This window comes from Taurulus bubalis (genome assembly GCF_910589615.1).
Source record: "Taurulus bubalis genome assembly, chromosome: 3".
NCBI lineage: Eukaryota > Metazoa > Chordata > Actinopteri > Perciformes > Cottidae > Taurulus > Taurulus bubalis.
The window spans coordinates 1,545,982-1,606,929 of NC_136591.1; the positions used below are offsets into that span (position 1 = coordinate 1,545,982).

General features: G+C 45.5%; 1 protein-coding gene across 1 annotated transcript; it reads right to left on the bottom strand.

The window, feature by feature from the left end:
• Positions 1-18,673: 18,673 nt before the first annotated feature.
• Positions 18,674-57,555, bottom strand: LOC306733567 (synaptosomal-associated protein 25-A). Its single transcript, XM_079214836.1, has 8 exons — positions 57,447-57,555; positions 42,016-42,159; positions 39,772-39,813; positions 36,149-36,197; positions 31,706-31,823; positions 26,641-26,760; positions 21,927-22,071; positions 18,674-18,998 (listed from the first exon to the last, which is right to left on the bottom strand). Exons 2-8 carry the CDS (start codon positions 42,085-42,087, stop codon positions 18,930-18,932), a joined length of 615 nt encoding a protein of 204 aa, XP_079070962.1. The 5' UTR covers positions 42,088-42,159; positions 57,447-57,555; the 3' UTR covers positions 18,674-18,929.
• Positions 57,556-60,948: the final 3,393 nt, after the last annotated feature.

The following is a 60,948-nucleotide window of genomic DNA, read 5'->3' on the forward strand; positions in this document are numbered from 1 at the left end:
GCTGTCGTCATGAGTTTGGGAGAGCGGTGGAGAGGACCACCACGACCACGGCCTCGGCCTCGGCCGCGACCACGACCACCTTTTTCTTTTTCTTCCTCTAATGACGGTGATACGTCACGCACTGGGTCGACCAACATTTCGACAACTTGACTTCTGGTGAAACAAGGCGCGGTCGTGATGACTTTGGGAGAGCGGTGGAGAGGACCACCACGACCTTGGCCTCGACCTCGACCTCGGCCGCGACCACGACGGCGGCCACCTTCTTCTTTTTCCTCTGATGACGGTGATGCATCGGCGCGCACTGGGTCGACCAACATTTCGGCGAGCTGACTTCTGGTGAAACAACGTGCTGTCGTGATGACTTTGGGAGAGCGGCGGAGAGGACTATCACGACCTCGGCCTCGACCGCGACCGCGGCCACCTTCTTCTTCTTCATCTTCTTCTTCTTCTTCCTCTGATGATGGTGACGCATCGGCGCGCACTGGGTCGACCAACATTTCGGCAAGCTGACTTCTGGTGAAACGACGTGCTGGCGTGATGACTTGAGAGTGGTGGAGAGGCCACCATATATATATAATATCTAAATATGAATATCTAAACACTGGGCACCAGACAGTTTTAGTTAGTATGTATTATCTTCCGGCACACACGCACACACACACACACACACACACACACGCACACACGCACACAGGGTAATTTTGGCCCGAGGGAGACGGCAGGGTTGGGATGCGACATACGAGGCGAGGTACAGGCTCGTGGGCGGGGCAATATCGTCTACATAAATGTAAGACGTGTGGCCACTGGCACACATACATGTCCTCCCCAAACGGAGGCGAGAATATACCTGACAATGACAATTCTGCATTCTTCCGCAACGCCGGACAGAAGCAGTGGCGGCTTTCGCAGAAAGCAGACGGCGCCGCCGCTGCACCGCCACCGCCGCTGAGAGTGTCGAGCGTCGAGCGTCGAGCGTCCGACGGCGGTCTCGGGGGCTCGGGCTCGGCCTGTGACGGTTCCCGGATGGCCCGACAAGCCCGACGGAGGCTGCAGCTTTCTCAGAAAGCAGACGGCGAAGACGCTACACCACCGCCGCCACTGAGAGCATCGACCGTCGCGTCGAACTCCGCCGACTGTCTCGCAGGCTTCGGCTCGAAGAAAAGGGCGGCGCCGGTAGACGACAGACCCACCGTCTACTCAAATATCGTCTGTAGAAATGGAAGCTACGTGGCCACTGGCATAGATCCGTACTTTGACGCAAACATGTCCAGGCGCATCGACTGGATGCAAGCCACGAACGGAGGCGAGAATATTCCGGCCTGTGACGATTCCTTGTTCGCCAATGAAGTCCGAATGAGGCTGCTGTTTTCTCAGAAAGCAGGCGGCGATCCCGGGACTCCGTCCACTGGCAACGGTTCGTGCTGGAACGCAGGCCCGTCCAGCAGACGGAGGCTGATGCCGTCGCCACCGTCGCCGCCACTGCTGAGAGCGTGGAGCTTCCCGTCCGACGACGGTCTCGTGGGCTCGGGCTCGCAGAAAGAGCACACTGGTGCGCGGCCTCAGAAAGCAGACGCCGGCGACGCTACGACCGCATCTGAACATCGGTTCGCCCAGTTGGGAGAGCCGGGCTCCATGGAGCACATCGGGCCGGGGGACGATCACAGATGTGCCGAGTGCGACCTGAACATCGCGACCTGGAAGCCGGGCGACACGTTTCTGAATCAGCACGCTTACTACACCCGGGGAGGGTGCGCGTACCTGAAGGCGATCTACAGTGCAGAGCGGCTGAAGATGGAGATCGGACAAGAGAGCAGAGCAGAGGGTTCGTCGCTCACCCGAACGCGATCGCGGCCCCGGCACCGGACGCTTGGAATCTCTCTAAGGTGACCCTGGAGGATGGTATATACGTGACGCTGGATGTGGGTCGGTGGTGTTACGTGTGCGGACACTCGCCCGGGAACCACGCCTTGCAGTGTTACCGGAGAATGAAAGAGCTGATAGACGCGGTCGAACATACTCTCGTCCGCCTGAATTTAAACCCCTGACCCCGTGTCTGAGATGTGTGTGCGTGTGTGTGTGTGCGTGCGTGTGTGTGTGTGTCGTTGCTTGTAACACTGGAAGTGATGACTAAATAAAATAAACCGAGGTTTAAAAAAATACAACTCTCTGTGTCCTGTGATCATTGTTTTTTTTTTGCGTGCGAAGCTTTCATATCTTGATATCTAATGAGAATTTTTTGACTTGGGCTCGTGATGGGGTACGAATGATCACAATTGTCACTGTTTGTCATGGCGAGCATGCCATAATAGCTGTCATCGATGTCAACAGCGTCAACACATCTCAGATCGTGCATGAACATTTCTGCAGCTCCTCGGATGCGATCGTAGGTGGCGTGGACCCCATTATACCCCAGATAGAGACTGATGGCGGGCACGAAACCAGCGTTCCACACACGTTGCCTCAGTTGTTTGAAGTGCTCCCTAAAAAAACCATGCTCTATCGGCCACAAACAAGGATGCTGCTTCTGACTGCCATGAGCAGTCTGACACCCATTGCAGACCTCCGTGCGGTAACTAGTCATGACCTTGTTCAGGAAATCTAGCACGCTGATGCGAACACCCTTTCGGAATGCTGACGAGAAGACTGCTGTTGTATAGTTGCCACCGTTGGCTACAGGCCCTTGAAGGCCCTCGTCGCTGGCAAATCCGATATCCTCGTCGCTAGACGTTGGAGACGCAGATGCGGTTGAGGCTGTGCTCTGCTGAGATGAGGCCGGCGACGGAGGTGCGGTCCCGCACTCCTGAGCCGGTGACGAAGGGGAGCTCTGCTGAAATGGGGGCAGAGATGAGGGGCAGCTCTGACGTGACGGCTGTGAAGTTCCGCTCTCCTGAGCCGGTGACGAGAGACCCGTCTGGCGTCTCTTGGTCACGGGCGCTTCTACACCGGTATCGCCAGGTCTACGGCCTGCAGACATACCTATCGCACTGCCCGTTGGGGTCTTTTCCAGATAAGCGGGAGACGACATCCAAAGGAACTCGTACAAAACAGCAGCAGCAGCAGTCAGAAGGTCCAGAAGTGAATGAAATAACATGGGTCACGGACCCCTATACATACAAATATTTAAACACACCAATGTTATGACACACCTCTAAAATACATACAGTTACAACCACTTTCCGAGTACATGGGTCTTTTTGACCCAGGGGACAGCGGGAGGATCGATCGTACGTGGGTCAATCTGAACCCCCCAAGACCCCAAAGGACAACGGGTTGCACATTTACGTACATACATGTAAACTCGTACACGGGTCATTTTGACCCACCCACCCCCGGGACGGGAGTGAGGGCTGGGGAGACGTTGGCTCGTACGTGGGTCAATCTGACCCCCCCCCCCCCAGTACAACGGGCTGCATATATACACATACATAGATACATATGACTGTACATACACACGCATTCGTGGGTCATCTTGACCCCAAGACAACGGGAGGGATATTGACATGTACACATACACTTGCACGAGGGTCATTTTGACGCTGAGGACAACGGGAGGGTTAAAACCCTTCACAACTAATAACAACAAATAAAACGGGTTAATTTATCTTGGTTCACATATATTATATAAATAGATATATTACAATATTATAATATATAATAAATAATATATATCTTAACATAATAGAGAGTCTCGTTATAACTTTTAGGTAAAGTAAAGTTTTAACATATTAACAACAAAGCTCCACTGTGTGACTGTCTCAACAAACCTCTATATACTATAATAATATATAATAAAAGTGCATTGAACAGACAGCAGTGTGTTAGCAGCTTAGCATGCAGCAGAAGCATAACAACACGTGAAAAACTAGTTTAAACAGCAGCAACGTCAGCTGGTTAACACAGTCATAATAAACTGACTGTCTTTATAATTTTTTAGTAAAGTAAAGTTTTAACATATTTAAACAAAGCTCCACTGTGTGACTGTCTACACAAAGCTCCAACAGTCAGAGCAGACTGACTGATTATAAGTAACTCCAGGACTGTCAGCCACTAGTAACAGCACTAATATGTTATACAGTCATATGTAACAGCAGTTCATAAGCACAATGTTGATAAAGTGTAATAAAATATAAAGTATTGTACTCACGTCTCACTCTCTCCAGTCACTGAGAGAAGTGTGCGCTGCATTGCGGGGATCCAAGATGGCCGCTCCAGATTCTGAAGTTGGAACAAATCCAGCCATCTGATTGGAGGCAAAAGCTTAACTCGTGGGATTGGCTGCTCAACAATTGGAAGAATTGGAACAGAGAAGAAGGGTCCCACAGAGGAAAAGATGACACGCAAATTCGTGAAGCGTTTCTATATTTTAATATGCCCGAGCTGAATTCCCGGCGTTCCTAGCCGGATCTCGCAGCTGCAGTCGCAATGCTGGACTACATGAGGTCATTGGACAGCCTAAACGTCATTGTCCATCCTCCTACTCCTGAATGTAATGTAACTTCATTGAATTGAATTGAACTGAACTGAATTGAACTGAATTGAACTGAACTGAAGAATACTCGTGAACTGAAGGGTACTCAGAGTTTGGGGGGGTGCCTTAGGAACACAGGAAAACTCGGAATTTGCACCGGTCAATTAAAGTACGACAAAGAATATTCCACGGAACAGGGTCTCAAATACATCCCATAATCCAAACTACTATAGTCTGATCGATAGTCCGCTAGAAAAGCCATTGATCCTCAGAATGTCAAGCAGTGGCGGCCGGCCAATGGAGGGCCACGGGGGCTGGCCCCACCCTCCTTGAGCCACCAAAAATATATTATATATACATATATATATTTTTAGATTATTAATTCTAAAAATTCTAAAAATGTTATTGAATTATACAAATTGTCAATATTTGTGTTTTAGAGCTATGGAATACACTCAGTAATATTTGTAAAATAGGATATCTGCGCAAAATATATGCTTTTCCTGCTTGTCCTCTCTGCTAGTGCACGTCTCTGCTAGTGCACGTCTCTGCTGCTGCACGTCTCTACTGCTAGTGCACGTCTCTACTGCTAGTGCACGTCTCAGCTGCCCCGTGCACGTCACTTCTGCTAGTGCATGTCTCTACTACGCCGTGCACGTGCTGGTGCCTGGTCCATTTGGCCCAAGAAAGACGGGTCTAATAAGCAGTTTAGCCAATCACTGATTAAATATATAAATGATGGACATATAGTTGATCCAATCAGCGCCCTAAAAAACATTCACGGAGGGGCCATTCTCAGTTGGCCCCGCGGTGCGCGTTCCTGTCGCCATCCATTTTATCAACATGACAGCAGCGGGTGTGACCATGAGCACTGCTCTTCAAAGGAGAGACCAAACGCTAACTCAGTATAATCTCTCCTCCAACACCCTTTGAGAGAAGAACTTTGGCGGAGAAACTACAGGTGAAACACCTGGTCCCAGATCAACCGGACCTCACCATAAGACAACAGACTGGCATGAAAGGGAAGCAGCTTCTGTGCAGACAGCTAAGTTACACCAGGACGGCTTGGCTAAGCTAGCTGCTGGATGCAGTCGTGCTAACGCCGTATTTTACTTTCTATGCTTACTTTTGAAATCAACGTGAACCTATCCAGCATGGACAGCTTTGGGAGTAAGGGACATGAAGCACTTGTCAGAAAAAAATTAAGAAAACATGAGAATACCAGAACACATGGATAACTGCGTTAAGCTACTAAACTAGCATATCAAGCTAAGTCAACATGGCTACCCACGGACGCCGGATTGCGTCAAAGACGGCACAAACGAGCTGTTGAAAGGCATGCTGTCGGTTATTATATGATATGTAAGTAACCCAACTTGTGTTCTGGCTTTAGAAACTGTTTGTCAATCAATGTTGTTGTTTTTGTTCCATGTGTTTTACCTGTGTTAAGATGAGATGCTTTTATTTTGAAGGCGGCTCGCAACGTTATAAAGGAAGTCTCATTGTATGTCAAAAGCTACGGAAAATATTTTAATTTTTTATACAAATTAGAAACAGTAACGGTAATAGCACTCTACGGAAGAGGCACAAGGTTAGTTAGTGTGTGTGTGTGTGTGCGTGTGTGTGTGTGTGCTATTAATGCAAACGAGGAGGAAGCAAACACAATTATCATTTTGATGTATTTTGACGCATGTGCTGGCAATGCTGCGGGAGGAGATACTTGCTTAAGTTTAAGTGGGACTATGATTATTATGAACTAGAACATTTCGCAAGAAATTTCGATGGTGCGGTGACTACTGCCGTATGACGTTGCTATATATATATCAGGGCTCTCAAGTTTTGAAGACAGGTAAGAGTGACATATCCCCCCGGCCACGCCCCCGCCCCGCCCCTGACGTATGCCCACAGACCAGCCCCCCTCCCCCATATTATTATTAGTGTTTTGTTGTTGTTAATAATAATTGCTCAGACTTTCAGAAACGATTTGACACATGGCACTGACAATTCAACCAATTACTTTTTTTTTTAAATATACTTTATTAGAGAATGTGCACAATATAGCGACAGGGATTTTTTTTTTAGTGTGTGTTGTTCTGTTTGCAGTAGTACTGCAGTAGTACTGCATAAAGTGACAGGAAGGTAGAGCAAACAGACAACGTAAATGAGAAGAAATACAACTAATAAATAAAAAAAATGAAACGATTGAAAATAAGGAAAAATAATGAATCATAACACGCCCACCCAGAAACCCACCCACACGCATGACCTTTACATTTGTTCACAGATTCTTGTAGTACATGGATTTGGTTGCAATAAATTAGACAGATGGACAGAACCCAACACGCCTCAATCATTGGGTAACACTGACAGGTCTTGGAAATAGGAAATGAAAGGCTGACACTTCCTCGTAAAACTCTGGACTCAGGAAAAACATTACATCCTTAAGCCAGGCAGACTGAGATGGTGGACTTCAACCAATTACAAAGTATTTATTGAGAGAGAGAGAGAGAGAGAGATAGAGAGAGAGAGAGAGAGAGAGAGAGAGAGAGAGAGAGAGAGAATTATGATGTGTGTTGTTGATTGTAGGTGTTTGTTGCCTTTTTGGACTCTTTTATCATTGTTGGTGTTGGTTCCCATTTGAAGCAGTTTGGCTCAAGCCCAGCCATTTTCAGGGTCATAATCGAGGACAATGTCCCATCCAGAGCCATGCTGTTTCGGGTTGATGTTTTATTTAAAGCAACCATGGAAAATGCCCTCTCTGCATCCGCATTAGAATGGGGTAGCACTAGAACCAAGGATGCAATCTTGGATAGCCTCCCAAATTGGTTCAGGCCAGTCACCTTTGAAAAAAGGAACCAGAGGCTTCTATTACTCAAACATTTTCCTTTGATTGTAATTATGATGAGCAAGTCATGTTGTGTGTGCAACATATTTCTTACCTTGTTCTTTGTTGAGGCCATTCTTCCCCAAAACTCCTCAACATTAAAGACGGTTGGGTCTTCGGGCATGGTATTGTTCATCAGTTGGTACTCCATGAACTCCTCACTTACTTGGTCCTGCTCCATTGGGTCATGAAAAGGAAGGAGTCCCTGACATCTTAAAGAGCACATGTGTACAAGACTGATTAGAATACAGTGAGTGAGAAACATATTTGTTTTGTGATCATGACCATTAAACTAAACAATATATAATCAGTATGTGAAAACCCTTGCCTGTCTACAAAGTATAGGGCGTCTTCAACCCCACACTCAGCTCTCAGCTGCACATCAACAAATCTGGCATGCTTCTTTTTTCACTTAAGAAAGGAGACATCAAAATAGCCCAACCCTCCCATTTACCTCTTCATGCAGCTGGAAAATGGAGGACTTCTCTCTCTGGAGAAGGAGGTTGAGTGTCGTGAACACAGGGAAAGTGGCCTGAAGGAACAGGAGGTAGACTTCCGTCAGGGATTTGAAAACGCCTCCACCAGCCTCCTGAACCTTGGTTGTTTCTCGTCTGCAAAAAGACAGGTGATTAGTATTGGATGTCTCCTACAACTATCTCGAACTAGAGCTAATATAATGTGTGGCTTACTCAAAGATTTGAAATAGCTGGTGAGTGGGCCATACTGCCGCAGGATTCGGGTAATGCGCATTTCCAAGCTGAGCCACCTCACCGAAATGTGCAGCAGCATTTCCATGTAGTCACTCCCATGGAGTTCACAAAATTCTGGTAAAATATGTAAGGAAAAACTAAGTTAACCCAGTTGTTCCTCAGTTTGGGTTCATTACACTGGAGCTAATTGAATTACAAACCTCTCAAGTAACCTTTACGGTTTGTGATGCCCTTAATCCAGTATCCAACATCAACCACAAGGTCCTCAGCGTCAAATCCAGATATCTGCAGAACATAACATGAGCACAAAGATATATTAATTTTGTCATTATACAGCAAATTATTTACTTCACCTTCACTGAACATATTTAATGGAAAGCAAACATGTTGAAACTTACTTCTAAAAACCTCTTCCCTGCGTGTTTAGCAGTGTTGTGAAGTATATGGCAGGGGCATCCATGAATGTAAATGCTGGGGTTTTCCTTAAGCATTTTTGCAGCAATTGAATTTCTGGCTCCAATATTAACCGGGGCATTGTCAACTGACAGGCCAACACAATTTGTCCATGGTATCTTGTGTTCTATCAGGACGTCGTTGATTTTTTTTGTAGATGACATCAGCTGTCCCACAGCTTCTTCCACTTGTGGTGCACATGTCAAGAAATCTGTGCACAACTTTGGTGGTATCATCAAATACCCTTACAGTTAAGGAGTTCATCTTCTCTAGTCCTGTAACAATAGTATGGAACATAACTAACTCTGCATGCATGTGAAAGTTCAGTGTGTGTGACTTGAACATAACATGAGGTAATGGAAACAGGCAATTTAGCTGTCAAAGGTATACCTGTGTCATTTGAGCCATCCGTAACTAGTGTAAAGGGATTTTCCCTCATCTTCATCACCAGCTCGTTCCTATAATGTGGTGCAACTTTGGGGGCGGCTGTACCTCAGGGGGATGAGTGGTCGTCCCGAAACCACAAGGTACCTGGTTCGATCCCCAGTCCCCCCATAGCTCACATGTCGAAGTGTCCCTGAGCACAACACCCAACCCCCAGCTGCTCCCCGGGCGCCTCACAGGGCTACCCACTGCTCCCTATCCAGGGATGGGTCAAATGCAGAGAAGAATTTCCCCAAGGGGATTAATAAAGTGCATGTTTCTGTTTTTTTTTCTGTTTTCAACTGCATGATTAATGATGCACGTAGTTTTTGTGCTGGCACTCTTGAAATTTTGAGCTGTGGGAGAGTCTTTGAAGCATTCCCTGTACAAGGTGCTGAAATGGTCAGCCACTGCAAATGAAACATTGTGTTGCACCATTGCTACAGCGACTTTCATCTCGGCTCTCCTTGTCTGCAACAGAAACAAATAAAAGATATAGCTATGGTGAATACAAATGTGAATGTTAACACTGATTTTAACCCATGTCTGCATGTCCATTAAAATCTATGAATTTCAGTAACAATACAAATACATTACTGAGCAGTATTCTGTCCATGTCATGGGTGAATGTCTTATACAGTATATGCCATAGTCATATAATTGGATGTATTAATTAGGAAAAATGGTATTCATGAACATTGTAGTCAACCTTATGCATTTAAATGTACCTTGACCTCTTGCACACTCATCTCTGCAGTCACTGGCAAGTAAAAGTTTTTGACTGTGCTGGTTGACTTCAGTGCCTGCTGTTTGGCCTGATGCCCCTTACTGCCTTTGTGCCTTGTCACATCCCGCACACCTTGATGGGCACAGGAGTTCTCTTGGCGGCAGATAGAGCACCAGTAATATGAGCTGGTGCTTCCTACAGTAATAAATGGCCATTTAGAGGTCCATTCACTATTAAAAGAGGTATTGCAGGTGGCTGCTCCTGGGACTTGTCTCCCTTTTGTTCTAGCCATCTCCTCCACTGTTTCTTCCACCGTCTCCTCCTCTTCCACCTGTACCGTCTCCTCCTCTTCCACCTGCACTGTCTCTTCCTCTTCCACCTGCACTGTCTCTTCCTCTTCCACCTGTACTGTCTCTTCCTCTTCCACCTGCACTGTCTCTTCCTCTTCCACCATCTCATCATCACGACCTTCTCTGGTCCTAATCTGGCCTTTTTAGGGCGAAGGACAGGATGCTCATGTTTTTTACCTGACATCTTTGAAAGACAGATGCAATGGTTAATGCACCCATGGCCAGGAAAACCATGCCTATAAACGAAGTGCGGAGTCAAAGCTATAGTGAAAAGGCTGTAGCTTAAAACTGTGCTAGCTACAAACATTAAAAACTGATGCTAATTATCTGGGAAATATTCTCTAACCAGGCATTGTGAATTTGTTGTAACATTAAAACAGGAGACGACTTACTCTTTGTAGATCCTCGGAGCTCCAGTGGTTTCCTCAGCTGAACGGAACTTTCAGTTTCGGGAGATCAGACGGCAATTCCAAGATGATTTTCTGATTGGCTATTCGTGTAGCCCATCTCTTTTTTTTGATTGGCTGATGAGTGGCACCGCACGGCAGAACTCCAGGGGATTCGGGGGAGACGTGCTTGATTCCTCCATGGTGAGGGCAGCGCGACCAGGTCATGTTTGCACACTGCGGCACATTAAATAGCCTAGAGTTTTTTTCAGCATGAGAAATACGATCTGTGGCGGGAGGGCGTGACTTAAGACCGAAATGAGTGACAGTCACGCTCAATGCGTGACACTTGAGAGCCCTGTATGTGTATGTGTGTATATATATATATATATATATATATATATATAAATATATATATATATATATATATATATATATATATATATATATATATATGCCGACATAACCAGTAGTAAAATGTGTTATTGAGTTTATTGAGGTGTCATTTCTGTATTTGTGAAGGACGTGTGAGCAGCTATTCATAGACACAGGTCACTGGTTACCATGGTGATTCAACTGACAAACTGTCACACAGGCGTGCGTGTGTGTCTGTCACTGGTTGTCATAGTGACAGGTGAGGGTCAGACTGGATAATTGGAAAAGTTGGAAGCAAAACTGCATCATCTAAATAATCAGAGAGAGAGAGAGAGAGAGAGATCATACACATATCTGTAATAGTTATAGCAGTAGTCAAAGTATTAGTAAGAACATTAAGTATTTTATACAAAAATCCTCATTTGAGCTTTATGTTAAAATACAGTTAATTCATTGAGCTTTTTTTTTGAAATGGAAGACAGGTAGACAGACAGGAGGCATTACAATGCCTTTGACTGAATATCTCCAAGTCATGTGTGTGCAGTACAAAAACCATCTGTTAAACCCCAGATTTAGAAAATGCTCAAATCACCAATATAGTACACTCAACAGAGAGGAAAGAAGCAGCCGAACGTGATGATATGCTTGATATTTTTCTGGAGTTAAAAATGTGAATGTGAGTGTCAGTGGAGCTGTTGCTCCCATGTCTGTATTTAAAGTGACATATACACACGAACGTGCACACGACCGTATTAACTCTTGCAACCCTGAGGTCATTTTCAGTCGATTTTCTCGATTTGACATAATTTCTTAAATTCACCTTTTAAGGCACTTGCATATAAGATACATACCCATGTTTCACATCATGAATTGCAGAACAATCTCAGCTACCTATATAATGAGGCACCATTGTCATAAGGCAAAAGTCTAAAGAGAAAATATGACTCTAAAGCTGAAAAAGTGGAATCTCGATTTTTGAAAATGCTTCATATCTCTTGTGAAAACATAACTTTACTCAGGTGGTATATAGGTTTTGGTGATGAACATTGGTTTGCCAAAGGTTTTAGGTTCACAAAAGCAGTGAAATATATGAATACAATGGTAGAGACATGTAAATAAATGTCTAAAACTAAATTCTTTATTATCGTTTTTTTTGTAGAAATGTCGTCTTTCACACCTTTCACCAAGATTCTAAAAATGGGACTGAGAAATGACTTCATACTGCAGATAAAGCTTCATGGGGTGTGTGCAAAAATATGTATTATGAATTAAAAATATATGTTTACACAATATGCATGTTCAGAAATAGAAAACAGACCCGGGCTGGTGGGTATGGCTGTGATGAATCCTCTCTGTAAAATAAATGACTTAGAAAGATACGATTGCACACCAAACCCCGTAATGTATGCACCTTCCGCCTAGAAAAATTCCTTGTTTGTGTAAACATTCCTGGCTAATAAATGGTTTCTGATTCTGATTCTAGCATGAGCTAACTGTGCTAACTGCTAATGTAAACAAACTATGTGCGTACCTGCGTTACGCGAGACTCGAGCAGCAAGGGAGCGGGACCAGCTAAATGTGCTAAATATGCTAGCGTAAATATGCTATTGCAACACAAAGTTTAGTATCTAAATACACTTACCCATCCCGCAGTAAAGTGTGTCCTTTGCCATAATATCTCTTTTGTTTATGAGTGAAAACTCCACCTCCAGCCAGGCCCAGCTCCACCTGCATCTCAGCCCTGCATCATTACGTTACGACTAGCTTTCCATTAAAAAACAGGTTGGGAAAGATATAATGGGGTAACATGACAAAAATATTACGACACACAACTTGGATGGCGAGTCGTTTGTATCTCCGGTAACTTTAACTTGGAGTGAAAGGATAAAAGTTGGAGGGACGCTGTAGCCATCTAACGCTGATTGGCCAAGATTCAACATCACATCAAAGATGTTTTATTGCGAAGATCACGACATCACCTTTTCTCCGTGTCTCACTCCAATCTCAGAAACGCTGGGCAGCCAGTAACTAGCGTTAGCTGGCTAAAGTGAACTAAATCATTATTCAGAATTATAATTATTACTAGTTATCGCTCACCGTAGGCGATGGCGTGTTACCTGAGATGGTGACGGAGACTGTGTGGCTGATCCTCATTTCTCCTACACTGGCAGAAGGAGCGCTCCGTTTAAAAAAAAAAAATCAAAAAACATTCTATGGCAACTGGACCGGGTCATATAGGCTGCGATGTTTTTGATAAGTTCATTAAATAATCATAATTATTAGAGGAAATTATGGAGGCACTTTGTGCCCCTCTCCTCGTGATATCAGGGGCAATATTGTATTTCTTTGGGGCAGTTTTGCCCTTTGCCGTTGTGTATTTCCGACGCTGCTTCGGGTGAAATGCAGCTCTGTTGTGACTCTGCAACACATCTTAACGTTTGGTTGGCAGTTATTAAAACATCTGTAACATCTGGTACAGGTGTGTTCTGTTTGAACTCACTCTAAACCAAAATAAAGGAGAAACGAGAAGCTGCCAGGGTACAAAGATAAACTACCAAAGAAACAGCAGAAAGGTTAAATATGTATCCTGAACATGAGAATGCTGGATTCACCCCACGTCTGTTATGTTGTTCATTCTTAAACAAAAACAGAAAACTTGTGTTTTACCATCTCTACTGTTGACTCCACTACATTTATTTGATACTTTTAGTTACTTTGCAGATTCAGAGTAATACAAATAAATATAATGAACAAATAAATGATGATGTATACTGTATTGATCCCTTGATACCCAGCAGTATATATAGTAAAGAACTGCAGAATTAAAGCAATAACATGTTGATGCATTCATAATTATAATTCAATAATATCATTTTTATTTTAAAATGGTCCTTTCTGTAAAATGTGTGCTTTTACTTTTCGTACTTAAAGTATAAAACACAGTTTGATGTAGGACTTGTACTAGTATTTCTACACTGTGGTACTGCTACTTTGACTTGAGTCAAAGATGTGAGTACTTCTTCCACCACTGTGAGTCCAGAACATCACTTTTATCAGTTTGATGAATGATTTGTCAGCATGATGACAGAGATGGAACTAAGGTGATGAAACACATGAAAACACTCAAAGTGAACTTCCTATAGAGAATGAAGCAAACACACTTCACATGCAGAGTTTCTTTATTGAAAAGCAGGAAATGTGCAGAATAAAGTGAGACAGAGCTTTAAGAGGACATCATTCATTAACAGTTAAAACAACATCCCCTTCCTCTGGAATGAACCTCCTGCTGACATCAAACAGTTGAGCTCTTTAAATCCAGACCTCTATCCCATCTTGTTGTCCTCACCCTCAGTTATTTGCTCTTTTGGTAGAACTTTATAATAAGTACACACTATTTAGCATTAGTAAAGCATGAATAAACACTGAATTCATCATGTATATCAAATGAACTATCAATGTGTAAAAGACTTGTTAAGAGCTAGACCAATGATTCTCAACTGGTGGTTCGCAACCCACAGCTAAACATGCATCCACTTGAGTGTAAAAGGGAATATTTCCCTCTCGAACATCGCCACCTGCTGGTCGTTTTGGTTTGTCATTAAACTAGTTTTGTTGCGTTGGTGTATCCCACTTAGTGTCCGCGGGACATTCAAATTATTATTAGGCCAAGGTCTAGGTTCGTAAGGAGCGGTTAGAAGATAAGAATCGACACACGAAGGAAATGGAGCCACTGAATGGTTTGAAAGATTATATTGGACCATATGAAAATAGAAAAAAACTAAAACATACTTTCAAATAAAGATCCTGCACAACATTGTCTAAACTTCTAATCTAAACAGTTTCAACACAGTTCCACCGAAATGGTAAAAATATCCCAGAATTGTCTCAGTGTTCCTTTAAGATCCAGTTCCTTCTTCCTTCTTTTCTTTCACAGTCCGTTGATATAGTCAGTCAGTTTCAGTAAAAAAATCTAAATAACAAGTCAGTCGTGTGCTCTGTTGCTCTCTTACTCCACACTGGTGCACTCGGGTGATGGGAAACGAAGAAGCGGTTGTCTTTTCCTCAGCAACAGAATATCTTTGTCCACAGAGATGATCTGGTTCAGTGGTGGCTCGCCATCTCCCTCGCCAGGAAGAGTTCTTTTCCATATCCAGAGTCAAAGAGTAACCTCAAAAAACCTAGCCGTTATAAAACATGCCTATTAATATCATGACATTCCTTCTATGTTATGAACATAATGAATGTCACATCAAAATTCTCAAAATGAACACAGCAATTCTCACATGAATTCTATCCTCCTTTAACCCATTTGGAATTATGTTTAGCTATTTAACCCCGAGTTAAACAGTATATGTTTTCCTTTTTAAAATCATAAACTGAGTAAAAACTAATGAATAATTGAACAAACTTCACATTCAGGTTTTAAGGTAATCTCAATGCAGATTTTCAGTAGTTATCTTAAACGTAATATTCTTATTAACACTGGCAATTCATAACAGAGCAGTCAAGTTTTAAATATGTACATAAAAAGTACCAAACAACCAATAATAAATATAAATATCCATGTTTCCCACCAAACTATCAATACAAAATATGCTGCTTTAAACATTAAACACTCTTTAAACATTCAAAACTCCATTTCACAGCTGTAGTTGAAGCGGCAGCGTCATGTATTGATGCCCTAGCATCGACAGATATGTGGCTAACACAGTTAGCATGCTAGATGACTCAGCAAAACTCACCAAGACGCTGACAAAAGTTATTAACTCCTGGCGAAAAGTTCTCTGAATTACCTCTCCCGTCGCAGAAGTGCAGTCACACACACACACACACACACACACACACACACACACACACACACACACACACACACACACACACACAGTTTGACCAGTTATTACTTGTCGGCTGAACTCATTTTTAAACAATTAGCGCTCCTCGCTCACTCGGACATTCCCTCACTTGGCAACATCAATTCCTCCTCCTGGTTGGAGGGTGGGACCTATTTTCCCTTAGCCAATCAGAAGTCTGCATTTCACGAAATAGCCAATAAGAAGCATATTTAGGCAAAACTCCTGTGGTTGACACTTTGTTTGACAACCAGAATCACACTAGACTAGAATGGCATTAAATACCCAAATTATCAGCCTGGTAACATCACAATTATTAAATATATGAATAAATAAATTGTCTACCTGGTTACATTGGCATACTGTGATATTCTGTACTATCTCACTGCACCATATTTTCATTTAATACATTGAGTTGAAAATGTTCCTTGTCATTATAAAAGTCAATGAATGCATCTTTGAAATGCTCCCTCTTCAATGTAACACCCGCCCCATGTAGCTATGTAGTATTATGTGAATCGGCTCGGTGTAGTAGTACTATGGGCGGGGCCCTGGGCAGTTTTAAACGTGATGGCGCTATTATCTGTTCTTGTAAATTAATATAATGATTCTTACAACTGTTCCTCTCTTATTCTGGAATATATACATATATATATATAAATATGTGTATATATATATATATATATATATTAAAAATATATATATATATATTAAAAATATATATGTATATATAAATTAAAGCTGCTCGCAGCTGTGACTGGGCCCTCGCTCCAGGATGTCGGAGGACGCCTGCGAGTCGTCGGCTCGTCCGGCCGAGAACGTTCGCCCGGCAGGAAGACGTTCTCGGCCGGGCGAGCCAGCGACCCGCAGATTAGAATTGCAGTATAAAAACACGCTTATAAACCACATGTTAACCATTAGTGCATCATCTATAAGTCCTTAATAATTGGTTTGCAATTTATATTATACAAATGGGAAATCCATCATTTATAAACCCAATCCTGAACTGCATAATAGTCAAGCTTATTAATCAAGAATTAAACAAATGTATAACTGTGTTTATTAATTGCATGAGTGTTCATGTTGGAATCATGCTTTATAGTTGATGAATTAAGTGTTTACTCATGCTTTACTTATGCTAAATAGTGTGTAGTTATTATAAAGTGTTGCCCAGTTATTCAACAATCGCATACTATAACCCAGTATTCGTAAGATACAGTAAAAATAGAATATATGCATCCCCACTGCCAGTAATTTACCAGTGTGTACACTTTACTAGTGTAAACTTCCATTAAAATTTAGTTGGTTTTTGGACTTTAGAGATGGCTGTCAATCAAATCTGATCGAACCACACCCACAAAGTCCTGAAGAACTTGTGCAGTGTTAAGCTCTTAATAAATATGTTGGTAAGATTGTTTTTAGAGAAATACTTAATGTCAGCAGCTTTAAGCATCATGTCAAACTCATGTCGATTGGCTGGATCCTTTACATTTGAGTCTCAGTCATGTCTTTCTTCCAAAGTACTGCTCTCGTTGACTGTCTTCGTCATGAGTTTTAGGGACAGGCCTGCACTGCTCTACTCCTAAAGATGATACTTGTTCGGAGCAGTGAGGAAACAAGGACATTGGCTGGATTACATCAGGGATCGTCCACGTGCACAAATGCATCACCTGAGGCGTTTTCCTCTGGACCTCCGAGAGAGAGACTCTCCACTCACTAGAGCAATAAAGACAGACACGGGTGCGACTAGGGTTTATTACTTTTAATCAATTCAGCTAGCTACAAAATGTCCACCACTTCACACACTGACAGGATACAGAGAGGGAGTCTTTAATATTACATGCGTTGAGGACATCAATCTCACGGTTGAACTTATTGTGTCATTCAGGTTTAGGTATTTCATCACCTTACTCTAACTACTCGACAGTTTGGCGATTTGGTGTGCATAGCTCTAAAGTACAGAAGCAACAAAAAAAAACATTTGAATGTATTTTTTGTTTCAGAGTATAGTTATTGTTATTCAATAGTATCATTATTTTTTACCAATAACAAACCACACGGGGAGATACAGATACAGTCTTCTTATAAAAGTAAGGTCTCTCAGAAATATGCGTCTTTGCTTTACATTGCAAAGGGTTTTTTTGTGTGTGTTTTTTTCAGAGCATCCAAAACCTATGTTACAGTACACAACCAGTCCCCATCTTGCAGCACATAATCAACATCTTCATCACTGAACTGCATAATCATTTAGAAAACAAGTCATTGTGTGTTTTTTTGCAATACAACCCCAAGTCCTCGTTTGTTTTTTTTCGTCTTTGTCTCACTTTTTTGATCCCTTTTTGCATTATTTTACATCGAGATGGTCACAGTCGGTAAATATATCGAGACAAAAAGAGTGGCACTATTGCAAACTTGCAGGAGTATGGAACGATCAACTGTGTCCTAATACTGAGCATGCGTTTTGTCAATTTGCTACTGCCGTGTTATAATTTTTTATATATATTTTTCAGACAGGTTTTATTTATAAGACTAAAATCTACCATTTGTCATGCAGAGAACGCACAATTCACATCACTTGGAATGCAATGTCTAATACAGCTACAGAGAGTCTAGTCTAAAGGTAACTCAGTGTGATTGCGATGAAGGAAAATGCCTTTTGATTGTAAGTGCTCTTTCATCCCTTTCGTCGTTAGCGACGCTCAGTAAACGTTGCTCCTGCTTGTCCCCTAGCCTCCTGCCCTTTGTCGCCACAACACCAAAATAAGGAGGATGACAGTAGCCTACATGGAATGACACAGTTCGACTAGGACGATACTGAGATACTGAAAAGGAAAAAGAATCAAAACAAACAGCTTTTATAGCATTCCTATTATATACTTGTCATCCAGAGCAGTGTACTTTATATATTATATATGATTTATAATGATATATATATATATATATATATATATATATATATATATATATATATATATATATATATATATATATATATATATATATATATATTTTGAGAAAGAGAATACAAATTTCACAGGTGAGCTAGAGAGCCATCAAGTCAGCACTATATACAACCTTTGGAAAGAATGATATACGGAGTATAAGAAATCATCTTTTTACGAGGACAATCATCTTGAAAAAGCTCGACGGACGACACACAGAACAACATTCACAATGGGGGGAAGGTGATATGTGCATGTGTGCAAACCTAGAAGGTCAATACCATGATAAAAGCATGTCAGCGCCTGTAGATGTGCGGCGCGGGACGCCGGGCGGCCACGCCGACTCCGGCGACCGGGGCGTCTAGCCACTGCCCAGCATCTTTGTGGCGCGCTGGTTGGCCTCGTCGATCCTGGTCTTGTTGGAATCAGCCTGGGTGAAGGAAGAGGGGACAAAGAAGTACGGGAGCAATCATCATCAGTCTGTATCGGTTCCACATTGTACGTTGACAGGAACACGCATGCCGCATTCACGTGGAAGCAGACAGACATCACCTTCTGGACGGCATGGGGAAAACAAACAGTCAGACGATGTTAGATGGGGATGGAATAACATGAGTGAAATAAAATAATTTTGTGTTTCCTATTTTTTTTAAGCTATTCTAGTAATGCACATAGCTGTCTTATGCAGCTTTCTGTTTTTATTCTATTTCAAACGGAAACTATTTTCTCTTCACATGGTTGTGGTCCTGGTCGCGCGGCCGTAAATTCAAAGCTGTCTCTTGTTTCTTATATAGAACATGGACTCATGGCCTCCATCCATCCTTCCATTATCAGCCGCTTATCCGGGATCGGGTCGCGGTGGCAGCAGGCCCAGCAGGCTTCCCTCTCACCCGCAACACTTTCCAGCTCATTCTGGGGGATTCTGGAGGCGTTCCAAGGCCAGCCGGGAGATATAATCCCTCCAGCGTGTCCTCGGTCTTCCCCGGGGTCTCCTACCAGTTGGCGTGCCTGGAAAACCTCTAATGGGAGGCGTCCAGGAGGCATCCTGACTAGATGCTGAACCACCTCAGCTGACTCCTTTCGACACGAAGGAGCAGCGACTCGACTCCAAGCTCCCCCCTGATGTCCGAGCTCCTTACCCTATCTCTAAGGCTGAGCCCGGCCACCCTACGGAGGAAGCTCATTTCGGCCGCTTGTATCTGAGATCTCGTTCTTTCGGTCGCGACCCAGAGTTCGTGACCATAGGTGAGGGTTGGAACGTAGACCGACCAGTAAATGGAGAGCTTCGCCTTCCGGCTCAGCTCCTCTTCACCAGGACGGACCGGTACAGCGCCTGTTTTACTGCTGCAGCCGCACCGATCCGCCTGTCGATCTCCCGCTCCACCTTACCCTCACTCGTGAACAAGACCCCGAGATACTTGAACTCCTTCGCTTGGGGTAGGCAGTTTGTCCCCACCTGGAGGGAGCAATCCACCGGTTTCCGGGAGAGCACCATGGCCTCAGATTTGGAGGCGCTAACTCTCATCCCTGCCGCTTCACACTCGGTTGCAAAACGTCCCAGTGAATGCTGGAGGTCACGGTCCGAGGAGGCAAACAGGACCACATCATCCGTGAACAGCAGAGAGGCGATCCCGAGCAGCCCTGGTGGAGGCCAACACCCACTGGGAACGTGTCTGACTTATTACCGAGGATACGAACACAGCTCCTACTGCAGGCGTACAGAGACCGGATTTCAGGGCGGATCTCATCCACCCACAGTGCCTTGCCACCAAGGAGCTTTTTGAATACCTTAGTGGCCTCTGCCAGGGATATGAGTGCAACCATTCCCAAGTCTTCCGGCACTGCTCCCTTTCCATGGGCCATGTTGACCAGGTTTAGGAGTTCCTCAAAGTGCTCTTTCCACCGCCCGACGATTTCCCCAGTCCGGGTCAGCACACCTCCTTATGTTTGAAAATTGTTTCCGTTATGGACAAACTGTGGCTAGCACAGAAGTCCAACAACAAAACACCGTTCAGATTCAGATCGGGCAAGCCGTTCCTCCCAATCACCCCCTCCAGGTTTCTCTGTCATTTCAGGACCCCTCCCACGGACTCCAAGAAGGCCGGATACTCCGAACTGCATAAGCACAAATAACAGTCTGGGCCTTACTCCCCGCAACCCATAGGCGCAGGGAGGCGGCCCTCTCGGTCCGAAGAAAAAAAAAAAAAAAACTCCAACACAGCAGCACTCAGCCGGGAGTATCCCCACTCCAGCCCGGCCCTCGCACCCAGGGCAACTGCAGAAAAGGACAAAGTCCAACCCTTCTCCAGGAGCTTGGTTCCAGAGCCCGTGCTGTGCGTGGAGGTGAGCCCAACTATATCTAGCTGGTACCGCTCCACCTCCTGCACCAGCTCCGGCTCTTTCCCCGCTAGCGAGGTGATGCTCCACGTCGCTAGTCTATGCTGCCGGCAATCGGTCCACCCAGGCCCCTTGCCTGGCCTGCCGCCCGGTCCACATAGCACCCGACCCTGATGCCTCTCCTTGCGGGTGGTGGGTCCACAGGGTTGCTGGTCCATGATCTTTCTTCAGGCTGAGCCCGACCGGGCCCAATGAGCGAAAGCCCGGCCACCAGACGCTCGCCGACGAGCTTTCCTCCTGGGTCTGGCTCCGGGAGGGTGTCCCCCGGTTTCCCTAGTCCGAGCGAGGTAGCTACATTCCGTGGCTACCTCGGCAATTTTTTGATTTTGAATCCTCTCTTCAAAATTATTTTTATTATTAGAATGATTGTTCTCTTCAAGGGTCTCTGCTGCTTGTGGCTTACAAAACATATTTTCATCCACTCGCCTAAAATTAAACTGGACAGGATGTTAGTTTGTTGACAGTCAGCTATTTTAACAGAGATACAAACACATTGTCTGTCCTGCGCTCTACATTTTCCAAATGACATTCTCTTTTGAGTGCTAAAGGGACCAGATGTGAATTTAAAAAAAACAATGTTTGTTTTCTCACTTTCATGTCATTGGGCCTTTCCAACCCTAACCCTATCAGAACAAGGTCTGAGGAGCTCGTCACTGAGAAGTGGTGGATTTATTTAAAGGAAATGTGTGAAGAGTCGCTGAAAACGACCTCGGTCAAAATCTCCTTAAAGAAGAAAACGCGTATGGGAAACTTTGTCATAATGTATTAGCCAGATCATATACAAGTAAATGAAAAAATTACTCTGGAAAGTAGTTAAAATCAGCAATGGGTATATTATTTAATGTAATTACCTTTATCTTTACAAATGGCTTAAATAAAGCTGCATACTACACATAATGTATTAAACAATCAATGTAACCTGATAAGAGACTATAATGCTATGAAATCTAGATCTGGGTACCTTGTCCATGATCCTGTCGATCTGGCGGTTCTGAGTGTCGATCTCGTTGCCCATGTCCAGGGCCATGTGGCGCAGGTTACCGATGATGCCGCCCACCTGCTCCAGGTTCTCGTCCATCTCATTTTCCCGGGCATCTTCTGTTACCCTAAACACACACAAGGGCAGATTTAAATACGGCGACGTCTGCAGGAACACACCAGGTCGAACGCAGCACATATTGCCGTGTGGACCGGGTACAGTGAGGCGCCGCCCGATCCCCCTGTAACCCCTCACCCACGTTCCACCTCTCATCCTTCTCGGGCCCCTGAGGAAAGGTGTCTGACCTCAGACCAGGCGCCTGGACACCAGGAGGATCCTGGACGCTGCAGTTCATATTCTATCTTACTGGAATACATTTTGGAGCACAGCGATGCCGCAAAGTGTTAAATATGATATCAGCTGATTTGCAGCTCTGGTCCACTTCAATTTACAGAGCAGCACGATCTTCATTGTGTTCACTGAATATAGATTGAGATGAATGACATCTATTCACACATTACAAAGATTCAATATGTTTCTATGTGTGAAACGGACAATACTGTGTAACATAAACGTATATTAGCAGTGGTATGTGCAAATAAGAAGATATAACTCTAATTCCCAGTGTTAGTTGTTTGTTGAGGACCAACGCAGGATAACCAGACGCCCTGAACAATTATGTTTTTTATCCGAATTTTGAATCATGTCATGTTTGTCCAAAAATGAGACAAAACCTGCTTTTTGATTTGTTATAACTGACTAAATACTGATCGTTGTGAAACATTATGTTGGTGCTGCCCACAGAATTATTTTATTTTAACTGCTTTAGCTGACATGGAGCCCGGCGTCACAGAACCCAGTGAATATCCTTACTAATGTAAAATTAGTGGCCCCGCCATTGTAAACCAATTTAAGCATTAGTTCAGTTAAAACTCAAACTGATTGTTTTATTTCACGCGAAACCCAAAAATCGTAATAGTTCATCATTTCGGGAAACATACTTATTCCTTGACTTCTTGCAGGGATTTACAGTAAATGAGAAGTTCGATATCACTCCCATGCTGTAACGATCAACATGTAGCTTTAGCCAGGAGGAATTAGATTAGCTTGGCTGGAAGCAAATGGAAAGAGCGAACATGTTCTATCTCTTTAGTTTAATGTACAAAAACTGGAGGGTAAAAACACACATTAACAGGTTTACAAGTTTAAGTTTTGTACAAATTAAACAAAGGAGTTATTATTGTCACGGTTCAGCGCCACACTTTTCTTTAAGTTATTTTCATTCTGTCTGCCTGTCTGTGTACTAACTATCCTGTCATTTCAGATCCTGCTGCACGCCCCCTTCATCAGTCACTCCCTCCTCGTCAGCCCTCATTCTTTGCACCTGGCCCATCCCTGTCTCACCTGTAGCACATCCCCTCATTAGTCTTCACTACTTAGGTCCCCTCACTTGCACTTGTCCCCTGCCAGATTGTCTTGTGTTTTTGAACCTAGCTCTCCTTGTGTGTTACCTGTTCAGTGAAATACTTATATTCTTTATCTCTGTCTTCCGGAGTCGTGCTTTTGGGTCCTTGCGTAATCGGACCGTTACATTACAATCTGGCCAATTATGGACCCAGCACAACCTTCTGCAGCAAGCCGGTTCGAGAGGATCGAGAATGCCCTCCAGCAGCACGAGGCGCAGATGGTCCGCTTCGCTGCGGAGACACGGCAGTCTGCAGCAGTCCAGGAGCAGGCTATGACGGCGATGACCGCCCAGATGCTACAACTGACGACGGTCCTGACCCAGCTGGTAGCCGCTGCGCCGTCTCTTGCCTCTCCACGTCCGGCCTCTCCACCTCCGGTCTCACCAGTGCCTGTGCCAACACACGAGCCTCGTGTGGGTACCCCGGAGCGCTACGCTGGAGAACCTGAGGGCTGCAACCCATACATCACGAACTGCTCCATCCTGTTCTCTCTGCAGCCCCACACCTTCGCCTCGGAGGAGGCTAAGGTAGCCTTCACCATCAACCACCTGACTGACAGAGCGCGACTGTGGGGTACCGCTGAATGGGAGAGACGCACGCCGGCCTGCTCTTCGTTCCTGTTGTTTTCTGCAGAGCTTCGCAAGGTTTTCGGGGCAGTTTCCAAGGGCCCAGATCCAAGCGGGGGACTAGCAGAGCTGCGTCAGGGAGACCGGACTGTGGTGGATTATGCCTTGGAGTTTCGAACAAGAGCACGCCTTAGCGACTGGAACGAGGCAGCACAGTGCGAGGTGTTCTTGACTGGGCTAGCGGAGTATGTTAAAGATGAACTGATCTCTTTTGATTTGCCTGCCAGTTTGGATGGCTTAATAGAATTGACTTCCCGAGTGGACAGATGCATCCAGGCAAGGCGACAGGAGCGACGCAAGGGGGAGACAGATCGCCGCGCTTTCAACCAGCGTCGAGCTCCTCCGGCAGCCACCAGCTTCACCTCTGCCTCTCAACCAGTGGAGGTTGAACCCATGGAGGTAGGGCGCACCAGTCTCACCCGCGAGGAGCGGGAGCGCCGTCGCCGGGGACGTCTTTGCCTGTACTGTGGCCAGGCTGGTCACTTTGTATCCCGGTGCCTAGTAAAAGACATGGCTCGCCCGTAACAGGGGAGGTACTGGTGAGCCGAACCACAAGACTCTCTCCCAACCAAAGACCCCTTTTCCACGCTCAGCTGCTACTCGTGAACGGATCACAGACCCTAGCTACGTTCATTGACTCTGGTGCTGATGACAGCTTCATTGACGAGGACCTTGTCCGTCAGCTGGGTATCGAGCGGGTACCGCTGCCATGACCTGTTCTTGCTAACGCTCTGGACGGCCACCTACTGGGGACAGTGACTCACCAGACCGCACCAGTTCGTATGCTCCTGTCGGGTAACCACCTGGAGACCATTCGGATTTCTTATCCTGCGGTCACCCCAGCATCCACTAATCCTGGGACACCACTGGCCCGCCGCCATAACCCCCACATCGACTGGGCCACAGGGGCCATCAGGGAGTGGAGTGCATCATGCCATCTGATCTGCCTGAAACAAGCTGCTGCAGTTCCGCAGTCAGTTTGCCCCAGCTCTGCGTCGGATCTGTCAGGAGTGCCTACGGAGTACCATGACTTTCGGGAGGTATTCAGTAAGGTCAAGGCCGCATGCCTGCCCCCACATCGTCCCTACGACTGCTGCATTAACCTGCAACCAGGCATCCCCAAGGCATCTTCACCAAGTTAGACCTACGTAACGCCTATCATTTGGTCCGGATCCGAGAGGGGGACGAGTGGAAGACAGCTTTCAACACCCCCACTGGACAATATGAGTACCTGGTGATGCCCTTCGGTCTGACTAATGCCCCAGCCGTCTTCCAGGCACTGGTGAACGATGTGCTGAGAGACATGCTGAACACGCAGATATTTGTCTACCTTGATGACATTGATGACAAGAATCCATCACAAAATAATTAAGGTTGACAAAAACATCATGTAGAGATTAGGAAGATATTGTTTGACAATAACTACTGATTGATTATAAACTTGAAAAGTCCGATACAAATACATGTTCAATCGGTCCTCCAACGCCTCCTGAGGAATTCCCTGTTTGTGAAGGCAGAGAAGTGCGAGTTTCACGCCTCTTCTGTCTCTTTTCTGGGCTACATCGTGGGACAGGGGATCGTGCAGATGGACTCTGCCAAGGTGTCAGCGGTGACGTCCTGGCCCATCCCTGTCTCACCTGTAGCACATCCCCTCATTAGTCTTCACTACTTAGGTCCCCTCACTTGCACTTGTCCCCTACCAGATTGTCTTGTGTTTTTGAACCTAGCTCTCCCTGTGTGTTACCTGTTCAGTAAATACTTATATTCTTTATCTCTGTCTTCCGGAGTCGTGCTTTTGGGTCCTTGCGTAATCGGACCGTTACAATTATAGAACTATATAGCCGTTTTGAAGCCTCGAGTTCAGCAATATGGCCGTCGCCATCTTGACTCTTTGCAACCAGTGAACGGAAGTGACCATATTTTGAATGCGGAGGAGTGAGGAAAAGATGCCGTTTTCAGCTCTGATAGGGACCTGTCAATCACCTTATAGCCCCGCCCTAAAGCATCCCCTGCTGACTCTGACTCTAAATGACCATAATGTACTAAATGAACATCATGCTGTATTGAAGAAGACTTGAAACTAGAGATTGAGACATAAACTCATGTTTACTAAGGGAATAAATCAAGTAGAGGAATTTATATAGACTTCTATACAACCATAGGAGTCGCCCCCTGGTGGTCAGGAGAGAGAATGCAGCTTTAATACATGAAGCATATACTTCTATACAACCAGAGGAGTCACCCCCTGGTGGTCAGGAGAGAGAATGCAGCTTTAACACATGAAGCATAGACTTCTATACAACCAGATGAGTCACCCCCTGGTGGTCAGGAGAGAGAACACATCTTTAACACATGAAGCATATACTTCTATACAACCATAGGAGTCACCCCCTGGTGGTCAGGAGAGAGAATGCAGGGTTAAGACACATATGCATTAGCTTCACTCGGCACAACAGGAGGTTCCCGCCTGGTTGCTTCTGTCTCTTCTGATCCCTTCCTGGTTCTCCAACAACCTAAAACATCTGCTCCACCTCCACATGGACGCTTGCATTCCTCGCACCTTCATCTCCATCTCAGGCATGACGACGCGTACACCTCTCTTACCTGCGGATGAAGCCTCCGCTGATGGCCATCTGTTCGCGCTCGTCCACCACGCGGGCGGGCTGGCTGGCCACCACCCCGTCCTGGTTTTTCCCCCAGGCCTTGCTGGCTCCGCCCTTCATCCTGGCCGCCGACAGCGAATGTGGAGGACGAGGACGGACAGTTACTCAACAGTTTTGACCGAGCGACACAGCATTTACCTCCCCCACAGTTAGTCACATCTACAAAGAGGGCCTCGAGGCACTGCAATAGCAGATACACATGTGAGGTGTGATCAGCTGACATAAAAGGTGTTATTTTGGCTTCATGCATCCGGCACAGAAATATATGGTGGGGACTAGACTAAGTCAAGCAAAGCATAGCAGGCACGGACTGGTTGGTGGAGTGGGATTGGTAAGTACAGGCTCATTCTGTTGCTACACAGTAGTAATGTATACTATGTTATATCTTGTAAGAATATAACACACAGGACACAATCACAGCTGTCTGTTTAGTATAATGTGAGCATGCATTTTAATAGTGTCAAAATGTGAGATGACACAGTCTGTTCCCTTTCACTTTTAATTTAAGATGTGTATCCATCCTACTGGTATTTCTGTCCCGTTGCGATGATACCACAGTTAGATGTCTTGGTGCAACAGAAAACAGAGAAGAGACGAGCTTTTTGGCAGACACACAACACAGAGTGTACAGGACTGTCACATTGTTAGGAGGGACGACGAGTAATGTGGAGAACAAACTGCCAAACGTGAAAAGGAAACCAAAAAAAAAACAAGTAACTAGAGGGAGTCAACAGAGATTAACACCACGGTTAGCTATTCCTCGAGCCGCCGCAACAAGCCCCGCCCTCGCTTTGTCTCGAGCTTTTTAAAAGGTCACTGCTTCTCCTCCAGGTTGGGAGCTGGATGTCAGGTAGCAGCGAGGCAGAGGAGTGAAGAGTGACTCAAGATGGATTCCAAAGTGTGACACGTACAGCGGGCACGGCTCGGCCGCCTGGGTTTTGTAAACGTCGCCTCACTCTGCCGGGAAAACGTCAGCGTCCGATTTGGCACAAAAGGAGTCATGGATAGAGGGGAAGGAAAATCATGTCTCCAGAATGATTTGAAGGCACTTTGGATGACGGGACAGCGAAAACACTTTCCTCCCCTCAAGCAGTTTAACACCGATGTCCCTGGGAAATAAATATGGTATCTATACGTGTGCTTTCCATCATCCTTTCAACAATGTTCTGTCATTTTGTTTGCCTGTTTTATAGCATCAGTTGCTGTATTGTATAACCTTGGAGTGCTGTGTGGATGGCCTCCTACACTGCCTGTATTATTAGAAATGGACTGAGGCCTCGCTGACACACACCAGTGTGGTAAACACACACACTACCCTGGTCTGAGTCCTTTCTTGTTCTACTTCTCTTCAGCTGTTTTTGTTCTCATCTTTTTATCCTTAATAAAGTACAGACCTCTCCTTTCCTTCCTCTCCTCTCATCTTCTTTCCTCTCCTCTCATCTCCTTCCTCTCCTCTCACATCCTTTCCTCTCCATTTGATATCCAGTTTGGTCTCCTTTGCAGTTTGCTTCCCCTGCAGTCTCATAATGGCTGTAATGTGCTTCTCTAATCAGCTTTGCTGTGATTGAACTAAAACTGATCTGATTAGATCACATGAGGATTGCGGATCCCGCGAGCTCATTCTATCTAATTCATTCCCTGAGTGGCCTGCAAGCTGAGCTACTATCCTCCAATCAAAATCCAGTGGCATGCGGACAGCCAGAATCCAAAAGGCATTAAACCAGAAAACCAGGAGTCAGCTAATTCTGACAGACAGCCGACATGCCGAAGGGATTAGTCAAATATCCCAGCATGTATGATGGAATTAAGTTTCTGAGTGGTGAAAGAAATCCAACAAAAATACGTCTGTTTTTGTCTTTCTGGCGTCCATCTATGCGTTCAGTTTGACTCAACCTCCCAGCAGGCCGTGGGGCCGCTCTGTGATGAGGCTGACCTACATGTGGGTGAGCTCCCCGGAGAGAGAGAGAGAGCTGAGAGGCGGCACTGCAAAGAAACTGCAGCGGAAGCAGAGGGCGGAACAAAGCAGCGGTGGACGGGATGGCCACAGAGCCTCGTCGGTACGACGTGCATTTACACAACAACCATGACTGAAGCTACGAGAGCCCAGTTTCCAGCAGATCCCTCCTGTTTCTCTCCTTTGCATCAAATGTGTCACTCTCTTCTTCTTGTGATGTGTTCACTGCCTTCCTTCCAGCATTTGACAATGTTGTCATGTAGCATTACTCTTGTCTCTTCCTTCTTTTTTTCTACCCGTCTCTTCTTTTCTCATGCGAGAAGGACTTCAATTAACATATGTCATCTCTTTCTTTGCACTTGATTTGGTCCGATCCATTGAAATCACCAAATGATGGCTGTTATCATCCTACACATTGGTTTATACTGTGCAATTGTGTTTTCCATTCAATTTAAATGAATGGATTGGTTTAATATTTTGGCATAGCTTTTGACAAAAACAATTCGGGTGTGTACTAATACAGAATCGACTTTTAGAAAAATATTTTAAGCTAAATCAGTCTTTCAACGTCTTCTTCCCAGATTTGACTTTTGGAAATATAAGACCATTTAAATCTATTTTATTCCCTGTTTGCCAGAAAACAAAGCCCCCAGGCTTTGCACTGCTTAAGTTAAATGAAACATAAAATAAAGATTTGTTCATCATCATCAGCATCAACATCATCACCATCATCGTTAATATCAGCATCATCATGTGTGGCGTTGCTGTTATGAGTTGCATCGTCATGCATGCATGAGCATTCAAGAGGGTCATGCTCGTCAGTCATTCCATGACATTGGCACTTGGCGGTGCAGAAATGCGGGGGGTTGGAGGGTGGGGTTGCTCGGAGGGAAACAAACAAGTCTTGTTGCCCGCAAAGAGGTGAGGGTCTACTGGATGTTAGAGCGGTGGTGGTAGAGATCATGCAGATGAGGAGAAGTGTCAAACAGTCCCGGACCAGGCTGACCAAAGGCATTTTGGGACTGAGATCACCGAAGTTCCATCTGGAGTCAACACATAACATGATCTGAGTGCCAACATGCCTTGACCGCCCCAGCCCTGCTCTTTCTGGTTGGATCGCAGTGGCTTTACAGTCGGATGAGGCCGACATCTGCGGGGAAATCATTGTAGAAGTCCCCTCTCCCCATCGCTTTGCATTTACACTACCATTCAAAAGTGTATTCTTAATTTCCTGCATGGAATAGCCTTCATGTCTAAGAACAAGAACAGATTGGCGAGTTTCACATGAAAGTTCTCTTTTTCTGGCCATTTTGAGAGTATAATGAACCCACAGATGTGATGCTCCAGATACTCCACTAGCTCAAAGGAAGGTCAGTTTATAGCTTCTCACCAGCAGAACTGTTTAAGCTGTGCTAACATAATTGCACAAGGGTTTTCAAGGGTTTTCTAATCATCCATTAGTCTTCTATGCAATGAGCAAACACAATGTACCATTATAACACTGAGTGATAGTTGCTGGAAATGGCCTCTATACACCTATGTAGATATTTCATTAAAAGCCAGACGTTTCCACCTAGAATAGTCATTTACACATTAACAATGTATAGTGTATTTATGATTAATTTAATGTTATCTTGAAGAATAAGGAAATTTCTAAGTGAGCCCAAACTTTTGAACGGTAGTATATACTAAAACAAAACAACTACTCTTCAGGAGGAAATCCGTGTAAAATGCTACAGGTGGGACTTCTACAATGGCTACACCTGCATGGAGATGACTCCCATTCTAAAGGTGTTTGGAGAAGTGGAAGCTTGGAGGACAGGCCGCTTGGTAGAAGGGTGTTAAGAGAGGCACTTGATGAACCGTGGCACTGGCTGAGTGGAGAAGAGCGTATGTGGAGGACCGGGCTTTTTGAGCTTGGTTTTACAGGATTTGGGTCTTTCAAAGTCTCCCTGTGCACAAGCAGCAGCAAAGAATGGGGGAGGGTTGTACGTGTGCTACTTCTCAGAGGCCAATCATGTAGCAAATGACTCCGACTGACTTGCCAGTCGTGGAGGTATGCATTCTGGGATGTTGCATGTCTGGAGGCCAGTCTATGGGAGATAGGTAAGGCGTTGTAAGAACACGATGCCTTACCATATCTACAGTACGAGTCTGCAGATCGTTCCAAATTAGCTTTAAAGCCAAACTGAAATTCAAATTCCTTCACAGTTCTGCTCACTGTATATAAACCCTTTGTGCTGGTTGTCTTGAAAAAAATAGTCCAGGGGCGTACATGTTTGGGTACCGACTGACGATGTCAGCACTGTTAACAGCTGTGATTTACGTTAGTAGTCAAAATACCTGGGCAACATTTGGAGCGCTGAGCTAACAGGACTACCCGTCGCTGCTGTGCAGACGTTTGGATCCATGAAGGAGAGCCAGCTAACGTCATCCAGACCCAATCCTTCCTATAATGCAAGACGGACACACCGCTGCATGTGTGTACGGGCCAAAACGTAGCGTCTGGTGGCAAGCTATGCTATCTAGCTTCCACTTTCCAAGACGGAGCTAGTTAGCATAGCGTGCTAGTTTTCCCTTTGCGAGTGCAATACACACTTGACAGCACGATGGGTCCTCGTGGTAGAAGGTTGCAAAGGGACGGATGTCTTCAATCACTATTGGTAGACGACAAACGAAGCCTGGACACTGTGTCCAAAGATATGCCCAAAAAAGGGTTTTATTCTCTTAGAAAATTGAAAAATATTTTCCTTCCACATATAGTGAAGAAATCAAATTTTTCGAGTTTGTGTGTGTGTGTGTGTGTGTGTGTGTGTGTGTGTGTGTGTGTGTGTGTTGGAGGGAAAGCATTTGAAAGCACATCATGGCCTCCAATGTCCACCTTCTGTGGATGTGAAAGGGGCGGAGTCGGATTTGATTAGGAGATGGAGCAGAGCGGACTATTGGCCGATGGCCGTGGTGATGTCACTTCTACCTCGGTTGTATTTAGACTTCTCAGATATGGACTCTTATTTCTGAATGGCAGGCAGGCAGGCAGGCAAGCAGCACCTACTTGTTACATGGACAGGAGCAAAGACCACAGAATTTCCCTAGATCGTTCAAATTCTTTTCTGCATCCTTCATGTCCTTATTGATTTGGTCCATTCCCTCCTCGATGCGCTCCAGTTGTTCTGATTAAACACAAGTCATTTATCCCCCACAGAACGAAGCACGAGGAGAGAGAGAGAGAGAGAGAGAGAGAGAGAGGGAGAGGGAGGAGAGAGAGACAAAGAGGACAAAAGGAGAGAAGACAACAACTTCAGACACTCACTGTGACGAAAGAAAGTAAAAGTTAAAAAAAAGAGGAAAAACTGGACGCCACCACATATGTAAAGAACCTTTGGGGCACATTGTCAGTACCTACTTGTTACACGGACATATGAAAAGCCCACAGCATTTCCCTAAATCTTTTAAATTTTTCTCGGCTTCCTTCATGTCTTGGTTGATATGGTTCATGCCATCTTCAACACGATCGAGTTGCTCTGGTCAGGACAAAGGGATGACAGTAGTGGAATGAATTTCATTGACTGACAGAAATATGAGTTATGATGAGCAGTAACATACTGATACTCTGAAGTGTGTGTGTGTGTGTGTGTGTGTGTGTGTGTGTGTGTGTGTGTGTGTGTCAGGCTCAGAGTTTAAGACGTTCTATTGAGTGCACCCATTTGGTGGGAAAGAAATACGTTCATGTAAATTTAAGGAATTTGTGGGCCAGAGGAAAAAATCTCCAAGAAATGACAGTAAATAGATGTCAACACCGACGGTCCAGGAATAGTTCAACTCTGATGGATGGATACCGCTCTCCAACCGTCTCCTGGCTCTGGCTTCACGTTCAGTCCACAGATGTGAGAACTATCAATCCCCTCATCTAACTTCAGGCAGGAGAGCAAATCAAAAGCGTCAAACTAATCCCTCCATTGTTCCTCGTGGCGCTTGGCGTGTGAATGTCAGACAGCAGGAAAACAAGAGATTGCTTCTTTGCAGTTCAAATCCGTGAGAGGAAATATTTAATAATGTTATCAGACCAAAGGAAGGAAAAGTCACTTGAGAGCTGTTTGTGACGTCGACGTCATGCAACCCTGACGGCACGCTGTCCCCACTTCTGAAGAATTTTTAAAACAAGGACTGTGAGATAAAGCCCCTCCTTCTTTTTGCTGTTCAGACATCCATCGTATCTAATATGATAATATCTATCTATATAAATATATGTATTTACATGTACTTTGGTCTGACCAAGCAGCCGCTATGCAGACCATGAGAGTTACTGCAAAGTATTGAAGTAGTACTGAAACATAAGCAGCTCTCGTGGTGAACGCACTTAGTTGAGACCCTTTACGAGTTTCAACATTCTTTTTAATGCCCGTTTAGTTGAACTAACATGTTTCGGCCACAGTGGAGGGAATATAACTGTGTGGCTTCGTCTGCTTTTTGCAAACGAGGTATAACTATCAAGGATTTCTAGTGTGATGCCGTTCTGCTTTTTGTCTGGTTGATGACGCTCTCCCGTCCTGCCTGAGACCAAAGGGGATGCGGAGTGAGCGGAGTGAGAAAGGGTGAGGCACAGTTACATATGGAGCAGATTCAAAAAGTTATTCATTGACTTTTTTGGATTTGTGAAATCCCTGGTTAGCATGCATGTATGTAAACATATTCCACCCAGAAAGGATGCATGTTGAGTCAGTGGTGTTGGAGTGAAGTGGGGGAATGCAGCACACGCTACAAACCTCTGCACCTTTTCACGAGTGTTTCAAGTGACCGTACACAGACACGGGCTAAGTCAATGACGCAGGTCAGAGGTCAGAGGTTGCAATTGTTTTTGGGCTGGTGATCCGGAGGGTGTACAGAATAGTGGACACTGGGGATGAGGGACAGATGGGTGGTCAGAGGAGGAACCGGGCTTTTGAACAAGGAGGTGCATTTACTGCTCTCTCTTATCGGATTGGTCAATCGGTTTGCACGCCTTCCAGCCAATGGGAGGAGAGCTAAGCCCCATATCCTCAATAAAGACAAATTAGTACCTTTTTTAAAATAAATATATATAGTTTTGCACTGCCACCATTGAGCGTCTGACGTGGTATTCCCTGTGGTCGGAGGCTCGTGAACAGACTGCAGGTAACCAGGGATTGAACAAAGCGTGTTGGTAGAGGAGTGATGGAGCGTTTTGTCGTTACCAGCTAAATCGATCGTTTTCTTTTTCTCCTCTGGACTGTCACAAGGGTGGCAGGGCCTGTCCAGCTGTTCTCACAGCTGTTTGTTCGTTTGGGCTTCCTGTCGTGTTACCAGGAGAAGGCTGAGGACAGATTGGCCAAATTGTAATCATTCCAAGAGGTGATCTTTGATAACATAGAGGGGACCAGCGTGTCGGGTAAACGCCTCAACAGGGCCTCAATCCACAAAACAAGCAGAGGCAATAGATCTGCACACTCAGCAATCTCTCCGTGAGACATTATCAACTCTCCAACACAGAGCAGGCAACACATGGATAGACACACACAGACGTTTGGATGGAGATCTGCATGGCTGGGACTCAATCTCCTCTGAAGTCGGCCCAAACAGACCAGAGCTGAAGGGCGCTGCTACTCCCACATGAGGACAGAGCAGGGAACTAGAAACCAGGATCAATATTATATGCAACACATCAACAAGATATATCAAAAAACATCTGGAATAAGTCATTATCCTAGAATTGTATATGTAGAAAAATACATATAAAAAGTAGAAAAATAGTAAATAATAGTTAAAAAAAATAATGATATAATAATTTGCCCCAGTGTGGATGAGTTATGTTTACATTATATGTATTTGTTCCCTTACATTTACTTCTTTGTAAATCTTTATTGTTAATAAAACAAAATGCTGTATGCAAAGTATGATCGACTTTTACTAATATCTTTAAAAAGTTGATTTATTTCTCCAAAACGATTATCTCTGTTGATGCCACCTCCCTTTTCATTTGTTCTTTTCTTTGTGTTGTGGCTCTGCAAGGCTGACCCTGATTGGAATCTTTAATAACTCTTAATGACCGAGTAATACAAGTAGTTTTCATGATACAGTTTCAGGATGATTGTTATTTACATTGGACTCAATCTCTTATGTGTTGTTGTTATTAATAAGTATGAATTCAGATTTTGGTCAGTTGCTAAACTGAAATTGCCTGATTTCCTTGAAAAAAAGAAGCTTTTCTATATTGTAGTTATTATATGTTATGTTTAATATATGCTTGATGTTTCTAGTTCCTTTAATATAGAGACTGGTCGTAGAAACAGAACAGGACTTTGAATCGTTTTCATTGGTCGTCTGCTAGAGCAAAGGAAAATAAACACTCCTGTTGCTCTCCATGCTCCTTCATGCTCTGTCCTCCATGTGGAGAACCAGGCAGCGGCGCTCCGCTCCGATTGGCCCAACAAGATTGATGTCCATCACCTGAGTGTGTCCGTGTCCACCTGTTGCTTGCTTTGCTTTGTGATGGGGATTTGATCAAAGGTCTCTGCGTTCACGAGCTCTCGTGAACGCAGCGGAAGAAAAGCTTCAAGGAGCGTCGCTTCATAGTTCTCATGCAGAACACTGCTGTCAATCAGGGTAACGTGTGGCTCAACATTAAGGGGATTGTAGTTCTGGGTAAGATGAACAACAGGTTCATTAAAGACAACATGTTGCAGGATTACAAACTGCAGTGTGCAGATCTGGAGGCGCTGCTGCTCTCAGGCTCATTGGAAGCTGTGGACGAATGTAAATGATCTGTTGGCAGTGAGCTAAATGTTACTCGCGCTGTCACTCCAACATGTCTGCGTTTTTTGATCATATTAACATCCAAACTGTGTCTTTCCTCAGTAGTTCTGGGGAGGATTAGAACAAACAGATCCCAGAACAGCTCCAGGAGAAGATGTTGAGCTGTGGGGTTTTGCACTGCAGTGGCTGCCGTTAAACATTGCTCTGTGAATGTGTTGGCATTTCAAGATGTCCTCTCGCTGCCTTTCTTTGCTAATGAAAATCATGAAAAGCTGCCGGCAAATCAAAAGCAGTTTGGCAAACCAAAAAAAAGAAAGAAATGTTAGCGTAAGGAAACGAAGGTTAAGGGAAACGGAAAGAAAGAAAACTTCCCCAAAGTTAAACCCTTTGGCACTTCTGGTCAATCGAACAGAGAACAGACCTCGCATGCATTAGATCAGAACCCAAATCACAAAATGTCACTCTGATCAAACCAGGGGAATTAGTTTGGAAATGCATTAAAATGAAAACAAGCAACTGCATATGAAACATCAATCCATTCACAAGTGTTTTGAAACCATACATTTCCTATCCACTAATGATCATGCCCTAGTGGTGCTGCTAATATGGGAACATAAACAGAATCTATTACTTTTTACTGAATACAGATTCATATATGAGCTTTGTTGAAAGTGGAGAGCTCGGTTGCTGATAGCTCTATGTCGCCCCTCCTCTCGTGCAGACCTACCTCCCTGCTCGTCCAGCATAACCAAAGTCCTGATGCCGGCATCTTTGCTCTATTCCCCAAAGACAGCCAGGTAGAAAGGGAGGGAGAGAGAGAGGAAACATGGAATAGAGGTCAGTGAAGGGATCACTGGGTATTGACACAAATTCTCCCCTTTCCCACATTTTCACTTTTCACCAGAAACAATATTTTTCACAGCGCTTCATCACTACGTGCATTCTGTGGTATTGGATTATTCTAATGCAATAACACATCGTGTGTGAAGACAATAACACGTTCAGCTAACACAAAGGTCTCCTAAAGATTATATTCCCACATAACTAAACATGCTCAACTTAACCTGTGCTTTATGCTAAGCTAACCTGTCTTAATATTGAGCATACAGCCAGGAGAGTGGAATCAATGTTTTTTTTTTTTTTAATTCTATTTAACTATTCATTAAATATCCACAGTGGAAAAATAAGACACGCCTTCAAATCAAAGTAGAGGAAGAAACCTTTCAGCCTTTAGCTGTTATAGCCCCTATAATGTCTGACTGTATGAACGCTGTTGAGTCACACACACAAGAGATAATAAGTCTACCAGGTTTTCTGGAAAGCCGAACGACTATTTTAACATCACGATACGCTGGGATCATTTTGTGGATGTGTCCGACCTCCTAAAGAAACAAACTTGAATATATCAGCATGTAGCATTGATTAGAACGGTCATTTGGAAATCACACCTGAAGCAGGAGATGTGGAAATTGTTCCCAGGAGACTAACAATAACAATAACGGCGACGGCAGAGGAGAGTTCTCATTAAAATGAGAAACCTGCCATTGGCTTTCCTCGTACAAATGACACAATCAATAACCCGGCACCCCGTGTGTCTGAGGCCCAGCAGCCGGTCGACCTTTGGCCCATGCATCAGCATCACTTTTAACCTGCGAGTGACACTATTTCTCTCCCCCCTCCCCCGCATTTAAAATGCATAATCCCCAGTTATTCGTCTTTCAGCCTTCAGATTTTCACTTGAATTCCCTCCTGACTGTGAGCCATCCGAACAGCTGAGCCTGCACGGTGCCACAGTAAAGCGATTAGTCACTGATAGGCTGGGCTGGCTACAGGTTGAGAAAGAGGAGGGCGGAGGATAGCGGCGCTCGCTTCCAACTCTTAAGAACCGCTTCTTAGAAATGTGCCACCTGGTTGGGCCTGATAGGCACAGATAAGATGGTGGTGTGTCAGTGTGCACAGCCCTCCACTTGCCTCAGCAGTTTGGGAGGAAAGCCACATCGACGTCTGAGAGCCGAGCAGTGAGGAGACTCTGCTGTGTACAATAGTCTGTAATTCAGCGACTCGGTCCAAGAAATCCCAAAGAAGTCGAAGCGAGTCCCTCCGGGGAAACTCCACCGGGATCCGTAGAGAATCAGCTGGTTTGGCTGCGGATTCCTCGTCCAGGTGGAGAGATTCATACTTCGTGGTATGGATGCAGGAGGCGGTTCACTTGCATGTGGTTACAGATTTGGTTTGGTGTGCTGCAGCATGAAGAAGGATTCTGTACTTACTAATTACTTTTTTCCCTTCAAAATCAAATATAGATCTTTTTTTTTTTAATGTTTTTTTATTTATTTAATTTTGAAGGGAAAATCTCCACCCATTCCTGCTATCAGAAGCCCTGAGGGAGACCGTAAACCAGCCCATGTGTGCAGCTGTGTGTGAGCAGTAATCTCCGCCGCCGCGTGGTGAGACGGGGCGGCGGATCATCAATGTGACCTTGAGATCTGCAGCGAGAGCTCGTCAGACGGCAGCGCCCCGGCTCCCTTTACGTCCTCCGTCCCTCCGTCTCACTCTGAGGGCTTTCGCTTCCTCTTCCTCCCTGACGTTCACTTCCAGTCCAACACAGCGATATTCATTACGTCTACGAGTCTGTGCGTTAATAGTGTGTGTATCCTCTCTCTTTAATGCAGTGTGTTTAACAATATTCAGGCCACCTGGCTCCTCAGCCTCCTGGTTTGTGATGTCATGGTTGGCGCTGAACTGACGGGGTTGGAGGCTTTCCGTCCGATTCGGCATATTGTACGAGTGATTTAGTAGAATGTGCCGCATTTACAAATACCCTTTTATGTTGTATATAATCATTGGCAGTTAGTCTGCTGTTAGCCACGTTTCTCACTAATAGATTGTTTATTTCATTACTTCATCACTTAGTTTGGACACCACACATAAATTACTTTTTAATTCAGTTTCCTTTCATTTCAAGACGAAATAAAGTCTCATTCCGCCCAAAACCACCAAGTGTTTCTGTCGTCATGGAGATGGTGCGACCATGAATCCAAAGATAACGAGACGCTTCTCACTGCCCGGACACATCGATGCCCTCCTGGAGGCGACACGGGGGTTGTCCTCTCTCAGAGTTCTTTGTTGAACAATGGGAATAACGGGGCACCGTGTAAAAGCTGGCTTCCTCAGGTTCACACGTTTAGGACTCAACATACCAACTTTGCAGAGACAAAGTAAGACCATGTTTTTGAAATTTGCTAAAATGAATTTTTCAATGTCATAAAAACTCCAATACCCTCCTTAGGGGGGGAAGACTGAGTGATTGTTCTGTAAAACTGTAAATCATAGCATATTTTAAGAAAAAAAACCCAAATTGCTGTATTTGGATGTATTGAACACCATAAGTAATATACAAGTGAAATATATGGTTTGGTACATGAAAAAATTCAAAATTCACAGACGTGCGCAAATGTGCCCCAATGCAATTGTTTGAGTCCTCGCCTGAATGTTCTCTGTTCTAAACCCTCTCTAACTTTGTTCTGCTTCACTTTATCAAAGCCAACCTTTGTAGAGAGAATGTTCACATATTGTGTTATGATTTGGGTTAGAGAATGTTCACATATTGTGCTATGATTTGGGTTAGAGAATGTTCACATATTGTGTTATGATTTGGGTTAGAGAATGTTCACATATTGTATATGATTTGGGTTAGAGAATGTTCACATATTGAGCTATGATTTGGGTTAGAGAATGTTCACATATTGAGTTATGATTTGGGTTAGAGAATGTTCACATATTGAGCTGTGATTTGGGTTAGAGAATGTTCACATATTGAGCTATGATCTGGGTTAGAGAATGTTCACATATTGAGTTATGATTTGGGTTAGAGAATGTTCACATATTGTGTTATGATTTGGGTTAGAGAATGTTCACATATTGAGCTATGATTTGGGTTAGAGAATGTTCACATATTGAGCTATGATCTGGGTTAGAGTTGGACCTTACAGCTGCATCATTTCAAAGAAATAATCATCCTGAAACCTTTTCATTTTTTTCTGTGTGTCATCTTCATTTACTCTTAACCAGTAACATATAGACTGATATTTACACATCTGAACTAAACACCAACATTATTCAAATAGCCTTAGTGGTTGCAGAGATACACCCTTTTTAGTTTGGGGATGACATTTCGAGGAAAGAGCCTAAAAATAGTTGGTTTTCAAAAGGTTAAATTGCCTTCAAACTACAGAATCAATAATAATGCTTTGCTCAAAGTGTGTGTGAACTTGGCACGATGCGTCCCTGCATTCATTCCTGTGTGTCATGTTTCATCAATAAAGTCTGAAGTTTGATTCATTCTCTTACCTCCTCCACCAGCTGCAGCATACGACGAGTGCTCTCCAGAGACTGTGGAGGAATAAAAGAGGTGTTAATGACACGGCGCCATTCAAGCAGCCGTCTGACATCAAGAGGGTGAAATAGCGGATTTCTAAAATCACAATCTCTCCTCTGCAGTAGGTTGATTGTATGTGAGCTCATTGAATTGAGCATAAGCGAGCTTGTGTCCCCACAAAGTGGAGTCAATGTGAGCAACCAGCGGGACACGGGGATCAATATCTGACGTTTATCGACATGAACTCAACGTGAAATCACAGAGACGCGCTGTCTGCAGAGGAGAGGGAATCCTGAGCGTCAATCAACTGGATGCTGACAGTGATTTGGATTAGAGAGCAAAATGAAGTTGTTTCTCAGCACATTTGACATCTGACTCGCCAGTGATTTACCCCAGAACACAGCAGCTCTGTTGCAATAAAAGCTCTGATCCCGCTCTTTTCCTTTCTCCCAGACTGCTGGCCGTCTATTATTAGCCTGAGTGCTGTTGATATGTAGCAGCATGTTCCAGTTCCCGCTCTAAGGAGAAGCTTCTGGGCTCGAGCCGCTCGTCCTCTTTACAGGAGCCGCGTTTCCATCCAACTCAGTCACGTGACTTTAAGCCAGCGTCGAAAACGACTGTTTAGGAAAGAATAAACACTTCCACTCGTAGTTTGGTTAGAAGTCGGTACTAAAGACTACGCAAGAAGAAGAAACATGGAGAGAGGTTTGAAGGGAGTTGCTGGTGACGTTGGTTATTTAAATTCTGTTGTTTCCATACAGCTTTTCTAATGCGATACTTCTGAATGGGAACAAATAACGTGAATGGAAACACGGCTAATGACACAGCTTCGCCATGCTGGTGGACAAGGTGTTTGGGGAAGGCTTTATTGAGCGGCCATCTTTGTGTTAGCCAGTCCTTTTCCTCTTTTTCTTCCTCCCTTTTTTAACCCATTTTCCCTTTGCCCATCTTTCTCTTTTCATCTGAAATGAAGCAGCCAGAATGCCCTTGAGCTGTGAATCTGAGAGCTCATGTAAGTAACAGGAAAAGAAAAATCTGTCATTCTGAAGCCGCCATTTTGTGCATTTCCCATGTTCACGCATGTGTGTGTGTGTGTGTGTTTAATATTCTGCTCAGCTGTGTCAGTGTGAGTCATATGTGAAGCTGGAAGGGGTGTGGGCTTATGTGCTCTGGGCCATGACTTGTGACTTTGTCCCACTCTCCATGCTGTTGAAGCACACACACACACACACACACACACACACACACACACACACACACACACACACACACACACACAAACAGATGAACTCCTCCACATGAACACACTCCCACAATTAGTTCTGCAAATTTGCGTTCATGAGTGCGTACATTTGTGTCACGTGCACTCATTTTTACATTTTGACCTTGGGGTATAAAACATCCTCCAGAATGTGAGAATGCAGTTTAAGTAAAGAGTTTTGTTTAAGTTTTTAGAATAAGAAATGTTTCAAAGAGGGCCTTTTGTTATCGCTGTCATTAAATTAGGCATCCTCCACATTCTTGTCAAGTTTTAAGATCCACCATTTTAAAGTCCCTCTACTGTGTCTCTCATTTGTATGTGCAAGAATGTGCCGGCGTGCTGCCTTCATGTACGTGTGCATGGATGTGCTGCCTTCATGTCCGTGTGCATGGATGTGCTGCCTTCAGGTACGTGTGCATGGATGTGCTGCCTTCATGTTCATGTGCATGGATGTGCTGCCTTCATGTCCGTGTGCATGGATGTGCTGCCTTCAGGTACGTGTGCATGGATGTGCTGCTTTCATGTCCGTGTGCATGGACGTGCTGCCTTCAGGTACGTGTGCATGGATGTGCTGCCTTCAGGTACGTGTGCATGGGTGTGCTGCCTTCAGGTCCGTGTGCATGGATGTGCTGCCTTCATGTTCATGTGCATGGACGTGCTGCCTTCAGGTCCGTGTGCATGGACGTGCTGCCTTCAGGTACATGTGCATGGACGTGCTGCCTTCAGGTCCGTGTGCATGGATGTGCTGCCTTCAGGTCCGTGTGCATGGATGTGCTGCCTTCAGGTACGTGTGCATGGATGTGCTGCCTTCATGTTCATGTGCATGGACGTGCTGCCTTCAGGTACGTGTGCATGGACGTGCTGCCTTCAGGTCCGTGTGCATGGATGTGCTGCCTTCAGGTCCGTGTGCCGTGGCAACTGAAGCCCCTCGATGCAGCGGGCGTGTCGCTCTCACCTCGTCGGCCAGCTGGTCAGCGCGCTGCTGCATGTCTGACAGCTCATTGCGCATGTCCGCGTCTTCTGCCATGGCTGCTGGATGTGGGGGGTGGAGACGGTCTCCAACAGGGAAGAGAAGATCCTAGTGGGAGTTCGGGGAGGGCTGGAGGAGACAAAACACAAAGACAGGACGGGTGAGGCAGGAACCAGTCTGATGCAGATTTAGATCAATGGACTACTGAGATGCAAATGAGCTGGCTTTTGGAAAATATGGTTTAGTATTGATGGAAATCATACATTCAATAGTCTCCTCTCTGAGGAACAATACTTCCAACACTTAGCAGTCAATGGAGGATCAGAACAAGAGTGACAGCGGGCAGACAATGTCTGCAGAAGAACAACAGGCTCAGATGTTGAGCGAGAATCTAGAGGATTAGCCAAAATCAAACAGATCAAAATCCTTTGTTTCAAGAAGCAAATACTGGCATTAGCTAATGGTGGTCAAGAAGAACTCAAACTGAATCATTCAACCCTTTAAGTACATCCATCATCACTGGTGCCCTGTCGAGATGCCCTTGGGCAAGGTGATGCTTCTCCCTCAGCCACCGGCTCCAAGATAACAGCAGCAGCTGAAAGCCGGAGGTTCAACGTGAAAAACATATTCCAGAGGGTCGGGGAGAAAAACACGAGAGGACGAAAGAGCCAGCGACAAAATGGGCTAAATGGAATTGGAGGAATCAGAGCTTCTGTTTCCCAAGTCTCCCTTGACTGTTGCAGGGTGTATAATGGAGGATTAGGAAGCAGCAGCAGCAGTGTTTGTTTGTTTGTCAGGGAATGAATGGGAAGGGAGCAGGCGGCGGATGTTTGCACAGGAATGCCAGCCTCAGACGGGGTTGACTGGGATTTCTGTGAGGATTAGCCACGCGATCCTTCCCTCTGCTCTCAGCAGGGTCACGAGAGACTCGCACCTCAAACCAAACCGTTGGGGCCTCTCCAGATGTAGGATTCACTCTAAAGACGATCACGAAGCAACTTGCCGTGTGTCATGAGTTGGAGGTTATCCGTGGATATGGCCACGAGGCATCCTTACAAACTAGCATCCGAATGGTTTGAACTAGATAGGAATATGACAGGGCCACTAGTAGTGCCACTAACTTCAGCTCTGCTGTTGTTTTGGAGGCTCTCATCAACCGTGTTTCATTCAAAGTTCAGACGGAGAGCAAGCTCAGACTGCACCCGTCACACATCCTGACAGCTCCACTGTGCAACAGAACTGGAGTCCGTCCTTGTAGAAAGAACGTCATTCTTCATTTGCAGTTCTCCCGTCAAATATTATATTGCGTAGACTTGTTTCAGTCTCTTCACAAGTCCATTGAGTTTGCGTTGGCGAAAGTGCGTTCCTCCATTTTACAGTTGTCGAACCATAATCAGACATCGAAACTATCAAAGGAGAACTGAAAAATCTCATTTTTATCTTTATTCTTTCCATGGTGACACAATATTTTCACCGTTGACTGTCAAACATCTTTCTGCTCTCTAATGACCTACTATTGCTCAGGGGAGCTGTCAATGACAGGGTTCAAAGTTCCTACGAGTTTAAAGTAGCTATAATCAATATTTCGGGGCGGCTGTGGGGGAGCGGGTACGTGCAAACTCGGAACATTAATGCAATTACTACCTTCTCAATTTTGCGATGACATAATATGAAACTGAGGCGTTGACGGTTTGTTTCTGCCCCTTTTGTTAACCCTGTTAATGCTGGTGAACGGCACAGATTTGAACTCTGAACGGCCTCAGTGTGTCAGAGGAGCACATTCATGAGGAAGAGGACCCGCTGCTCTGGGTCTGCCCTGTCGAACACAATCAGCAGTGCACTTGTGGCTTCTTCTAAAGGAACAAACTCCACTTGCACATCAGGGTCTCTCCCTGTGCGCGACGCTGCTCAAACTGTTTCTGCGTCTATTGACCGAGGGTAAATGCATTAACAGACAATATTAGAGAACACGAAACAGACGCCAAAGCAAGTCGTCAGGCGAGGACTCATCAGGAAAAGGCGCGAGCGTCTTGGACCGACGGCTCGGTCCGGCTGGACACGTCTCATCGTGGTGACGGAGCGAGCCGCCTGGTAGAGGTTCTGCCCCGAGGCGCCCGCTGTGTTTGCCTCACCCACTCGTGTGTTCAGAGATGCTCAACAACAACATCTGCTGGCCACACACACACACACACACACACACAGGATATGAAGCCATTATTTACTGCCACAGCAATATCCCAGCACGCCACAGTCTGAGTCATTAAAGCCCCCCCGGTGGTCTATAGATTCATCTGCATTGGCCTCAGATGGACTGAGTGGGGTACACGTCCTCAGATCAACAGCTTCAGCCCCGCCTTGTGTAAAGACTCCGGTTCACCCAAACTCACTGGCGCTCTCTCCCCCTCTCCTGCACCGCTTCCACAGCAGCAGCGGCGGCCATGTTGGGTTACATAAACCTCGGACTGTGCAGTGCATCGCTTAATGTCTGAATGCAGTCGGATTCAGTAGCATAAGGAGGTTATGCAACCAAATGTGGGTCTTTTTTTCGAGGTTCACCGTGTTCAAGTAGTCGCATGAACCCCAAATTAGTTATAATACTTTATTATTTTACATCATTTTTTTCAAAATTTCTTTGTGAAAAAAAATTATATTTAAAAAAAAAATCACTTTTATAACATATTTTGATCATAACTATGAATAACCAGCATGATCTAAGCAAGATTGGCCGAAAATGCTTTTCGAGCGGTTTCGACATGTTCCAAATGTGTGCTCTCAGACCCTTACCAAGGTCCCACATACTAATAACAAACCTTTTTGGAAAGATCAGGCCCTAAAGAACCTATATCTGCAATAAAAACCACAGAAAAACAAAGTGTTGGAGTGATTCAAAGGTTTTAGAAGGTTCAGAAATGGAAAAGTTAAAAGTTGTATGAGAAAACTACATTCCCCATAGTCATGCCCGGATGCGTTCTCTTCAATCAAGCGGGGGCTTAAAAGGTTAAGTATCTCAATTACAAGCTACACATTTTGCCTCTTAGCTGCCCTCAGCGCTGCCTGTTTTCGGCACTGGGACAAGATCGTTCTCGGGTTTCGTCAAGAGGAGACGCATAATGCTGTAATAACGTGCTTTTATAATCAATGCATTAACCGGTGTGGATGTTCTGGGGTCAGATGATGTCACAATTAAAGTACACCAGTGCATGTAGAACCAGTGCAGACATCCTTTGCTTGACTAACAAGAGACCATAGGCTCAAAAGCTCTCGGAAGGCAAAGTAAGTGACGCTTGAGTTGAAAAGCTGTTTTTGTACGATTTTTTAACAACATTCTGTCTTTGGTTCTATTTTCTATTGCTGCTGCTTCTGTCTTTTTATATGAATACATGTACACAAAATGAAAAAAGACTATTTTGAGTAGTTCCATTTTTTCCACTTGCACTGAGATAACACTGAGAGTCATTGCGCTGAGATACAGGAATACGAGCAACATCGTATTCATGCGTTCATGTGGAGCCACATGCTATCTCCTGTTATCCAGAGCAACAAAGCAGATAGAGACCACTTGACCGAGTTGAATGCTTGTGAGAGAAACCATCACAAGGGTCAATCCGATGACCTTTGAGTCCCAGAATCTTTACCCAGCAGGCGGCACCGCCATCCATAAAGAGCTCCCTCTCCGAGCACACCCATTCATCTGGGATCCCGATCTGATTAAATGTGCGCCAGACCACTTTATTTTTAATTAATCAGAGACCTTTGGGTAATAAAGTTGGGGGGGAGGATACATTTACGACCAATCAGACCAATGAATATTTCATCTGGATGTGTATCTGTTTTGGGAAGCACCTCTAGTTTGCATGCACAATATAAACCATAACAGCAGAATAATCCTACAATATGTGCTTCTGGAGAGACATACAACACAATCAATTACCATGCATTAGGACCTCTACGCTTATTGTATACGTAATCAATCTTGTGGTAATTAGGAACAAATACATTGCCCACTCAAATGAGTAATTGCTTTACTTGTGAAACTAAATTAGTTCATTTGATCAGTAACAGTAATCACTTTATCTTGTAATGAGACTTCAGTAATCCTGGATCTTCATAAAGTCTTTCATGCTATTTGAGGAATGCTATGCTATGGGTACAGCAGCCGTATCTGTCTCCTCTCTTCATTAGTCTGGGCCACGCCCTCTGCTCCTCTCTTCATTAGTCTGGGCCACGCCCTCTGCTCCTCTCTTCATTAGTCTGGGCCACGCCCTCTGCTCCTCTCTTCATTAGTCTGGGCCACGCCCTCTGCTCCTCTCTTCATTAGTCTGGGCCACGCCCTGTGCTCCTCTCTTCATTAGTCTGGGCCACGCCCTCTGCTCCTCTCTTCATTAGTCTGGGCCACGCCCTCTGCTCCTCTCTTCATTAGTCTGGGCCACGCCCTCTGCTCCTCTCTTCATTAGTCTGGGCCACGCCCTCTGCTCCTCTCTTCATTAGTCTGGGCCACGCCCTCAGCTCCTCGACCTTTTGAATCCAAGTCAACCGGAAGACAATGAAGACGAAAAGCCACCTCTAGGTAATTAAAGTACACTAGTGGGTTGTAAACTCATCTATCTATATGTGCATGAGTATACACACACTCTGTATTATAGCCATGCTGAGCGTGGTGAGCACTATGACTCAATATGGAAAAAGGGGCTGTAAATGTGGTCTATGACGAGCATGCCGGGGTTCAGGGGAATTATTCTCACCTAACAACATTGCCGTTCATCAACAGTATTTGGAATAACTGGATGATCAACACGGCTACATACCTGCATTTGTACATTATACACCTAGCACAAAAAATAACTCCCATATATTTCCCATTGAGCATTGATCGGTCCAGCTCTGGCCCCATCACAACCCCGTGTGTTTACTACCTCGAGAGTGACACCAAACGCCACGGGAACGATAACACAAGACATGAAAATGCCCTTATTTCCATTTCCCCGCACATTGCACCCCCGAGGACAGCCCATCTCACACCCTGTCCAATCACATTCCACCTTGAGAAGATTACCAGCCCCCGCCGACCTGCCCTAAACACTTTCCCCTCTCTTTCCCTCTTCATCTTCTTTATTATCCTCCTCTCCTGCCTGTCTCCCTGCTCCTTCCTCTTCTTTCTTCCAAATATTCCCCTTTCCAGTTTTAAAATGTGATTCATGTGAGAAAAATCTGACAAAATTAAGAATAAGTTTGTGCTATTATTGCAAAATAGTCCTCTTTATGGCCTCTTATCAGAAGACTTACTATGCATACAGTTGAAGGGCTGTAAGACAGACTTATCAACATGAGAGGCACTGCAGTGCTTTGATGAGGCTCGTGGCAGCAGAGACAATAGATCATAGGTTTGATGCACATGGAGTTGAGCGTGTGTGTCTCTCTTCTCTCGCTCCCTGTGTGTGTGTGTGTGCTGGCTGCCATTTTGTTTGCTTTCACTACCAGACGCTCCATCGCTGTCCCTGCATCAAACGCTCTTCTTTGTCCTTTTGAATGAACAACTTTCGATGGAAATGAAGTAGTTGTGAGACTTTATCGAGTGTGGTCGATGTAGTTATGCACAGATATATCAAAAGTTGAGAGATGAAATGGCGTCTCATGTTCGGCTCTACTGCAAAAACTCAGGAAGAGATGACATGCAGAAAGACAGCGCTACGTTAACACTGCATGCATGCTACAACAACTGTATTTAAAGGTTATCTTCAGGCCTGGAAGTTGCCTGTGTGCTATCCACACCTAGCACAGCAACAGACGAGAGCTTGGTGTGAATTGCCCTTGTAAAAAATGTGTTACGTTAAACGATTTGATTGCGAGTGACGACAGCTCTCGGTTTAGTGCTGCTGTTATCGCTCCGTACAGACGACTGCAGTGACAAAGGCACTGACGTGAAACGGATCACGGAGGCGCTTCTTGTGACATGAACATAGTTGAATTGTCGTTTGGCTGCAGATGAAATGGTTACACGCAAAATGAAATAAAATGCTTTTAAAATGCTTTCAACTCATTAAAAGCATGTAGCCGAGGGGACCACAGCGAGCCTGAATAATAACAACGAGTGCCACTACAGCTGGAGCTCTCTCCGCAGAGGAGCTAGCATTAAGCGCCACAGCGACATCCCCGCTCTACAAAAAAGGTCTTGCATTATTGACCTGAGAAGACCAAGACCCCATCACTTATTCATCTGGCCCCAGTGTCACCATCCACATCTCAGAAACACATGACTAAAGAGCAGGAGGTGGAGGATCATTATAGTGCCGGCTATCTGCTACAGACACTTCAGAAGGCAGTGCAAGTGAATCATATGACTCTCAGTAGAGCAACGGGCATTCAGTTCCAGATTTGAGAAGGAAAAATGTAACTAGAAGTGAAATGATTAGTCAACAGAAAATTAGTCGGAAAGTATTTTGATAATTGATTAATTGTTTAAAGGTTCTCTGTAAGGAATTCAGAGCATTTCTATTGCTTCCACACGCTCTCAACATGGCGACGGTGGAGCCTGCGGCTCGTAGCTAACGGTGCTAACAGTGTTAACAGCACACACAGTACTGACAGAGATAACAGTGTTAACCTGGGATCTGGAGGGTGGGTGCTACGCTTCCGTGACGATGCCATTGGTTGGCACAGCGTTATCGGCTGTAGCCGCCGTATGAGCGCAGCGCGGCGGCATTAGCTAGCTAATGGGGAACAACAGGGAGACTCAGATCCATCCTTAACATTGCAAATAGTTCTTTGCTGATCTATTATTGCTCTGAATATCAAATTGAGCACCTATAAGTAATTCATGGCCACGCTAGCAGCATGGCACGAGAGACTGGAATGTTGAAATGTTGGTCTGTCGTTAGCAAATGCTAGCATGCCAACACGCTAACCTGAAAAGTGACATGGAACGTGATAATTGTTATACAGGACAATTCATTTGTACTACAAGGCCTTTGTGAACATGTTAGCATGCTAATGTTAACATTTAGCTCAAGGCACTGTGTTTACGTACGGCTACACAGAACAGCTGGACTTAGTTTAGTTTAAGTAAAAACAACAACAACAAACTGGTTCCACCTGTTTTTCTGTCTTCTCGGATATCAAACTAAATACATTTACATGTTTGATTGTTGGTCAGGCAAAACAAGCAATATGAATATGTCAACTTGAGCTTTTAAAAATTGAAATAGACTATTTTTCATTATCTATTTTGTGGACCAAATGATTAATCAGTTGTTTGAGTAAATAATTAAGTGATGAATTGACCATCCCATGGTCGGAAAAACAATGCTTCAAAAGCCCATCACCACAAACAAAGACCAGCAGCCACATGAAAGGACCAACACAAATCTGCATACAGACCTAAAATCAGCCTGCATATTTAAGTGATAGCGAACGAGAAAAGATTCGCTGCTTTGTGGTCAGAGGAATATGCATTTTCCTCAATATACTGTCTAGAAATTGCGCAAAACACACAGTAATACACTGATGGTGGTTGCTGATCAGTCCTCGCTGCGGGCCTGCCTGTGGCATGATAACATCACATTGTTGTGACAGTTTGCAGACAGGACAAGAACATTTGCCTGAAACGAAATGTTCTTTAATAAGTAATGTTTTGTTGATCTGCTTTTGAGGATTGTTTTGGAAATGAGCAGAGAGTCCAGAAGCATGTATGAATAAATTCCCTTCTATATGATGAACGCTATGACCACTGGGTAGGTGAGGAGCCTGTGGTCTCCATGCACCGGGATACAAACGTTCAAGCATAATCTGCTCATAGTATCCCACAAGGCACGTCATACAACACATGAGTAAACCGTAGAAGACATATCCTATCCATGCCCATGGCGGCTTATTAAGCTATTCAGAGGGTTGTGGTAAAAAGGTCAGTCAGTGCAGCAAGTAACTGTTGGTACTGTACGTAGTGGTTTAAGAAACTGTTTTTCTAATCATGTGGGAAGTGAGTGTGGTTCTGGGTTTACTGCTTTCAAAATGACAGAAATCGTCATCGATGGGCGGTTTCTCACTTGGTATTCCAGTCACACGCCTACTCTCATAGCTACATGATGAGTGTATGTTCATGTAAATACTGCTGGACGGTTCATCCGTTATCATGCAGCACCGATGTCATCATCCTCCAGTATTTATTGTGAAGGGCAGGCCTGGTGATTTAAGACACATCCCTCTCTACGGATTGGTCCTGAGCTGCATCGCTCCTTATCAACCAGCATCCTGCTCCTTAAGTTAAGAGCACAGTGAAATTCAACCAAAGACAGGGCGACATCTCAGTGGTGCAGACTGAGGTGTTTATGTTAAGCTACTGGAGGAAGACGGGCGAGCAGATGGGCAAATTCACAAAGAAAGGATTGCTGCCGCTGACAGCACCATGAATCCATCGCAACTGCTATCTGCACCGTTCTCAAGGTCCGAACCACAAAAGATGTCAACCTCATGATGTCACAGCGCTAACACGTCTGCAATTTGCCCTTTTATTGGGTCTGATTTAAATCACCCACATGGCAAATGATAAATGTTGCGTTTGTGCCAAGAATACAGTCGGCAGAAGAATAAGAGAGAAAAATACAATTCATTTCCAGACCGCGTGCTAAAGGAGCTGACCTACGAGGTGCAGAGGCACCTCCTCAAAGCTTCCGGCGAGGAACTTAAACATGCGCAGAGAGAAACCGCGTTGGGGGTTTAAGTCTGTCACTGCTGTCAGTGTTTTCAAACACACGCCTCCAGACTGTAAAGGAGATGGCGTGATTTACCTTTTATGAATACGCTTCACAACCACCTCTCTGAGGACACTAATAATTCCCCCTTTACTGTTAGCGCTGATCTTTGTGAATCAAACCTTTTTGCAATGAGGCTCAATTGCATAGTAAAGACTAGGGGTGGGAATCACCAGAGGTCCCACGATACGATATTATCACGATACTTAAGTCCCAATACGATATTATCACGATACTGCGATATATTGAGTATTGCGATATACTGTTATTTATTACCTTTTTTCAACCGCAAATTGTCCCCAAAGGAAAACGTTGTCAACATATTTGATTAGCAGACGCAGCTCCGGGGACACAGGTGGCTGGCTAGTTAGCTAGGTAGCTGCTAGCTAACAAGCGGGCAGCTGGCTAATTAGCTAGCTTGCTAATTCCACCATGCTTTACTGCTACACCGGTTACAGAAAACGAGCCGAACACAGGCGGCAGCCTCCGGTTCTGAAGAGTGAAGCCAATGTGGATGGATGGATGTGTTGACAGCGCTTTCCTACCCTGTGCCAGTTCTACTCCTATTCTATTTATGAGGTACACACACATACACACACACAAGAATGAAAAAGATAAGGCCATAATTCACGGCAAATCTGAGCCCTCCAGCTGCAGTCGCCTCTGTGGTCTCCGTGGATGAAAGGGCTTCTGTTAGCTAAGCAAACAGCGGCACTCAGAGACACATTTATTACCATGTGGCTATTACAGATAACGCTTTGGCCTTTGACAAGCAAAACATGAGGGGCGTTGACGGAAAGAGAAGAAGTGGGACGGTCCAGATGGGGTGAGGGGTTTGAAGGGCTGACGAACACAGGACAGACAATCAACCAAGCAATTCACGTGCCGGCATCTGCTGCCTGTTTTGAATTAGAAGCATTACCTCTTGTGTTTTACGAGGCACTAAACATCAGCGCGGAGAGATGTGAAGGCCCACCGGCTGGAAAATACAGCAGATGTCCGTTTTACATCTGCGTGTTTGATGGAATCCGAGGCAGGAAACACTCAAGCCAGACACACAGACGCAGAATTCCGGATATTTTGCCGACGCCACAGTAACGCGCCTAATCAGTATTGATGTCTTTCATTAGTCCTTTGGTCACAGATGTGAGTGGAGCATATTTGTACACCATGAAGTGATTCTGATGAGGTTTATTTCACAGTAGTAACAGAACACATTCAGCGCTGGGAGAGTCTCTAATTGATCCAGGCCACTTCCCTGTCACACAGGAGCCTGTTCATTATTTGAGAAGTCGTAAAAGCAAAGACATTAAAAAGCAATTATGTGCAGGCAGAAGATGAGAAACACCTTCTGAAATATCTCATTTCAGCTGAATAACCCTACAATGTAAAAAATACTTCCGTGAATGTGGAAAACGCTTATATAACATGTTATATCTAAGAACAACAAAAGGTTGTTTTGGAACATTAAGGATAAAAACCTTAGAGCCGTTAAGGTTGCAGCTACGCAGGTTTCCATTGTACATCAATTGTTCGGCCTCATCACAACTTGCAGTCCAATGTGTCGTCTTCTTTAAATCTCTTTAGTTTACTGTCACAGAAGATGTTGAGAAAAGGAATCATTAAGAAAACAGTATTGTTGTTTAACGCTTGAGGAATGAGTTAAATGATACAGAGAAAGAAAAGAGAAACTGAGAGTACGCAGCTGAGTTTAACAGCCTCCAGTAAATGCTGCAGGGGGCAATGTTGACCTCCACAAGGCCCAAATAAAGCAATCAATACTTCTCACACTCTGTATTGCTCATGAGGCATTTTAACACACTATATACGTAGCGCATGGACGTTAAAGACAGTGTGTTATGGATTCATTCGAAGTGGAATATAAAAAGGATAACCTGTAACTTCGATATCTGCGTATGAAGTCAAACCAGATCCATAATGCAACACACCACGCATGCCATCACGCCCCATGATGTCTGCAGTCCTCACACAGTGCAGCTCTGTGTGCTGCAGAACGGAGTTAAAATGTGAGTGAAGCCTCCTCTGTGCACCCTCTGTGCTGCCCTGCAGGCTAACCTGCACCAGCAGCCTCCTCAGCTGCACTGCAGCATCATAAATTACCCGACCCAGCAGACTACAGCAGCCAAAAAATAACTCAAAACAACACACAGCACTCCGCTGACCGTTGAGAGGAAGCCGTCCCTGAGCTCCACGCGGCGCCGTGTTTGCAGAAGACCGATACGGCGCGTTGTCCACGCACCTGAGCACACAGGCCGGGAGGGAAGAGGGCGTGTTCGTGCTCGTGTTCGTTCATTGGTGACTTTATGCTTCGCTGGTGCGGGGATAAGATGTCCGTGCATGCTTTTATTGTGGAAATGGAAGCTTTGGTTGTACAGGGAGGGTTTACAATAGAGGCCAATGCGGCGGTGGAAGTGATATGTTTGAAGCTACAGATCGATGTGAAACTGGAGCAGTCTGCGTCACATCCAGCACGAGCGACTGTACTCTGAAATATACGCTCGCCGTAGTCGCATCCGAGACCCAACTGTTTTATTAATGCGCATACATTAACAAAGGAGATTTAATATTTTAGTCCGTCAGAAGAAGAACAACGAGCTGTTCGTATACCGAGTAGTTCTTCGAATCACTGGCAGTTTCTGTCGCTCTCCATGTCCGTCCTTCCATCTCAGTCCCTTCTCTCATTCCCCTAACTTCCTTTCATTAATCAAAGGAACTACAGTCTAAACCCGAGAGAGTGCGTCTGACAGATGGCAGGGTGATGCCGATGGGCCGCTCAGATAACTGTCCCATGAATGTGGCTTTGAGAGGTAGAACGAGGTTTTGGAGTTTCGGTTCCAGAAAAGCTTCAAAAGCAGAAGCATCGCTCCCTGTAGCTGTCTCACGGCTCCTGTGAGCGGTAGGATGAATACAACTATATTTAGAGAAGTCATATTTGTGTGCGGGCACTGAAAGGAGTCTTTTAACCACATGCTGCTCCAATCTGTGGCATATCTCCAGTGATGAACATCTCACTGCCCAACACAACAGCGACTCCCAGAAACCAAGAACAGCGAGTCTCTTTCTAATAAAAACTCATGAAAGCAACAAATACTGTTGCCATCTCAACACAAGAGATGATGTAACAACACTGAAAACAGACCAATGCACGGTTACAACGATTCCCTTCACCGCGGCTCGGAGCGCCGCTGGAGCAGCCATTTTGATTCTGTGTTTATGTTGCAGGGCGGAGAGGCCGTCCCGCCAGCGCTGACTGGACGCTTCAACCCAGAAGCTGCGCTGTGCCTTTCGGCCTCACGCCACGCAGCTGCTGCTCTCACGTCGCTCACACTCAAACTCTCTTTTCCTTTATGAATACCCTCTGACTGGACGCCATGTTTCTGCTCCATCGAGGCTCTTCTCTCCTGTTTCACGACACCTCAACGTTCTTCATCTCTTAGCCTGCAGAGAGTTTGTACTGGATGTCGTTGTCTCGGTGCCTGTAGTCAATGACAACAGAGTTGAATCTAGTGTGCAGATGTAGGAGGATGAGGCCTCCCTCACGTCTGTGTTCAGCATGCAGCGACCAGCAGGAGCCCTTTAGCTTAGCGGCCAGACGGGAAACAGTCATAATAAACCTCTGGAGCTCACTTAATACCACCGCCTCCTTCCTTTAGTCTTCATTGTGTTGCCTTTGGACGGACATGGCGAGCTACTCCCCACTGTCTCCGGTCGTTATGCTAAGCTAAGCTAACCAGCTGCCCGGTGGCTTGCTTGCAGCATCGAACTCAAGAAAGTGAACAAGTTTCTTTCCCAAAATGTCAAACGCTTCCTTTAAGAAGTGCAGCGTTGCGTCGACTTCAGCAGATTTGCATCAGCTGTGTGTGTTTCTATCGCCTGTGTTTGCAGTTTGCTCTATTTTTAAAATGTCCTTTTCAAAGATTTGACGTCTGTACAATATCATATTACGGAGCGAAAGTGTAAATATATCTATGTCTTCATGGTGATGAAAAGCTGGCCACCTAGTTAAGTGAAAAACAAAGGTAAATACTACGAGTCACCTGCTTACATGTTCTGTTCCCAGCCTGGTGACACTACAATGTCCTGAAGCTACACAGATGGCCCCTGAAGGGACGTCTCCTAGGGGCCCAACGCGACCCGCTCAGACAGGAGGGACCCACGGTTCACTCAGACGCACTAAACGAGCTCCGGGTGACTCAAACTGTTCTGTTCATTTGTTTTGTTTGCTCCTTTGTCTTTCTATTTTGTTGTGTTTATCTCCGTCTATGTAAAGCGTCTTTTAGTACTCAGAAAAGCGCTATATCAAATTAAAGAATTATTAAACTGAGCTGCACTGTGACAGTGAGGAAACAACTGCAGCGAGGCTTTCAGTTCACACAAGACATAACAAGAGTATTCTGTAAGAGGCAGTTTGCTAGTTGTGAAACCCAAGATGAGTTACGTGTGAAAATAAAAACTTCTAGTGTGAAAACACGCAGAGGTTGTTTGATATGTGAAGGCCGACAAATACCAAGACTTCACAAGATCAGCGTTTAAAAACTAAAACAGGCGATCTGCCAAAGATCCCTCTACTGTTTAGGTTTAAGTGTCTCAGAGCTGTGGCTGTTCATGAGATCCATGTGTTAGTTGCTTATGCACACCTTAACTTGAGGTGAGTGTTCTGTTGAGGACCTTTCACACCATCGAAGCTCTAGAAAGACGCCTGGATATCACATGACGTCTCAGTGTGAGAGCCTGAATCTGAAGAAAAGGAGCTGCGATACAGGAAACAAATAAGAGCTGCACCAGAACACGCAATGCGCAGCCGGCCATACAACCATCCATCCATCCATCCATCCTTCCATCCAGCCGCCCGGCTCGGCTCGGTGTTCACGGCATCGATCACGGACGCTTTGGCTCCATTTCAGCGCGGCGCTGCAGAGTGTGAGAGGAACAATGGCCGGAGTGTTTTTGAGAAACAATCAGCGCACGGTGATGGTGCTGTGAGTCACCATCTGTCAGGAGAGCGCGGCTGCATAGTGCAGTAAAGGCCTGACACACACACACACACACACACACACACACACCCTTCTCTGCAGTCCAAACAGTGCAAGCAAGCCACATAAGGCCACATGGCATAGCGGTCATGGCAACTGGAGCATCCTTGGGGGGGCTTTTCTCTCTCTCTCTCTCTCTCTCTCTCTCTCTCTCTCTCTCTCTCTCTCTCTCGTCCCATGAACCCACTATAGCGCGTGTTTCGGTGTGTGGTCCTCCTGAGGCTCCGCTGCGTGATGCCACTCCCTCAGCAGTGACCATCAGCCGGCCTCCCGCCCACGTGTGGCCGGATGAATGGGTCCAGGTGCGCCAGAGATCCGCGCCGTCTGCCGCAGCGTGGGACCGGGGATGTCCGGGGATCACCTCTCTGTCTGTGCACCAGGAGGTCTGTGGTCCCTGGGTCTCTGGTCCGTGGTCTGGGTGCACAGGGGGCGTCAACCCACCTCACTAAAGACACACACTGACACGTGCTTCTCACCGAGACGTCCATACCGGAACGGATTAGTTTTCCCCAAATGACGGGTGATTGCCATAAATAAATAAAACATATTCACATATAAGACAGCAAACGAAATGAAATAGCTTTGTGTGTGTGTGTGTGTGTGTGTGTGTGTGTGTGTGTGTGTGTGTGTGTGTGTGTGTGTGTGTGTGTGAGAGCTGATATCCACACCCGGCGCGCGCAGGTACCACATCAGCAGCCCGCCTGTTTGAGCACCGTGCGTGATTGACAGACAGCGCGTTGTGCTGATGAATGGATGCTGGGTTGAGGGGGGCGGGGCATAGTGCGGGTTTCACCGCGGTCCTCCCGACACCTTCTTCCACATTACTTGCATAACCCCTTCTTCCCGTCATGCCTCGGGGTTGTGATGCAAAGGCACTGCGTGAAAGAGAAAACTAATAAAGAGAAGCGACGCATTCAGGGACGCATTCAGGGACCCCTCCTGTTTACACCATGGCGCAGTCTAACGTGACATTCTTCTCATCAGACACTTACACAAGCACCCGGCTGCTCCGTGCAGCGGGGATGCGGCATGTTTCCTGCGTGTGCGCGCGTGTGCGTGTGTTTCGTTCTCATCTGGCTGACAGGAGCGCGCCAGATGCTCCTGCCCGCTCACCATCTTGTGCGACATCAGCTCTGAGGTGCCTTTCCTTTCTTTAGTTAGTTCGTTTAGGGTTTTTTTTTGATAAATGCCTAGGAGCGATGCGTTTGGCCCGGCCTCCTCCTCCACGATGCGGGGATTCAGACACGACCCGCAGCTGCCGCGCGTCACGTGCCCGCAGCTCCTCGGCGCGCGTCTCTTCCTCCCGCAGCGCTGGCGCTGTCCTCGGTGCTGAAACCTTGAAAACGCCCTCAGTGGAAACAGACGCATTATAGCGCACCGTCCGCGCGCTCAGCATCCACTGTGTCACCCGGGGGGGGAGACCACGCATTGCCTCTTCCTCTTCCCCTTCCTCTTCCTCGTTCCCCGTCTCTTCCCACCGAGCAATGCTGCAAAAGACCCGTTATATCTCACCAACACGCAGCGCCGCAAAGCCTCGTCCCCAAATCTGGTTTGAGGGAGAAAGAAAGCCGTGCTGCCTTCAGGGACCCGAGAGAAGAGAACAAAGTGTCAGTCTTACCTGAGCCTGTTGTCGGTGCCCGCAGACAGTATGGGAGGAAATGTCTGCGAATATCAACAGCTAACCGATACAGCCCCTCTCTCTCTCTCTCTCTCTCTCTCTCTCTCTCTCTCTCTCTCTCTCTCTCTCTCTCTCTCTCTCTCTCTCTCTCTCTCTCTCTCTGGGTTGCTGCAAAGGCACTGCGCGTCGGTTGATTCCTCCTCACTTCTTCTTCATGGGGGTCGGGAGGGAGGGGGAGCAGTGCAGCTCTCTTCAAAGATGGCGGACAGTTTTTGACGTCAGCAGCAGGCAGCTTTTAATAGATATCTGTCAGAGAGGGACTTCACCAACTCCTTGAGTAACGGGGAGGCAGCACGTGTTGTGTGTTTTCCCGCCTCAGATAGAGGCTCTATCTGAGGATCCGGCTCCGGCTCCTTGTTCGTGGTTTCATGGGTGTTGGATTTAAAAATAAATGTGGCCACGTGCCAGAAAAAGAAGCAGAAAAAACTCACCTTGCACTGTCACTGCTCTCAAAGTGGACTCCTTTACTTTGACCTGACTCATCACAGGCTACCAGCATGACTAGTTGGATAACTAAAAAGGAAAAGTGGGCCACGTGCCACTGATTTCCTCTAAATACATGCTGTGTCCCGGCCTGTGAACGTTCCTGACACGAAGCTCAGTTAGGAGTCCAGTGATCTGATCTGAGACACAACACGTCGCTGTTGTTCTTAAGGTTTAACATATCCATGGCGGGAGGAAGGTCCACCATGAGTGGAGACATCATGAGAGCTTCTGATTGAGTTTCATGTATTAAGAGGTGACTCTCCACTCGTTAGGAAGGCAGACCGGAGATGAAGTACAGCAAGGTTGTGTCTCTGCTCCTTTGCATCTTGGGAAAGGGCGTCATTCCCCCACATAAAGTAACAAGTATTCAAAATATCTAAAGGCCTGTTGAGGAGCGCAGATTCCATGGAGGTTTTAAATAATAAGGCTCAAGATATTAATTATTTATTATTAAGAAATCCCATAATAAACCAAGCGAATGGCGCGTTGCTGCGTCTCAGCTCCACTGTCCAAACCCTGAGGTCATGCTCCTTTATCACCAACATCAGGCACTGTGGTTGCTGAGCCAATCACAGCCACCGCCCTGCTGCTGTGAATACTCACCTTTCCATCTCTCACCTCTTCACCTCTCACCTCTTCACCTCTCACCTCTTCACCTCTCACCTCTCACCTCTTCACCTCTCACCTCTTCACCTCTTCACCTCTCACCTCTTCACCTCTTCACCTCTCACCTCTTCACCTCTCACCTCTTCACCTCTCACCTCTTCACCTCTTCACCTCTCATCTCTCACCTCTTCACCTCTTTACCTCTCACCTCTTCACCTCTTCACCTCTCACCTCTCATCTCTCACCTCTTCACCTCTCACCTCTTCACCTCTCACCTCTTCACCTCTTCACCTCTCACCTCTTCACCTCTCACCTCTTCACCTCTTCATCTCTCACCTCTTCACCTCTCACCTCTTCACCTCTTCACCTCTCACCTCTTCACCTCTCACCTCTTCACCTCTCACCTCTTCACCTCTCACCTCTCATCTCTCACCTCTTCACCTCTTCACCTCTTCACCTCTCACCTCTTCACCTCTCACCTCTTCACCTCTTCATCTCTCACCTCTTCACCTCTCACCTCTTCACCTCTTCACCTCTCACCTCTTCACCTCTTCACCTCTCACCTCTTCACCTCTCACCTCTTCACCTCTCACCTCTCATCTCTCACCTCTTCACCTCTCACCTCTTCACCTCTTCACCTCTCACCTCTTCACCTCTCACCTCTTCACCTCTTCACCTCTTCACCTCTCACCTCTTCACCTCTCACCTCTTCACCTCTCACCTCTTCACCTCTTCACCTCTCACCTCTTCACCTCTCACCTCTTCACCTCTTCACCTCTCATCTCTCACCTCTTCACCTCTTTACCTCTCACCTCTTCACCTCTTCACCTCTCATCTCTCACCTCTTCACCTCTCACCTCTTCACCTCTCACCTCTTCACCTCTCACCTCTTCACCTCTCACCTCTCATCTCTCACCTCTTCACCTCTTCACCTCTTCACCTCTCACCTCTTCACCTCTCACCTCTTCACCTCTTCACCTCTCACCTCTTCACCTCTCATCTCTCACCTCTTCACCTCTCACCTCTTCATCTCTCACCTCTTCACCTCTTCACCTCTCACCTCTTCACCTCTCACCTCTTCACCTCTTCATCTCTCACCTCTTCACCTCTCACCTCTTCATCTCTCACCTCTTCATCTCTCACCTCTTCATCTCTCATCTCTCACCTCTCATCTCTCACCTCTCATCTCTCACCTCTTCACCTCTTCACCTCTTCACCTCTCACCTCTTCATCTCTCACCTCTCACCTCTTCACCTCTCACCTCTTCACCTCTTCATCTCTCACCTCTTCACCTCTCACCTCTTCATCTCTCACCTCTTCATCTCTCACCTCTTCATCTCTCACCTCTTCATCTCTCACCTCTTCACCTCTCACCTCTTCACCTCTTCATCTCTCACCTCTTCATCTCTCACCTCTTCATCTCTCATCTCTCACCTCTTCACCTCTCACCTCTTCATCTTTCACCTCTTCACCTCTTCACCTCTCACCTCTTCATCTCTCATCTCTCACCTCTCATCTCTTCACCTCTTCATCTCTCACCTCTTCACCTCTCACCTCTTCACCTCTTCACCTCTCATCTCTCACCTCTCATCTCTCCACCTCCGCCCAGTCTTCCCAGATCCATCAGCTTCATCATCATCATCCTCATCAGACACCGTCAGTGTCGAACAGTTATCTTTTCTTCACCTTATTGTCTCTCTAGATTTTAAATGTTAGTTGTAACCTTTTTCTTTTCACTGAGAGAAACACACAGCATGATGTTCTCCCTTCATCCCCGCGCTGAACCGTCTGTGACGCCGTCTCTTCTCCTCGACTCCGTAACGAATGTGTCTTCAATCGCTCCGAATGATAACGATATATATATATATATATATATATATATATATATATATATATATATATATATATATATATAGATAGATAACTCTGCACAATCCATTTGGAGAGGAGAGCCAGAGGAGAAGAAAAGAGTGGCGTGTGTGTGTGTGTGTGTGTGTGTGTGTGTGTGTGTGTGTGTGTGTGTGTGTGTAAGAGGAGAATTAATCTACAGGTCCTTCATTCTTCATTACACTGCAGGAGCATAAAGAACCACATCAGGGACCGAGGCTTGTGGTTCTGTTTGCAGGCCGGCGAACAGAACTCAGGATCAGGACCAGTCAGGGTGCTCACGGTCTTTAAGGGTCCCTGATGCCGGTCCAGGGGTCTCAACACATCCAATAATATCACTGTTATTCATTTAAAGGGTGATTGGTCCCTATTAGAGAATGAATACCACGGGGAGGAAGCTGTGATATTTACGGCCAAGAGCAGACCTGTACTTGTTTATTAGCTCACATACAACCTGAATATG

Excerpts from the sequence above, each read along its gene's own strand:
- LOC306733567 (XM_079214836.1), bottom strand. The coding sequence starts at position 42,087 with ATGGCAGAAGACGCGGACATGCGCAATGAGCTGTCAGACATGCAGCAG. Across the intron at positions 36,198-39,771 it reads TGCTGCAGCTGGTGGAGGAG|AGCAAAGATGCCGGCATCAG; the intron begins GTAAGAGAATGA and ends TTTGGGGAATAG. Across the intron at positions 18,999-21,926 it reads TCGACAGGATCATGGACAAG|GCTGATTCCAACAAGACCAG; the intron begins GTACCCAGATCT and ends TCCTTCACCCAG.